The 72,089-nt window shown below is 34.0% G+C and overlaps 1 protein-coding gene across 1 annotated transcript; it reads left to right on the top strand.

Moving 5' to 3' along the window:
• The first annotated feature begins 41,192 nt into the window (after nt 1–41,192).
• Nucleotides 41,193–48,875, top strand: LOC149534179 (subtilisin-like protease SBT5.3). The gene is made up of 11 exons (XM_089804912.1): nt 41,193–41,410; nt 42,074–42,168; nt 42,751–42,848; nt 42,947–43,114; nt 43,211–43,313; nt 45,750–46,299; nt 46,509–46,606; nt 46,789–47,034; nt 47,128–47,242; nt 47,400–47,613; nt 48,105–48,875. Exons 1-11 carry the CDS (start codon nt 41,309–41,311, stop codon nt 48,638–48,640), a joined length of 2,325 nt encoding a protein of 774 aa, XP_089661038.1. The 5' UTR covers nt 41,193–41,308; the 3' UTR covers nt 48,641–48,875.
• Nucleotides 48,876–72,089: the final 23,214 nt, after the last annotated feature.

Genomic DNA, 72,089 nt, shown 5'->3' with positions numbered 1-72,089 from the left:
CTTCCCTAGGAAACCATAAGGGGCATTGCCCCTTGACCCCTAGAGCATGGGGGCACTACCCCCAAACCCTCATAGTAAAATTTGGGGGGGAATAAAGTGGGGAAAAATTAACCTCCGAGTTTGATTATGCTCCACATCACAACAAAAGGCTTAGCATGAGTGTTAATAAGTGATATGTACCATTTAAGATAGAAATTTTATTATCTTTGTGATCAATAAGCTTCTTAATGGCCTCAAGAGTAGAAACACTATTAGGATCTTGTCTCTCTTACACAAGCCGGCTTAGGGTGAGTGCACAAAGATGTGGTACCAAAAATATGCCACTTTCTCTTTTTTCCAATCCAAATCATAGTGCAATCATAGTATCGAGCGATCACATTATGATTTGGATAGTGTGAACCATAGCCTCAAGGAATTTAATAAATAACAATTGTTAGATTGTGGTGACTGATCAGGAAAGTACTGTACATACTTCATAAATAGTGGGGTTCGGGCCATCGGCCCGAATTTTTTTTTTTTGGGAAGTAGCCGACATGGTAGCCGATATATTATGGCCGACATATGGTCGACTTTTTATAACCCTAAAGCGGTTTAATAATTGTATAAAAAGGTCTTAGGGTTGGGTATTTTTCATGTGTGGTGATACAAAATTGGTTCTTGCGGCGGTATTGAGCCGTAAGGGATTACGGATTGTAATCAGGTTGTAATCACTGGATTGTAATAAGATTGGACTTGCTGTTTGGTGGACGTAGCCCAGGGATTGGGTGAACCACGTTAAATCTTGGTGCCTTGTGTTCATTTCTATGTGTTCTATTATTTTCTATTATTGGTTATATTTGCATGTAGTTTTTATTTCTGTCTGTGGTTTATCCTAACAAGTGGTATCAGAGCAAGGTTGTCTTTCAGTTATCCTCTGCAGGAAAGTCTCACGGTTAAGTGGGAGTCTCACAGTTGAGTAGGAGCAATGGCAGATGAGGGTAAGTTGAGGGTTGACAGGTTTAATGGGCAAAACTTCCAGTTATGGAAGATGCAAATGGAAGACTATTTATATCAGAAGGATTTATGGAAGCCGTTGGAAGGAAAAGCCAAGAATCAGGGAACTATGTCAGAGGCTGAATGGGATCTTTTGGATAGAAAGGCACTCAGAAGCATTCGGTTATGCTTGGCACCATCGGTGGCATTTAATATTACAAAAGCAAAGACGATAGAAGATTTGATGAAAACCCTAGCGACACTGTATGAAAAGCCCTTCGCTTCAAATAAGGTATTTCTCATGAAGCGTTTATTTAATATGAAAATGGCAGAAGGTGGATCTGTTGCAGATCATTTAAATGAGTTTAATACTATTACTAGTCAATTATCTTCTGTGGGTATCAATTTTGATGAAGAAATTAGGGCTCTCTTGATTTTGTGTTCTTTGCCTGAAAGCTGGAATGGCTTGGTAATGGCGGTGAGTAATTCCGTTCTTGGATCTAGTACCCTAAAATATGATGATGTGATTGGTGTTATTTTAAGTGAGGAAACTCATAGAAAATCCTCAGGTGGATCTACATCAGGAAGTGCTTTAAATGCACAAAGCAGGGGCAGAACGACTGAAAGAGGAAGTAACTTTGGAAATCGTGGGAAATCAAGAGGAAAGTCAAAGGGGAGGAGGTCTCAATCGAGAGGACCAAATGATTGCTGGTACTGTGGGAAACCAGGGCACAAAAAGAAAGATTGCTGGACTCGAAAGAAAAATGAAGGAGATAAATCAGATGGAGACAAAGAGGCAAATGTGGTAAGTAACAAATCCGAAGAGGATGCTTTGCTTCTGTCTTTAGAGAGTGTTGATGATTCATGGGTTTTAGATTCTGGTGCTTCTTTTCATGCTACACCTCATAGAGGTTATTTCATTGATTATGTCCAAGGGGATTTTGGGCTTGTTTATTTGGGGGATAATGAACCCTGTCAGATTGTTGGAAAGGGAAAAATTAAGATTAAGTTGCAGAATGGGAATCATTGGCTACTACATGAGGTAAGACATGTTCCAAAGCTGAGTAGGAATTTAATTTCAGCAGGGCAACTCGGTGATGAGGGTTGTGTAGTTACTTTTAATGATAAAAATTGGAAGGTTTCAAAAGGTTCCCTTGTAGTAGCAAAAGGTGTGAAAGTAGGCACCTTATATCTTTGTACAGGTCATATTGTTCCTTCTACTTTGATTGTTTCAGAGAAAAATGAATATTCAGGAACAATTACTACAGTTGAGCAGGGAGAACAAATAGCTGCTATAGATTCTGATACAGCGTTGTGGCACAATAGACTTGGGCACATGAGTGAGAAAGGTATGAAAGTACTTCATTCAAGGAAAGTTTTACTAGGTCTAAAATGTGTGAATATGGATTTCTGTGAAAGTTGTGTGTATGGAAAACAAAAGAGAGTGAGTTTTGTAAAGACTGGGAAGGAAAAAAAAAAGAAGAGAAATTAGAGCTTGTGCATACAGATGTATGGGGACCGGTTCAGGTATCTTCCCTTGGTGGCTCTCATTATTATGTTACATTTATTGATGATGCAACTAGAAAAGTATGGGTTTATTTCCTTAGATAGAAATCTGATGTATTTCAAACTTTTAAGAAATGGAAATGCTTGGTTGAAAATGAGACTGGTAAGAAATTAAAATGTCTCAGATCTGATAATGGTGGTGAGTATTGCAGTCATGAATTTGAAGATTATTTCTCCACTAATGGTATTCGTAGACAAAAAACTATTCCAAGGACTCCACAGGAAAATGGAGTGGCTGAACGCATGAACAGGACTATAATGGAGCACACAAGGAGCATGAGGTTGCATGTTGGGTTGCCCTTACACATGTGGGCGGAGGCTATCAATACTGTAGTATATTTGATTAATAGAGGACCATCTACTCCTTTGGGCTATGGTATTCCAGAGGAAGCATGGACTGGTAAGAAGGTGAGTTATTCTTTTCTCAAGACCTTCGGTTGTGAAGCTTTTGCTCATATAGACTCTGAAAATAGAACCAAGCTAGAAGCTAAATCAAAGAAATGTGTCTTTGTTGGATATGGCATTAATGAATTTGGCTATAGGCTTTGAGATTTTGAAAATCATAAAATTATAAGAAGCCGGGATGTCATATTCAATGAAAAAGTGTTGTACAAAGATCTGTTGCAGCAACATGAGAAGAAAGAAGATGATTATGTAGTGCTGGATGATACTCCAAAAGCTGATGTTTCAGCCATTCCTCATGATGTGCAACAACTGCAACAACAAATACCACACACACCAGTGAATGTTAGATGGTCAACAAGGCCAATTAGACCTCCACAAAGGTTTTCTCCCTCTTTGTATTCTATTTTACTTACTGATGCTGGTGAACCTGAAAGTTATGATGAAGCTGTGCAGGTGGATACTAAGATTCAGTGGGAGCCTGCAATGAAAGATGAAATGGACTCTTTGCTGAAAAATAAGACATGGAATTTGTGCAAGTTGCCTGCAGGTAAAAAGGCTTTATAGAATAAACGGGTTTACAGGTTGAAAGAAGAGGAAGGAGGTAAGAAAAGATTTAAGGCTAGGTTAGTTGTAAAAGGATTTGCACAGAAAAAGGGAATTGATTTTGATGAGATATTTTCTCCTGTTGTTAAAATGACTTCTATTCATACTGTTTTAAGTCTTGTGGCTACTGAAGATTTGCATTTAGAGCAGATGGATGTTAAAACAATCTTTCTTCATGGTGATTTGGATGAAGAAATATATATGGCTCAGCCACAGGGTTTTGAGGTCAAAGGTAAGGAGAACTTAGTGTGCAAATTGAAGAAAAGTTTATATGGCTTGAAGCAAGCACCTCGGCAATGGTATCTGAAATTTGACAGTTTTATGCATGAGCATGGATATAATAGGTGTCATTCAGATTACTGTGTTTATTTTAAGAGGTTGGATGATGATAGCTACATTATTTCATGTTTATATGTTGATGATATGCTTATAGCTGGGTCTAACATGGATCATATTAAAGGGCTGAAACGCCAATTAGCACATGCATTTTCTATGAAGGATTTGGGGGCAGCAAAACAAATCCTTGGTATGAAGATTTGCAGAGATAGGAAGAACAGAACATTGACGCTATCTCAAGTTGATTATGTTGAGAAGGTGTTGCAACATTTCTCTATGGAGAATGCTAAAGCTGTCAGCACACCTTTACCTGGTCATTTGAAATTGACTAAGGAGATGTGTCCCAAGACACAGGAAGAGGAGGATAAGATGTCCAAGGTACCCTATGCTTCAGCTGTAGGAAGTTTGATGTATGCTATGGTATGCACTAGGCCAGATATTGCACATGCAGTGGGAGTCGTTAGCAGGTATATGAGTCATCCAGGATTTGAGCATTGGAATGCTGTCAAGTGGATTCTCAGATATTTGAGAGGAACATCCAATAAGTGTTTACACTTTGGGGGCTCTACTACTGATTTACAAGGCTATGTTGACTTAGATTTGGCTGGGGATATTGATACCAGGCGGAGTACTACAGGTTATGTCTTTACTGTTGGTGGGGTAGTCGTGAGCTGGGTTTCTAGGCTACAAAAGATTAATGCTCTCTCCACTACAGAGGCAGAGTATGTTGCTGCTACAGAGGCAGCCAAAGAGATGATATGGCTTCAGTTCTTCTTGGAAGAATTGGGACATCCTCAGAAGGATAATTATTTGTTCATAGATAGTCAGAGTGCCATTCATCTTGCTAAGAATTCAGCTCTGCATTCTAAGACCAAACACATACAGTTGCGGTACCATTTCATTCGGTCAGTTTTGGAGGATGGACAGTTAAAGCTGGAGAAGATATATACCAATGAAAATCCAGTAGATATGTTGACAAAGGTTGTAACAAGGGAGAAGCTGAACTCCTCTTCAGCTTCAGTTGGTCTTTTAGACTAAATGTGAATAAAAGAACAGTAGAGTCCAGGGTGGTCTGATCCAATGGGAGCCCCATGTGGTAGTTGTATTGCTACAGGATCAGTCTCCAAGTGAGAGATTGTTGTTTAGTGTGGAGCCTGATCAGTCCCCAAGTGGGAGATTGTTAGATTGTGGTGACTGATCAGGAAAGTACTGTACATACTTCATAAATAGTGGGGTTCGGGGCATCGGCCCAAATTTTTTTTTTTTTGGGAAGTAGCCGACATGGTAGTCGACATATTATGGCCGACATATGGCCGACTTGTTATAACCCTAAAGTGGTTTAATACTTGTATAAAATGGGCTTAGGGTTGGGTATTTTTCATGTGTGGTGATACGAAATTGGTTCTTGCGGCGGTATTGAGCTGTAAGGGATTACGGATTGTAATCAACTTGTAATCACTGGATTGTAATAAGATGGGACTTGCTGTTTGGTGGACGTAGCCCAGGGATTGGGTGAACCACGTTAAATCTTGGTGCCTTGTGTTCATTTCTGTGTGTTCTATTATTTTTTGTTATTGGTTATATTTGCATGTAGTTTTTATTTCTGTCTGTGGTTTATCCTAACAACAATAGCGTGCTTTGCAAATTTTCAACATAATATATTTTTTTGTGGAAAAAAATAATTCTTGATTTTCAAGAAATGTGTGTTATAAGGGGTCTAAGGACCCCTTAGCACACATATAATGGTTTGAATGGGTCAAAAGGGGTTATAGAGTACCCTATAATCCCTTTGAACCATTTGATCACATCATGTGTGTCTTAAGGGGTCCTCAGACCCCTTAGCATGTATAAAATGGATCCAATGGGTCATAAGGGGCATAGAGTACCTTATAAACCCTTCTAACTAACTTGATAACACAATGTGTGTCTTAAGGGGTCTAAGGATCCCTTTCTACACATGGATAGAAGTTTGGATCATTCATAGGGTATCTCATGAACCCTTTTGACCCATTTTCTCACAAATGTGTGTCAAGGGATTTGAGGACCCCTTAGCACACATAATATGATAAAATAGCTCAAAAGAGGTCATCAGGTACCCTATAACCCCTTTTGACCTATTTTATCACATAATTTATGTCTCAAGGGGTCTGTAGACCCACTAGCACACATATAATAGTTTGAATGAGTTAAAAGGGGTCATAGGGTAACTTGTGACCCCTTTTTAAACATTTGATCACATAATGTATGTCTTAAGAGGTCTTTAGACCCCACACACATATAATAGATTAAATGGTTCAAAGAGGTCATAAGGCACCTTATGACCCCTTTTGACCCACTTTATCTTATAATTTTTTTAAAGGGTTTGAGGATCCCTTAGCACACATATAATGGTTTGATTAGGTCAAAAGGGTTCATACTATGACCCCTTTTTAGATATTTGATCACATAACATATGTCTTAAGGGGTCCTTAGAGCCCTTAAAATGCATATAATAGATCTAATGTGTCAAAGAGGTCATAAAATACCTTATGACCCCTTTTGACCCACTTTATTGTATAATATTTTTTAAGGGGTCTAAGGACCCTTTAGCACACATATAATGGTTTGATTAGGTCAAAAAAGGTCATAGGGTACCATATGATCTATTTTGATATATTTGGTCACATAATATGTGTCATAAGGGGTATGGGGATCCTTAGCACACATATAATGGTTTGAATTGGTCAAAAGGAGTCATAGGACATCCTAGGGCCCCTTTTGACCCATTGGATCACATAATGTATGTCTTGAAGGGTATGAGGACCCCTTAGCACACATAATGTGATTGAATGGGTCAAAAATGTGTCTTACGGTACCCTATCACCTCTTTTGACCCATTTAATTACATAATGTTTGTCTTGAGGGATCCTCAAGACACATTTAACACATATAATGGATTGAATGGGTCAAAATATGTCATAAGGTGCCCTATGACCTCTTTTAACCATCTTGATAGCAAAAAGGGTGTCTTAAAGTGTAAGAATCCATTAGCACACGTATAATGGTTCAAATGGGTCGAAAGGGATCATAGGGTACCCTAGAACCCATTTCAAAGGAAATCTATATCTTAAGGGGTCTAAAAACACCTTAACACATATATAATGATTTGAATGTGTAAAAAGGGTTCATAAGATACCCTATGACCCATTTAGACTTATTGGATCACATAACATGTCTCTTAAATGGTTGGAACACATCTTAGCACATATAATATGATCAAATGGGTCAAAAAGCATCATAGTGTTTCCTATGACCCCTTAGCACACATATAAAGGTTCAAATGGATCAAAGGGTGTCATAGGGTACTCTATGACTCACTTTGAATCATTTGGTTGAATAATGTGTGTTTTAAGGCCCAAGGACCCCTAAGTACAGATATAATGGTTTAAATAGGTCAAAAGGGGTTCTAGGGTATCCTATGTTCCCTTTTGACCCATTTTATTTCATAGTATGTTTCTTAAAAGGTCTAAGGACCCCTTATAACACATATAATGGTTTGAATAGGTCAAAATGGTTTACAGGATGCCTTATGACCTAGGTTGACCAATTCAATTGCATAATGTGTGTCTTAAGGGATCATTAAACCCCTTAATAGTCATATAATATTTTTAATTGGTCAAAAGGCATCATAGAGAACTCTATGACCCCTTTTGATCCATTGTATCATATAATGTGTGTCTAAAATGGTTTAATTGTTAGGAATAAGGTGTCTCAACCTTAGATAATTCCTATTCTTATTATTCGTTTTGTAAAATGTATATGTGTCGGCATCTTGAATTGTGTATAAGGAGATCATCACTAAAACGGTTATGACAGATTCCTATGACACGTAAGAGCTATGTTAGGAAGATTCAATGACAGGTGAAGACATGTGGCAACTGATAAATTTGAGTATTGTACACTCTACCCTAATAGTGGGGTTGGGGGTATTGCCTCGAAATTTTTTTTAGGGTTCCCATTTTCTCAGAGAATGGTAAAACCCTAATACGGTTACCTTTGGGAGTAACCCTAAAGTGAAGCGCATGTTATAAGCATTTTTAGGGTTGCGAAGAGAAGGTATGCAAGAAAGTGTATTGTTGGTACTATGGGTTGCTACTGGAGTCTTATGTTGTCGCTATTGAACTTGCATTGCAAGTGTATTGTAACCTTGTGTTGAAGATAATACATTGTGTAGGTTCTGGAGGGGTGGGTTGTTTTACCGAAAGGTTTTTCCCCACCAGCAAATCTTGTGTTATGTGTTTCTTTCTCTATCTATTTTCTTTATGCTTGGTTTGCTGAAATATTGTTGTTTAAATGATATTGAATCTGTAAGTGTAAAAGATTTTAATAGGATTTGCACCATACTTCTCTTAAGAGATTAGTGTAGGAAGATGTTTCCGCACCTGAGTTTCCTTGCATTAATGACCCATTACCACATATAATATGATCAAATGGGTTAAAATGGATTATGGTTTCTTATGACTCCTTTTGACTTGTTCATCACATAATGTGTATCTTATGGGGTCAAATGACTTAACACACAAAATATGATTGAAAAGGTCAAAAGGATTCATAAGGTACTCTATGATCTTTTCAATCACAAAATGTGTATCTTAAGGGTAGAAGGACCCCCTTAGCACACATATAATGGTTTGGATGAGTCAAAAAGGGTCTTAGGGTACCCTATCACCCCTTCTGACCCATTTGATCATATAATATTTATCTTAAGGGGTCTGAAGACCCCTTAGAATATATATAATAGCTCAAACAAGTCAAAAAAGGTCATAGGATACCCTATGACCCCTTTAAACCCATTTGATTACATAATGTGTGCCCTAATTTATAAACACCTTAGCACACATATAAATGTTAGAATGGGTTGAAAATTGATTCATTCAATCACATAATATGTGTCTTGATGGGTATGAGGACCCCTTAACAAACATATACTAGTTTGAATAGGTCAAAAGTGGTCATAGGGTAACCCATGACCCATTTTGGCCTATTTAATTGAAAAATGTGTGTTTTAAGGGGTCCAAGGACCCCTTAGCACATATATAATGCTCTAATTAGGTCAAAAGGGGTCCTATGGTATCTTATGACACATTTGATCATATAACGTGTGTCTTATGGGGTCTAAGAAAAAGGGGGGGGGGGAGAGAGAGAGAGAGAGAGAGAGAGAGCAAATTGGCATGAGTGTTGTATATTTTATAGAGAGAGAGAGAGAGAGAGAGAGAGAGAGAGAGAGAGAGAGAATTGGCATGAGTGTTGTATATTTTATATTCCATGTATAGTTAAATGTTATATTTTATGTATATGATCCCAATGCTCAAATTGGAATGAGTGTGCCCTATTTTAAAGGCATTTATAGTCTTTATTTATTAATTGAATAGGACGTACACACTATAATGTGTGTGTTATTTAAACTACTATATTTTCACAATGTGCTAGTGCTATTGTATAGGCACTCTTTTTAATGATGCAACAAGCCCAAGGCTTGGATTTTCCTTGGAGATCCAAACCAGAGGCTTGGTGGCCTCAAATAGGCTTGAGAAGTGTTTTATAGCAAGCACATCAAAAAATAGATAGCTTTTCTTGTGTGCTCTCGACCAAGTTTCTTCATGGTTATATATTGATAAAATCATGTTATATGATATTTTAGATCTTTGTGTTAGCTATATAACCATATAATTTATTTTGAATTCATACTATTTAAGGTATTTCAACTATAATTTCTTTTAAATGTATGTCCATTTTTTCTCAAAAACTAACGTGTAGTATTGGGGGGTTAGATTTTGGCACATTTTTCAAATTTTGCAATAAGTTAGTTTTTAAGTAACGAGACTCCATTCTACACATTTAAAAAAAGTTCTTATTTTTAATTAGTTTTTGATGATTTCTAGGGTGTGCACACAAATATTTCATGATTTTGGGATATGTCCACTAACAATATTGATAAAAAAATATTCATTAAAAATTACTTGAAAAATATGGGATAGACTATTAAATAATTGAGAGGGGGGGGGTGTGATCAGTTATAACCATTTATCCTACAAGCCTTAAAACACTTTTCACCAGCTCAAACACTTCAATCATTTGGATCATTAGCTTGGTAACCATATCTAACATCACAATATAAACTAATATAAACTTTGCATCAAACTGTCAACTTAATATTCTGAATATCAGAGTAAACTTTAAGCTTATACCAAGTTGCAACAATTGATAATAAACATGAAATAAACATGCAACACAATAATCATTCACACAATTTTGACACAGGTATTTTTCTTATCAATTAAATCATATTGATTTAATTATTTACTTTTTATCTCTAGTTTACTTAAGCTAAACTTTGGGCATATAATAATTAATTCTTTTATTAATTATTATCATAAAACCTAAGTTAGATTCTTGGTAGGGTTTTGATCTCCTTTATAAGGATAATCTCTCTTTGTAATAATTAATTCACTTTTGACAATAACAAATTCTCTTTTTGTTCATCAAGAATGTCTCATCTATGGATCTGGGAATTCCAACCTCCATAGCTTTTGCTTCTCTCTTTCTGTGATAGATGTTTGCATGCAGATGATTCTTGGGAGCTGTGGGGTTGAGCTTTCATCAACTTCAACATGGTATCAGAGGTCAGGTCATTGATTCAATTCCCTCAAGCCCTTTGATCCTTCATTCATGTAGTCTTCGATTATCAACATGGTATCAGAGCTCTAGATATTCGTGCCCCTATTCTGTTGTGAGAGATTTGACATTGATTTTGAGATCTGTGGCTTTTAGAGGATTTTTTATTGGATCTAGGGAGGACTTATTTTTTGGAGCTCTTTGAGCCCAAAAGGACATCATCATTGAGCTTAGAGGGCTTGAAATCCCCCATTTCCATATAAAATGTGTTCAATTTGGGCGTTGCTGAAATTTGAGGGAAATTTTTTTTGCATCTAGGTGGTTTTAGCCTAGGTGCACAAAGCGAGGTAACAATTTTATTGAGGAAAAAAAATTCATCAAAAAATTATTATCAAAATATCTTTCTAGACCTGCTTGTTTTGCTTTGATTTTTTATTTTTAAAAAAATCAAACAATTTTGGAGAAGTCCATAGATTTTTTGGTGTGTGCATGTTTTTTAGACCCTCTTCTATGTGGTCAACAAGTGTACTACCACCTTGGGATTGGAGTAATTTGGGTCCGGTCCTCTATGTCAAGCTTGTACCTAATACCTGATGACTCTTCTCCTAGCTCCGTATGCTCTTGGGGATCAATGTCTGCCTCCTCGTGTTCCATCTCTAAGGTAAAGATCTGTGACCCACTTAACTCTTTGGTAGTTCTCGACTCTACATGGGTGGTTTTCTTCAAGAAACCTGGTGGTATTGGTCCAATGACACCACACAATATAGTCTTCCCCCACATAACCTATGAGCATGGTGGTTTTGTGTTAATTCATTGGCAGTTTTGTGTTGCATGATGGTCTCTTGGTGATCTAGGCAGACTCACCCATTTGGAGGTGGTTTACATGACAAGTGGATTTATTGCCATGGACAAACATTTTTCTGCCAATAAAGGTGGTCTCTTTTCATAGCATTGTATTTTTTGGTGCTCTCCAATAATGATTTGATGGCTATCAGTGGTATTCTTGCCAGCACATGTGTGGTTTTCAGCTATTGAGTTTGGAATTTTTTATTTGGCTCTTTTATTGCATTTTTTATTTGGAGACAAATGCTCTTTAATTGTGTTTCTCCAAACATGGTTGTACAACCATGATCACGGCCCATTTGGAGGCCCATTTTGTAGCTATTAAGGGTCATGTCGAAGTTGACCATTTGGAGCAATGCTTTTGCATGGTTGGGATTAATTTTTTGTGGGATCAAGTCCTTTTGGGTAGTGAAGATTTTTTTCAAGACCCCATATTTTTATTTCAAGCATGGTGTGATATTTTGGGAGACTAATAGTGGAAGTTTTTTTATTTATTATTATTCTCCCACATTCAATTTTTTCAAACTCATGTGGAATTTGGCCATCGAATTTTTCTAGCACCAGCCCTTTGCCTGACATGTATTTTCAGTGACTGGAATATTATTTGATAAGGGTCAATATTCTAGCATTTTTTCCTCGATAGTTGTTTGACTGTCAAATTTGGGTTTGTCACTTGCTAACATCAACGCCATGTTAGCATTGCATCATCATTCTTGTCACCCTTCAGACTCTATTTGGACCTAACGTCACATTTTTGCTCATATCTCGGGCATAGAAAGTCTTTTTTCCACAAATGAGAAATCACTGAAAAGATGGTTTTGAGCCCGTCACAATGGTATAAGTAATTTTCATTTTTGATTTTTTTTATGGCTTCTTTTGTTGTTAAAGTTAGGAGTTCTATTTTGCACTCTAGGAGACATATCTTGAGCATCTAATCTCTAATTTGGGATTTCTTTATATCACTGGAAAGGCCTTTGAGATCTCTTTCTAGTGATGACAGTTGTTTTTCCAGATTATGTTCCAGGTATATTCAATTCAATTTTTATTTTTTCTACATTCTGGTGGATATCTTGGTTATTTCAAGTCTGAGGACTAATTTTTTTGCTTTAACGTATTTATCATGGGTTGTACTATCTATTGTATTATCCTTATGTCCCTTCTAGTCTATTGAGACATCTTTTGTAGCATTTATGCAAACACACTGAGATAAAGTGCCACTCTATTGCATTTCAAGATCTTGTACATCTTTGTGTTTTGTTGTACTTACACTACATTATAAAGTGCCTTAGGGGGTTTCATGTTGGCCATATTCACCATCTTCCTTTGTCAAGTTAGTGTCCCTTCCACGATATTAGCCTCATGATGTGTTGACTACACGTGCCATCATGGGTGTTTGTATTTCTTTTGCACTCTCAATGTTGTTGGTTATTTCTACAAGAGATATTGCATTCAATTTCAAGGTTCATATCTTGTTAGGATTAAACCACGGACATAAATAATAATTACATGCAAATATAACCAATATTAGAAAATAATAGATCACACAGAAAAGAACACAAGACACCAAGATTTAACGTGGTTCACCTAATCCCTAGGCTATGTCCACCAAATAGCAAGTCCGATATTATTACAATCCAGTAATTACAACCTGATTACAATCTATAATCCCTTAGAGCTCAATATTGATGCAAGAACCAATTTTGCATCATAACTATAAAACAATCCCTAACCCTAAACTCTTTTATACAAGTATTTTTACCACTTTAGGTTTATATTTAATAATTATATATCGGCCCAAAATCTCGATAAAATAGGGCCCAAATTTTTTTTTAGCCCCAAAGGATTTATGAAGTATGTATAGTACTTTCCTGATCGGTCACCACAATTTGGCAATCTCCCACTTGGGGACTGATCAGGCTCCACACTAAACAACAATCTCCCACTTACAAACTGATACTGTAGCTATGCCGCTATTCCATGAGGCTCCCACTAGATCAAACTACCCTAGACTCTGCTATTGTTTTATTCATGTTCAGTCTAGAAGACCAACCAAAGCTGAAGAGGAGTTCAACTTCTCCCTTGTTACTACCTTTGTCAACATATATGTTGGATTGTCATTTGTATGTATCTTTTCCAGCTTTAACTATCCATCCTCCAAAACTAACTGAATGATATGGTACCGCAATTGTATGTGTTTGGTCTTTGAATGCAAAGCTAAATTCTTTACAAGATGAATGGCACTTTGACTATCTGTAAACAAATAATTATCCTTCTGAGGGTGTTCCAATTCTTCCAAGAAGAATTGAAGCCATATCATCTCCTCGGTTGCCTCTGTAATAGCTACATACTCTACCTCTATAGTGGATAAAGCATTAACCTTTTGTAACCTAGAAACCCAACTCACGGCTGCCCCACCAACAGTAAAGACATAACCTGTAGTACTATGCTTGTTATCAATATCCCTTGCCAAATCTGAGTCAACATAGCCTATAAATCAGTAGTAGAGCCCCCAAAGTGTAAACACTCTCATGTTGCTACAATAGATCTTTGTACAACACTGTCTCACTGAATATGACATCCTTGCTTCTTACAATTTTATGATTTTCAAAATCCCAAAGCCTATAACCAAATTCATTAATGCCCTATCCAACAAATACGCATTTCTTTGACTTGGCTTCTAGCTTGGATCTATTTTTAGAATCTATATGAGAAAAAGGTTTACAACCAAAGGTCTTGAGAAAAGAATAACTCACCTTCTTACCAGTCCACGCTTCCTCTGGAATACCACAACCCAAAGGAGTAGAGGGACTTCTATTAATCAAATACATAGTAGCATTGACAGCCTTTGCCCACATGTGTAAGGGCAACCCAACAAGAAATTAAAATATCTCAGCTCTGATACCACTTGTTAGGATTAAACCACAGATAGAAATAACAATTACATGCAAATATAACCAATATCAAAAAATAATAGATCACACAAAAAAGAACACAAGACACCAAGATTTAACGTGGTTCACCCAATCCTTGGGCTACGTCCACTAAACAACAAGTTTGATATTATTATGATCTAGTAATTACAACTTGATTACAATTTGTAATCCCTTATAGCTCAATATCGCTACAAGAACCAATTTTGCATCACAAATATAAAACAATCCCTAACCCTAAGCTCTTTTATACAAGTATTTTTACCACTTTAGGGCTATAATTAATAATTACATGTCGGCCCAAAATCTTGATAAAATAGGGCCCAAATTTTTTTAGCCCCAAAGAATTTATGAAGTATGTACAGTACTTTCCCAATCAATCACCACAATCTAACATATCTTACCTCTTAGCATTATGGGGGGTTATGTTAGTTTTATTGCTTTCTAGGTTCAATGGATTGAGCTATGTATTTAGTATTTGATCCTATGTACTAGGAAATTGTAGTGGCTAGATACTTATGCATTCCAGTGAGATAAATCATTTACCATATAGACATTCTTTCATTCTTATTTTTGGAGGCCATGAAGATACCTTACATCTTTGATTGATCAATTCTTCAAACTTAGTCTTCTCTACCTAGTCATGTTTTATATAGTGGAGGTTCTTCCGATCAACAATTTGGCATTGTTTGTAGCTTCATCCTTCAATGGTTTTCTTCACGATCATCTTTTGTTCCTATCTTCTAGGACATTCCCTAGTTTGGAAGCTTCTTCAATCCTTTACTAGTTCTTTTAGCATTCTTTATATCTCTTTTGGAGTAGTGGTTTTCTCTATTTCTCCTCTTTTTCAGAGATTTGTTTGTGCCTAGGTACCTCATCAGGCCATCTTATCGGGACCCAAATTTCCTTTCAATAGTAGTTTCTAGGTTTTTAGCTACTACCTAAGTTTATCTTAAGGGGGGGTGTCAGAGAAGTAAATTTTTTTCTTATTAATTAAATCATATTGATTTAATTATTAAGTCACTTATTACCTCTAGTTTACTTAAGCTAAACTTTAGGCATATAATAATTAATTCTTTTATTAATTATTATCATGCAACCTAGGTTAGATTCCTATTAGGGTTTTGATCTCCTTTATAAGGATGATCTCTCTTTGTAATAAATAATTCACTTTTGATAATAGCAATCTCTCTTTTTGCTCATCAAAAACGTCAACAAACCAACATTATACTATCAAATTCTAACTCTTTCAAGTTCTCATTGAATACCATGCACTTATCATCACTTTCATCATTATACCTTACTCAAATCCTCTTCATCAATAAAATGATATGACACTCTACTAAATTAGCATAATGTCTCACCAATTAAGGATTGACATAAATGACAACATAACAACTGATATGACTCTTTCACATACATTAGCAATATTATCAGTTGGTACTAGAAATCTCCCCCTTTGGTATTTATGGGAACACATTCTAAACATAAGATAAAACATGACATTATGAAACAAATAAACCATCATCAAATACAAACACATGTTTATCTCTCTAACTTCATTGAGGTTCTCTGCAATCTTCATGATCTCACCATCTAATTCACACTATCAAGTTCTCTTCTTAGTTTGGAACATTAAACTCCCCCTTTAGAATATACTTCTTTGTTCAACAACATCTTCATACATTTGTCTCTCTTCTTTGATCAATTCTCCCCCTTTTGTTGTACTTCACTAGTCTTTCAACAACATCATTTTACATACATTTCTCCCCTTGGTAACATCTCTCCCTTTAGTCATCTAGTCATTCTCTTCCCCTTTGATATTTGTTTCATATATGAATCATTCAATATTAACAATAATAATCTCCCCCTTTGACAATAATGAAAAAGGTAACTATAGGTTCCAATGAGAAAATTATAAAACCTTGTAGTTATACCTTTTACCTTGCATGTGTCAATTTTATTTGCTTCATTACAATCACTCACAACTCCATAAATTATTTCCAAAGTGTGAACTCATGCATCAAATCCACATATATATTCTAATCATCTATGAATTGATGCAACATTCATCCTTGCTTAGTGAATATTTGATAGGGGAAGGACCCCTAACTTACCTCTTAGATACTAAAAGGCATCCTTAGGCAATAACTTAGTGAATATATCTGCATTTTTCTCCTTAGACTTTACATACTTCAATCTTACTTGTTTTTCTTTTACTTTCTCCCTCAAGTAGTGATACTTGATAAACATATGCTTGGTTTTTGCATGCTCCACATGATTCTTTGATATGTAAATAGAACTTGTATTGTTACAATAGATAGTAATAGGTTTGGTGACTTCCTCTTGCATACCTTCCAATATTTGCTTGACTCATACAATATTTGAAAATTTAATAGCAACAACAACATACCCATCTTCGACAGTAGATTGTGAATTACAACTTTATTTCTTGCTCAAGCATGTAATTATCCTTTCTCCTAAAAGGAAATCTCCACCACTAGTACTCTTTTTGTCTTAAACATTTCCATCCTAATCAGAATCAGTATAGACTCTTAGCTCAAAGTCCCCTTCTTTCTTGTGTCATAATCCATAATCTTTAGTTCCTTTTAGATACTTGAATATTCTTTTTTCTGCAGTCATATGTATCTCCTTAGGACTAGATGAAAACCTTGCAACTATTCCAACCCATGTGTAATATCAGGTATGTTGTGTAAAATATATTGCAACTTTCCAATCATTGATCTGTATTGTGTCTCATTCACTTCAGTGGTGTCATCTTCCATAGATAATTTGCAACAGGTGACCATAGGTGTAACAACTGGTTTTGACTCATCCATACCAAATGTCTTCAACATCTCGTTTATGTACATAGAGTGTCATATACATGCCTCCTTTTGTTTGATGAATTTTTAAACCAATGAAAAACTTAATCTCACCAAACATAGACATCTTACATTATTTTCTCATTTAATCTGTAAATGATTTGCACAAGAAATCATTACCACCAAATATTTAAGCAATCAGGACCTTATCTTTATCTTTACTCTTTAAATGCAGATTTTTATGATCATTTATGAATGCAATGTTTCATACCACGCTTTGAGTGCTTGCTATCAAATAATACCATGCTTTTCTTAGTTTACAAACTAGGTACTCCTGATTTGGATCCACAAATCCTTCAGGTTATTAAATGTAGACTTTTTCTTCTAGTATTTCATTTAGAAAAGAAGACTTAGAATCTATTTGATACACTTTGAATCTCTTGTAAGAAACATAATCAAGTAGAGTTCTAAATCCTTCCAATCTAGCAATAGGTGCAAAGTTCTCTCTATAGTCAATTTATTTTTCTTGGGCATAACCTTTACAAATGAGTTTGGCTTTGTTCCTCACAATTTCTCCTTTTTTATTCAATTTTTTCCTAGATATCCACTTGGTTCCCATCACATTCTTGTCTTTAGGTCTTGGTACCAATTTCCATGTATTGTTATTTTCAATATGATCTATCTCCTCATTCATAGCATTGATCTAATCGTCATTCTCAAGCTCATCTCTTATAGTTTGAGGCTAAAATTTAGCTATCAAATATGTATTATACTTAAACTTACTTCTTTTCATGACTCCAACACTCTTATCTCCAATTATCTAATTATATGAATGATATCTTCTCATATACTTTTCTAGCATAGGCTCAGTTTTGTGATCTTGAGCACTATTATCTCTCAGTTGGGGCTCAACATTCTACTTGGGTTTTTCCATCTTTGGCTAAAGTAGTACAAGTTGTTTCTTGGTCCCTTTTTTATATCACTCAGTGTACCATTGTAATGACTTAGTTTGATGTTCATGTACAATGGCATGTGCATCATCATAAACATACAAAAACTTGTTGTAGTCTTTAGTTTATTTCTCACTCCCCTCGTTGTTCTTATGTGCAAACTCATACATCCTCACATTTGTACTTTCAATCATTCTATTAGTCACTTTATTCAAACATTTATAAGCCTTTCTCTTAGTAGCGTAACCTAGGAATATACCTTCATCACCTTTTGAATCAAACTTCCCATTTCCTATATCTTATGAATATAACACCTACTTCCAAAGATTTAGAAATAACTTGCATTCAGTGAATGACCATACCAAAGTTCATAAGGTATATTTTTTGTTCCTTTCTTCAATTGAACTTAGTTGAGAGTGTAAACAACATTTCTTATAGCCTCTCTCTAGAATATTTGTGGAACTCTTTTTTCAATCAATGATAGTCTGGTACACTCAGTAATAGATCTATTTCTTCTCTCTACAATCCCATTATGTTGTGGCATTCTCAATGTAGATAATTATCTTCTAATATTGAAACTTTCTTGCCTTATTTCATTTGAGTGTTGTCTATGTTGATTTCTTTAGTAAGTGTTCCCTCCTTATTCTCTTGAGGATGTCACTAAACTAGAGGGCAAGGGGCAAGGGACATGTTTTCTTTGATTTCTATTTGAGGGTGCACTTTGTGGATCTTAGGTGTCTTGAGAATTTTTCTTTGACCTACTTGATACTTAAGGCCTTCAAAGTTACATCCTTGTCTGTTCATTGTGTTTTCTCCTACAAGACCGTGCTTGTGCCATCTAAAGATTTTGTGTCTTGATGCGAGCATAATCTTGCTATATGGAATCTAATTACACTGTTATCTTGATATTTATATCTTTGATTCATAGGTTGGGTTCCCACACTCCTATCCAATATAAATTATATTCATATGCTCAAAGTTAACACTAGTGATGATTGTATGATCTTCCATTTTTTTTAATAAGGCTTGATAATAAAATCTAGAACCTACTTATATAAGCCTTGGAATTTCACTTCACATACTAGTTGCAGTCTAGGGTTTCATTCTAGCTTAGTTTTGTATTTAAGTGTCAAGAGAGTCTCCTTCATCATTCATGGATGTGTTGATCAACTACATTCATCTTCTTGATTCTTCTCAATCATATCTTCATCTTCTTTGATCTTTTCATATCATCTTTTCTTTTTTCCTATCATCACAAGGAGTTAATCTTATCATGTTATCTAATCTACCCTTTTGATCTCCTTATCGAGAATTTTGACCTTATTTTTTTAACATCTCAAATCTCTACAAAATGTGCACCCTTACCTAATTTTGATGTCCTAGATCAAAATAAAAATAAAAATATGGGTTTATCTTGATGGTTGAATTTGCATTTTAAAATTTTGCCTTCTTCTACGCAATTGACTAACATTTTGAGGCTTAATCTTTCAGTATTTATGAGGAAATCATCATTTCCTCCATTTCTTCATCATTTCTACTCTCTTTATATCTCTTCTCATTCATTTCATTTCATTTCATCTTTCTTCTCTCTTTGACCTAATTCTCATGATTTGTCTTTATGGTCAAATCTAGTCAAACTAGGGTATATTATCAATAATTGTTGGCCAACCTCTGATCTTAATCTCGTATGTGTCATCTTGGATTATATCTTATCTAGATTTGATAAAACCTATCTCATTTTTGCATCTCCTCTACTTCAATTCAGTTTCAATCCTGAGGGGGTAGGACTACTATATCTACAATTTTGCAAACTAATTTTGAACTGCATCTATCTACTTTGGACTTGTTAGTACTCATCTTATCATTATGGGTATTGACTTGAATTGTCTACTTTATCTTGATCTAATTTGATGTATTCATTCTCATCTTATCGTTATGGGTTTTGTTCATCTTGACTTGACTATCTATCTTAGACTTATTAGTGCCCATCTTATTATGGTTTTGATACATCCTATCTTTAGTTGCTATCTTGACATCATCATTGTTTGACCTAATGTGTTCCTATATCGATCACACATTAGTCAAGCATGGGAAAATGTAATCACCCAAAAATGGTCTAGTAATTCAAAATACTTTATATTTAACCACCTTATTCTAAGTTCCTATTTAATTAAAAGAATCAATGTCCCATTGTATTTAAATAAAAATCCCCAAAGTCCCTCTTATCATATGTATGCACATGAAAATTATTATTCCTATTTTGAAAATAAAAAGAAAAAAAAATTTGTCTACATGGAGGGCATACTTTTCTATGTGAGAGGAATCTTTATTTTCAAAATACCTTCAATCCTCCTCCACACATATCTTTCCTCTTAAACACTACCGTTGATTTGCCTCTTGGAGATTCTTGTGCACAAAATCAACATGGGAATCATTCTCCATTGTAGATTTTGCTTCTTAATCTCTATCATCCATTTCTCTTTTAAAAGGAGGCTCTCTCCTCACTCTCTCATACCCTATGCTTGCACTCTATTGTTATGTTATCATTTTTCTTACTCACTCTTGAGCACTTTTTGCTCACTATTTGTTTCACTTACATTTTAGTTTAGATTTCCTTTTAAGCATAGCATAGCTCATATAGTTTAACTAAGGGTTTTTTAACTCTTTGTTAACTTAGAGATTACATCTTATTTAGCTTAGCTTTCATTGCATTGAATACTTGATTATTGGAAATTGGCACTCTTGCCTCTACTCCTTTGAATCTTTCATTTTATGGTGCACCTTGCAAGGGTTGACTAACTAGGTTTATTTAAGAACCAATATAGTATCATTACACTCTTGCACATCATAGATAGGAAGCTATAGGCCTCCTCTTGAGATGCCCTTCCTCATGGGTATTCTTGAGTTCAATGGTCTATAGAAGTCCGAAAGATCAAAATATTAAGCCTCAAAAGGTTAGTCAACTATGCAAAAGAAGGTATAATTTTAAAATAAAAATTTGACAATCAAGATAAGCCCAAATTTTTATTTTGATCCCAAAAATGGATCCAAGACATTGAAATTTTCTAAGGGTGCAACTTTAGTAGAAATCCAAGATGTTGAAAAATTAGGTCCAAATGCTATATAAGGAGTCCAAAAGAGTAGATTAGATAGGATGATAAGGTTAACTCCCTGTGATGACTGGAAAAGAGAAAAGATGATGAGATAAAAACATCAAAGAAGATGAATTTAATTGGTTGACACATCCATGAAAAATGGAGGAGACTTTCTTGACACTCAATTGCAAAACAAAGTTAGAATGAAACCCTATAATGCAAGCTATTATATGAATTTCAATTGAAAGGGTTATATATGTAGGTCTTAGTTTTTATTATTGAGCATTATTAGGGAGATTAGAAATCATACAATAATTACTAATGTTAAATATGAGGATATGAATATGATGTATATTGGATAGGAGCATGGGAACCCAACCTATGCATTAAAGACAAAAGGGTTAAGATGATAGTGCAATTAGATTCCCTAGGTTTAGTATAGAAAAATTATGCTTGCATAGAGACACAAAATTTCAAGATGGTCATAAGCACGATCTTGCACAATGAACAGACAAAGATGTACCTTTGAAAGCCCTAAGTATCAAGAGGTTCAAATAAAAATGCTTAAGACACGTAAGATTTACAAAGTACAACCATTGATAGAAATCAAAGAAAACACACCCCATGCCCCCAATCCTCTGGTTTAGTGACATCCTTGAGAGAAAAATGAGGGAACACTCAATAAAGAAATCAACATAGACAACACACAGAGAAAATAATCCAAGTAAGTCTCAGTCAATTTTTAGTTTTAAGTGTTTGTGTGAAAGTCAAGCTATTGTCTTCCTAAGACTCGTGTTTGCAAGTGAGATATATCGCAACATCCTAGACCGAAGAAAAAGTGTTAAATCAAGGTAAGGCATCTGATAATTGTTGAGAAACACTCGATGTCAAGGGGAAATGTTGAAAAAACCCTATTTAGAGGGTTGCCAAAGAAACACCAATGCAACTAAGAGACCCAATAAGCTATACAGTTTGTGCCCCCTAGACTTAGACAAGGATCAATTCCAAACTAGGAAAGGTAAATGAGGTATGAAATAGATTAATTTAGAGTACAACATGACATGCTGATAGACATAAGGGTCTCAAGTAGCACCTTTTTCTAGGTTTTCACCACTTGGTAGGTGTTTTTTTTGTTTATCATGATTTTTTTATGATTTCTTAGTATTTTTTATATATTTGATTTTTTTGTATTTTTTTTGGATCATAAAGTATGTAAAAAAGGTCTAAGCAACAAGAGCATAAAGCATAGAACTTCTTTGGATGCAATATATTGATAGGCTCAAGGAGTTGTTCCCCCTCATATACAGAAAGCTAATAAGCACTAGATCCAAAAGCAACAATGATAATGTAAGGACCTAGCTTGTTAGGTTCAAATTTTCCTTTATGTTCTCTATTTTCCTAATTCTCTTTAAGGACTAAGTCACCAACTTGGAATTCCCTAGGATGAATCTTCTAGTTATAGCTAGTAGACATCCTCTTCTAATATGCTCTCATGTGTCAAAATCAACCTTGTGACATTCATATAGGGAATATCTTCAATATTGTTATTTAATCTCTAGTAAGAAGTACACTATGTTAACAAGGAGGATGTTGTATAAATCTAGTCTAGGTGTTTACCCAACAGAGGGTAGGGGTTAGTAATCTATAATCTTTTGCAATGCAAACTTGGACCTGTAAACTTTAAGGGAGACCTTAAATGGTACCTAGGTGACTTGATTAACATTTGTACTCTTTGATTTGAAAATCCAATAAAATAACATTAGGTAAATTGAAAGACAATTACGACCTAATAATAAACTCAAATTTCTAACATTACATGATGCATTTGAGTAATATTCTTGTATAACCCTAAAAGGTATTGTCTAACACCTACTCTATCTGTCATTGAGTTGAAATAATAAAATGATCAAGCATACAAGAATTGATGATACTTCTAATCCATGACTACATTTATTAGCATCTATTATATTCCCATATGGCTAATAAGAGAAGGAAATGATAATAGCAAGGAGGAGTTTGTTTGAATCCAAGTGACTGGATCTTTGTCCCAAGATAGGGTAGGGTTCAACAATCTGTAATCCTTTGGGATGCAGGCTTGGACTTGTAAACTTTGAGGGAATCCATTAAAAATTTAGTTTCTGTGCAACTTGGATTACATAAATTCCTTCTACCCTTGTGATGTTGGTACAAGTGTTAAAGATGAAAAACTAGTCCTGTTAGGGAACATTATAATTAAGTCTAAGGAGAGAGTAAAGACTCACATTTTCTTTGAAACTTATATATACATGTATATACCAATGATCATTTGTGGTATCGGGATTTAATCGAATAAGTAAATTTTGTAAATCATCTCTTAACTCTAGTGAATGGTAAATCATTAATCAAGAATGCATTATTTGTCTACATTGTGTCTACTTCATGTTTTCATGCATTCATGTATCTACTTCATGTTTACCTTGTGTTTTCATGTATTTAGATGTATACTCGATAAAAATCTTAGGTCCTATTGCATCTAAATATATGCTTTGTATGATGCATCTATGAGGAAGTTTATCTATGAATGATCTTTTCTTGAGGACAAGAAAATTTGAGACGGGGGGACTGTGATATCCCCAACTTGAGATAGGGTTTAATACTAAATAACTATTAGATATCAAGTTTATAATATTAAAAGGATAAATAATATAATAATATTAAGACAAATATGTAAATTAAAATACATTTTATATATAAGAAATATTATCATGTCATATACATATTGAAATAGTATTACTATTATATATATATATATATATATATATATATATATATATATATATATATATATATAACATTAATATTATTATATTATACAATAATAAATAGTAATCAATATATGAAATAAATAAATATATTAAGCATTATTATTTTCTCTTTAATATATAAACATTTAAGTATATAAGTTGAAGTATAAATATTCAATATTAATAAATATTATATTAAATATGTAAAGACACATCTTTTCTCTTCATATTTAAAAAAAATAAGTATTAACATAGAAAAAGGGATATGAAATGGTTATAAAATTCTAATAAATAAATTTAAGATAAATTGAATAATGTCAAGATAGAGACATTACATTAACTTTTAGGTGCATCGGTCTGCGAGAGAAAATTAATTGTGAGCCCTTTATAAAATCACCAATTTGCTCCATTTTTCATATCTCATAATCAAGTGTTCAAGAATTCATGCACTCAATCTCTCAAGAATTCAAACATTTAATAAATCTCCCCATTGAAGATCAAGGATTCATGCATTCAAGCTATTGAATGAGTTTATGCAAGATCTAGCATTTTGAACATTCATGATCTCCCTCCATACATTCAAGATCCTTTGTTAGATCTTCTATATTCATCTTCTCAAGATCTACAATCATTCCCATGGCATATTTCAAGCATATTCATTCATGAAGGTTTTGATTTCACTTTGATTTCCTTCCTTGGGTTTTTGAATTTGAGTCAAGCCTATTGCATCTACATACTTGATTACATTCCAAATTCAAGGGCATATTCATAGATTTACACTGATTCATGTAATCTCTATTACTAGAAATAAGCATCTACGCCCCCCCCCCCCAAAAAAAAACAAAAAAACAAAAGCCCTTTACTTTGCAGGTTTTAAATTTGGGATTGGCGAGCAAATTGTGGATTTGGATACCCTTTTTGTTATTTGTTGGAATTGTGAAATCAAAATTAGGATCATACATAGTTTAGTAGGGTTGTAGAGCTCACCCTTGCAAAAAAGGGTCGTAGAAGTCACCGTTGTGAGAGAAAACCATCCCTATCAAATCAATGAATGATCTCTAGGTTTTGTAAATCTCACAGTTTTCAGCCAAGAAGATGAATTTTATCCCTTTTAAAGGTCTTTGACAACCCATTTTCATATTTGTATCTTGCAAGGTATATCATTTTCTCTTTTCCATTTCAATACACTTTATCATCTTACTATCTCTTTATATTACAACTTTATATTCCATATCTACTTGCTTAAACCCTCTTCAGGTGGAGGTGAGAAGGAGATAAATCCAAGTTATTCATCCCCTTTGCATTAGGTTATGCATTGAAACTTCCTTTTGTGTCAATAAAATCTATCTTGAGGGGGTGCATCTTAGTTTCCACCCTTTTAAATGTGTTAGGGTGGTTGATTCTATTTTACCCCTGCACATCTTGGGGTTAGATTACTTTTTGGTGTATATAGATCTACTTTGTATGCTATTGTTTACATTAGCGGTATTTAAATATCATTTTAAATTATTTATAGATTTCATTTCATATATTTTCTTTTTGAAATTACAAAAAATTGCATCTAGTTCCTTTCATAGTCATTGCATTTCATTTTCATGGGGTTGTTATCCTTCTTTTTAAGTTTCATTTGTGATATTAAAGATGTTCCATTTCATGCACATTTTGGAGTTAGATTACTTTTTGGTGTATATAGATCTACTTTGTATGCTATTGTTTACATTAGTGATATTTAATTATCATTTTGAATTATTTATATATTTCATTTCATATATTTTCTTTTTGAAATTACAAAAAATTGAATCTAGTTCCTTTCATAGTCATTGCATTTCATTTTCATGGGGTTATTATCCTTCTTTTTAAGTTTCATTCATGATATTAAAGATGTTCCATTTCATGCATATGATAATAATTTGGTATTTCCTTGCATTGATCCTTCTCCCCCTCTAAAGGGTAATCTTTTTAAAATGATGTTGATAAACCTTTAGTGATTCATGATATTCCTAAACTTGATAGTGATACTATTTGGGATGAGCCCTTGGATAGGAATATTGAATACTCTATACCTCATTAAACTTTTTTGAGTAATGGTTTTTCCTCCTTTAATGTGTGCTTTCTTCCTTCTTTGGTTGATATTACTATTTGGGATGAACCCTTAGATAAGGACATGGATCACTCTCTTTTTCATGAGACATTTTTGGATTATAACACTATTATTGCTCCTATTGATCAACCTATTTTAATGCATTTAATTGATATTCCTTCTATAGATGATTCCTTGATGATTTTTTTGTCCTTCTTCTCAGAGTGCCTTAGTCATAGGAGATCACACAGTTGATGCTTCTTCTTGTTTCTTTCAAGACACCTCTTAATTCATGTTATGTCTTATTGAAAAAGGTAATCATTGTGACCATCCTTTCATTAGTTCAATCTTATATCATAATGATCCTACTCATATTGACCATATAAGTGTCTTCATGACACAGGAGATTCCTAGGGTAGTTAGTAACCTTGCATGTTGGAGGGGTTTTGGTTTTTGAGTTGAGGACACAGTTACCAAAGGAGTGGTGCTCGGTCATTATATGATGTAGTGTTGGCTGAGGTGCTCAATTGTTGAAGGAGCTCTTGACATATATTGTTTCTCAAGATGTACTATGTTGCTCGTCAATGCTTATGAGATCTCGGTAGTACTTGGCTGGTGGCTATTGACGCTCGATAGTGCGGCTTGTAAGATAAAGTTCTCATGGATTTTCTTAGCTAACTTGGTGCATTTATTGCATGAGGATTGCGATCATGATGTGGATCAGTTGTGGGAGTTTGTGAGGACCTTCTTGGTTATTTTTTCTAGGTGTATTTAATGAGTGTTGTAAGCCTTCCAAGGCATTTGGTATTTAATATCTATTGTAGGCCAACTTGTGGCTCAACATGTATTTAATGTAAGGTTTTATTTAATTTGTAACTTGCTAGGATGACTTGTGGCTTATTTGGGTATAAGTAAGGGGACTTTTGGAATCTTAAGTCATAATCATCCAGATTGGAGAAGAGGATGTTGAAGATGAGTGAAGTTTGAGAAAAGTTAGTAGTTGTAGCGTAGGAAACAAGGAGATTGCTTGGTGGCTTATAATCACAAGTTTAGATATTGCTTGGAGGTATCTACCAGAGTGTTGTGGTGCTACATATTTGGACTAGCTAGGGTTTGGATTGGATCTTGAAGGATCTTGTAGAACTATTACTTGCTTTCTATTTGGTCATAACCAGGAAGGCCTTACAACTTAATACATTTTATGTAATCAATTATTTTATGAATAAAGAGTTGTGTTTGGTATTAGATCTTATAACTTGTGTTCAGTTTTCGCTATGTGGTTATTATATGGGGGCTTGGACATCTCCTTTGGGGATTCTTCTGCCTTGTACTACATTATATGGTATCAGAGTGAAGGTTTTCCTAAGCATGTAGATAGATCACCAAAGTTGAGGCAGTTTTCACTAGGACCTAGGGTGAAGATTATTAGAGTGAGGATTGGATTTGGTTGATCTTATGGATTTTTTGTAGAGGGTTTATGAAGATCTTGGAAGATGCCTCCAAGAATATTGTATTCGCAGGCAATTGAAGACCTCTATGATGTTGTGGAAGTGAGGATCTCATAGAAGGTTAATATAGATTTTATATCTGAGATGGAGTTGATGAAGAATGAGATCATGAGGGCTATGTTGTTGTACCTAGCTATGGGGGTACTGAAGATGGTTATGAGGAAGTTGTTGAAGATTTCAAGGTTGCTGGATTGAGTGGTGAAGATATAATTGATCGTATGGAGAGACCTATGGGAGATAGGGATGGTCAGTTTGCTAGATTTGGACCTCAGTTGAAGCTAAAGAACAAATTGGATGTTTCTAATTAATCAGGTAATTTAAATCCTCAAGACCTGATTGATTGGATTGACGTTTTGGAAGACTACTTGAGTTAGAGGATTTTCGAGATCCACTTAGAGTGAGGTTGGCACAAACTAAGATGAAGGGACATGCTTCTCTTTGGTGGAAAGAATTTCAAAGAGATGGAAAAGAGGAAGGTGAAATAAAGATCATGTGTTGGAGATTGATGGTGAAAAAATTGAAGGCTAAATTCATTCATATTGGTTATGAACTTGAGTTACTTAAGAGGTTGCATAATCTGAAGCATAAGGATATGTTTGTGAAGGATTGTACCAAGGAGTTTTGCAAGCTAACTATTTGGTCTAAACATAGAAAATTGTCTACGGAGAAGGTAGCTCAGTACATTAATGGTTTGAGATTCAATATTTAGGATGAGGTTGGTATACTGAAGATTTATTTAGTTGAGGATGCTTATCAGTATGCTCTAAAGGAAGAAAATAAGTTGAAGAGAAGAAATCAAGGAAGTTCACGAGGAAAAGAGAAGCAAGATCACCCAGCCAAGGATAAAATGAGTGTAGAAGATGAACCAAAAGCTATTGAGCTGAAGAAGAGGATGGGTAATGTTTCCTTTAAAGGTAATTGTTTTCATTGTGGTGAAGAAGGAAATAGAGCTTATGAGTTTTCATAGAAGGCTAGTGATAGGAGAGTTGTAGTGGTGGATGAAGTTGAAGTCCATGTTAATGAACCTAAGGAAGGAGAGAACTTACTAGCTCGACACGTATTGTTTGGTAAGAAGGCACTAGAACCTTGCCAAAGGGGTAATTTGTTCAAGACTCATTGTAAGTATGATGGTAAAATATGTAATGTGATTGTGGATGGTTGTAGTACAGATAACCTTATTATTGAGGAGATGGTTTAGATTTTTTTTTTAAAGAGAATGAGACATCCTTGTCCTTATAGGATTGGTGGTTGTAAAATGAACATGCTTTGGAAGTGAGGGAGCAATGTCTTGTTGATTTCTAGATTGGGTAGTATAAGGATCAAGTGTTGTTTGTGTAAGAATTTGGCTTAGGCCAGAATTCACCCAAGAACTAAAGAACTCAACACAAGCACACAATAGACCAAAATAGAAAGAGTATGATCAGAATGACGATATTCATTCAATAACTGGTTGAGAGTACACTAAGAGTGCCTAAATAAAAAGGCCTTAGGAGAGCTTCTAGAATGCATAGAAGTCAGCATCATGATATGTCATACAACCAGGCACATGTCCACCAGATATGGGCTATCCTCCATTGAGCATGGGATTAAGTGCGATGATGTGAGGATAAGCCTACAATGGTGTAGCACGCAAATCAGTGGTGTAGACAACATGTGCTAAATGAGGAGTGTGGATAACTGTGTTGTCATCATGCCAACTCAGTGAATGATGCATACTCCTGTGTTGTAGACACCATGTGCATAATTAGAGTTGCATAACTCAATGAGAGTACACAAACTCCTAAGTGTCTCACCTAAAATAATAGTAAAATAATGCAAAATAATTAAATAATGCATTAACCTAAGTAAACTTAAGTAAGTGTAATAAGTAAATACTTATTTACACCAATAGTGTGATATTATAGACATTAGTAGTTGTCACGTATTTCTTGGTAGACCTTGGTAGTATGATTGTAGAGCTATGTATGATTATGTTGATTACTGTTAAAAAAGGTGGCAAGAAGCATTCGCTAATTCCTTTGCACAATGGAGAACTTGGTAGAAGGAACCTAAGAATTGGTAGTTGAGTTGAGTTGAAGGATTCTACAAGGGTTAGAGATCAACTTAGGAAAAAAAACCTGTAGCACACTGAGGATGGATGTGAAGAAACATTGATGGAAAAAGGGAAAGAGTGTACAAGTTGAAGACTTGGAGGATATGTATGTGAAGAACATATTTGGGATTTATGTACTAAATCCAAGAAGATGTTCTTCCAGCTGCTGAGAACATCTTTTCGCACCTGGGGTGTCTGGTGTAGAAGAATCCTAGGGTAGTTAATAACCCTACATGTTGGAGGGATTTTGACTCTTGAGTTGAGGACTTGGTCACCAAAGGAGTGGTTCTCAGTCATTATAGGGTGTAGTGTTGGTCCAGGTGCTCAGTCACTAAAGGAGCTCAGCAAGTACTATTGCTTAGCATATACTGTTTCTCAGCATGTACTATGTTAGCGTCATTTGATTTCCACAATCCATTAGCAATATCAAAGTTATTCTAGAATTTGATTGTGTCTATATTTTTTAGCATCAACATTTCGGATCACACACAGTGATCCATCATCAGTGTAATGTCCCATTTTTATTATTTTTGGGAGGAATTAATTATAAAGTTATCAATTAAAAATATATATATTACAAGGTAACTTTATAAATTAAATAAGAAAAGCTTCTAGAGGTTGCTGGAAGAAGCAGAGAAAAATTAAAAAGGGAGGCCGACCTATCAAGGAAAAAAGAATAAATAGGAATTGAGGGCTCATTGTCTATCATCAAGACTTATTATTGATTTTTTCTTATGTGCACTGTGGAGCCTAGGGTTTCTGCAAATAGTCACAATTGGCCATTGAGAACGAAAACTCTCAATTGGTACACAATTTTGAGGGTGTGAGAGATCACCTGAATTATTGCAGCTGTGGGAAGGATATTTTAGTCCTTTCATTTGTGCTTAATTGTTGATTTGGAGTTTCACTTTCACCATATCATCTTCAACAGTCAGTCTCTAGTATTTGATCAATCCAAGTTCTTCTTTTCAATCTATAGTTGCAACAAGTTCTCAATTGTATATAGCCAGTTAGGGTTTCTCTGTAATGTGCTATGTCATAATGTTTTGGTGCTGAAATTTTCCATATCATTTGTAAAAACGTTTGGTTTTCATTGGATGAATACATTGGCACTATTATTTCCTTATTTCAGCAATATATTTTAGCAGTATATTAAATTTAGGGTTTTTTTTAGTGGCCTATTGGTACGGGTCATTACAATCAGGATCACTTATTTTCTATTTTCTTGCTCTTCATCCTGATGATGGATCACTGTGTGTGATCTGAAATGTTGATGCTAAAAAATATAGACACAATCAAATTCTAGAATAACTCTAATAATGTACTATGTTTCTTGACAATACTTGTGGGAGATCGACAGTGCTTGGCTAGTGGTTGATGACAGTCAATAGTGTGGCTTGCAGGATGGATTTCTCATGGATTTTCTTGGCTAACTTGGTGCATTTATTGCATGAGGATTGAAATTGTGATGTGGATCAGTCGTGGGAGTTTTTATGGACTTGTTTGGGTCTTGGTTATTTGTTCTAGGTGTAAACAATGACTATTGTAAGCCTTCCATGATATTTGGTATTTAATATCTATTGTAGCACAACTTGTGGCTCACCATGTATTTAATGTAAGGTTTTATTTAATTTTTAGCTTGGTACGCTAGCTAGTGGCTTAGATGGGTATAAGTAAGAGTCCTTATGGAATCTTAAGTCATAATCGTCCAAGTTGGAGAAGAGGATGTGGAAGAGAAGAGAAGTTTGAGAAGAGTTAGTAGCTGTGGCTTCAGAAATAAGGAGATTTCTTGGTGGCTAGCGAGCACAAGTTTAGATATTTCTTGGAGGTATCTACCAGAGTGTTGTGGTACTATAGATCTAGACCAACTAGGGTTTGGTTTGGATCTTGAGGGATCTTGCAGAACTATTACTTGCTTTATATTTGGTTGTAACTGAGAAGGCCTTATAGCCTAACACATTGCATGTAACCAAATTTTTTGTGAATAGAGACCTGTGTTTGGTATCAGATCTTATATCTTGTGTTGTGTTTCCACTATGTGGTTATTTGTTGGGGGCTAGGACATCTCCTTTGGGGATTCTCTTGCCTTGTACTGCATCACTTCTCAACCCTTCAATATTTAATAACTTTAGATTTTACACCACCATCATACATTCTTGACTTTGTGCATCAAACACCTTTATTTGATGACTATATGAATATTCATTTCTTATCTTTACATTTTCATCTTATTATGTGTAAGTGATTTTATTTTTGTACGCTTTATCAATTCATTGCTTATGTTATGTTTCATATGAATTGCAATGTTGAATGACATATTTTTCATGATCATTTTACTTAATACATCTACATCCCTATTATGTTTCTCCTAGGATAGTGGCCTTGTTATTCTATCTTTTGGAGGCTCATTGTCCTACTATGCGAGTAACATAATAGTCATTTCGCTTGTCTCCTTTCTTGGGGGGTAAGGGCCCTATTTTCTTGTTCTATATCATAGGATCAATTATCTCCCTTTGATGACTTTTTTCCCTTTTATTGATAGCATTTTTTCTTGCATTCATTTATTGTGATTACTTACGGACTAACATCCCAAGTGTACTCTTATGTTTGCTTGAAGTTGCATGTCTCATATAAATTGAAACCACTTAGGGAGGAATCATGTTTCCTTCTTTCATTCTTCAATGCATCCAATATCCTTGATGAACTTGTATTCTTTTGATGTTACCTCTTTCATGCATTTATTGTGTTACACTTTTCTACTTGTAAGTGCATCTTTATTATAAGGCATCTATCATTTAGGGCATATATTTGATTTTCTTTCTCTCTTCTCTCTAGGACTTGTTATCCCTTTATGGTATAATGTGGTATCATTTCATCTCTCTATCTCATTACTTTATAGATTTGTATTATTTTACAAAATATTCTTATCTATGGGTATATATTACTTTGTTACTTGCATGGCTGTGTTTTTTTGCCTAGTAAATATCTTTTCATGCCTTGGATTTTAATGCTTCTCATTTAATGATCATCTATAGTTTAATTCATATGTGATATATTTCCTTGTTTGGAATTTATTATCCTATAATGTTTCTTTCTTTCATGGTATAAAATTATTCTACTTCTTGTGGATATGGGGTGTTTGTGTTTTGTGCATGGCTATCGGTTTTTGCTTATGACTCATCCTTTTATCTCTCAAGATTTTGCTACATAATCCACCATAGATTTCATTTTCTTGTCTCGTGCTCAGGGGGAAATATTCCTTGTATATTTTATTTTTTATTTTTCTAAGGATCTATTTTCCTTAGGCTTAAGTGGAACTCATTTATTATGTGACATTACTCTTTCTTTATGAAGAATTGTGTCTTGACTATGAATTCTCTTTTTTTCAAGAGGTGTATTTCCTAAGTCATTGCATCTTCTTTATCAACTAAATCTATGTCAACTATATACACCATCCCTTGCTTGGGGATTGTCATTGTTCATCCAAGTATCCTTATTCACCCTATATAGGGGGCTTAATAGGCACATTCTTGTTCTTCTTTCCCTCTTCTTGGAGATATTATCTTGACCAAGCACTCCTCTTAGGAAGATGTCTTGTCATTAAGATTTCTCCCTTTTGAGGATCCTCTTTTCAGCAATATATCCTTTTCACAATTTGATTATGTTCTTAGATTGCAAGGGTTAAGGCCCTTTACTATGAATATAGTCTACATTGTTTCTTTAAGGATACTTCCTTGTTGCATAAAGTAGGTGTCATCTTTTTCTTCCTTCTCATGTCTAGTATATAGACATGATAAGGAGGGGGGCATATATACGCTCTCCTTGTACATAATTTTTCCTCATAATCATGGGGTAGAAAATACAGGTTCTAAGTATGACATATATTACTTTACCCTTGGACACTTGGTATGATTTCTAAGTTATTCTCAAATCTATGCATTGCTACTTCACCTCTCTCTTGCACACATAAGCACATATACTATCATATATGAGTACACAAACAAACTTGCTACATCTCATATGTGGATAACACATAATTACTTGTAAGTCCCATACACGGGTAATGTATTCTAGAAATACATTCTAAATCTTATATATGGGTAATGCATAAGAATTTGCTAAATCTCATATATAGGTAATACATTCAAGCACAACATGCTAAGTCCCATACATGGGTAACACATTTTTATAGGGTCGTGCCATGGTGATACAAATAACATTGATCTATGGATGGAAATTTTTTTGCTTTGACTAGAGGGTTACTGCCCCATTAGACTATTCAACACCATATTTTACAAGAAACTCTTTCGATGATTAATAGTAGGGTGGTAACTCTACTAGGCAAGCTAATCACTTTTCTCCCCCTCGTCTCCCTCTTTTTCTTTCATTCTAGTAGAGATAGATCTTGAAGTTATGTTTTTATCGATGTTTCTCTTGCATTTCTTATGTCATCATTTATGCTTTTGTAATATCTTTCCAATTCAATATTAATGGGTGAGACATTTCTTTAACTAAGGTATCTTTCACTAGTTGATTTGGGTTTGTTTTAGTACTAACCCCTTGTAGTGTCTTTGTCTTTTTGGTTTTTGTTTCTTTTTTCTTTTCTTTTTCATCCTTGTGCATGGATTTGGAGTTATGACCCTTGGTCTTGGGGGCTTATTCCCTTTGACTATGTGATGTTCTATCTCATTGTGATTCATCTCTTTCTTCTCTCTACTTCACTGTGAGTGTGGGTTAAGCTACACTCTCGCTAAAATGGGAGATACATGTATTGTCTTAAATTGAAAGAAACTCAATTTAATGATGATTTAACACCCGTTTAATGTGTTTTAATTATTTATTTGTGTTCCTCCACTTTCTTCTCCTTTCTCCTAGGTGGAATTGGGGTAAGACCCAATAGATCTTTTTTAAAGCTCCTATTTTCCCAGCATAAAATTTGAGGGAGGATCTAACCACCTAGGTCCTTGCTTTCCTTCATCCAATCACTCAGAATTTATTTTCTAGACCAAAATGACTATATCATGAGTTTTTCACATGATTTCTGTGATTTAGAACTTGTTTCGAGATCCCAAGGGAATCCTGAAGGTTTTAGGCCTTGGGTGTGTCCTTGCCCAATCAGGTATGCATTGTGTCCTTTATTGAACAATAAGGGATGTAGTACATCCCTTCTTGGGCCTTATGTCCACTTCTCAGGTCTCATGTCTGGATTTTTCTGGGGTGTTAACTTTTAGGTGGGTGGGTCTACGGAAGAAAGTTAATTTTGAGCCCTTCATAAAACCATCCATTTGCTCGATTTTTCATATCTCATCATCAAGTATTCAAGCATTCATGTGCTTAAGATCTTAAGCATTCAAGTATTATTCAAGAATTCAAGCAATCTCTCCATTGAAGATCAAGGATTCATGCATTCAAGCTATTGAAGGAGTTTATGCAAGATCTAGCATTTTCAACATTCAAGATCTCCCTTCATATATTCAAGATCATTTGTTACATCTTATAAGTTCATCCTCTCAAGATATACATTCATTCCTACAATATATTTCAAGAAAATTCATTCATGAAGGTTTTGGTTTCACTTTGATTTCCTTCCTAGGATTTTTGAAGTTGAGTCAAGGCTATTGCATCTACATACTTGATTAAATTCAAAATTCAAGAGAATACATAGATTTCCATTGCTTCATGTCATGTTAGATCTATCACTACTACTTGATAGCATTATATTTCTATTTCAATTTAAGGTTAATTCCTAAATCGGGGTTTGACTAAGGCAAACCCCACTCCCCAAAACAAAAAACAAAAACCCTTTATTTTGTAGGTTTTGAATATGTGATTGGTAAATAGACTCGGATTTGGATACCCTTTTCATCATTTGTTAGAATTATGAAATCAGAGTCAAGGTGGGACACAATTTAGAAGGGTCACAAAGGTCACCCTTGCAGACTAGGGCCAAAGAGGTCACTGACGGGAGAGGAAGTCACCCGTGCTAGATTGCCGAACAATTTCTAGGTTTTGTAGATCTTGCAATTTTTGCCATACATCTTGGGGATTCAATTGTTTTCAGAGGTCATTTGACAACCTATTTTTAGGTTGTCTTGCAAGGTATATCATTTTCCTCTTTTCCATTTCAATACAATTTAACATCTTACTATCCCTTTATATTTTAGCTTCATATTCCATATCTACTTTCTTAGACCCTCTTTAGTTGGAGGTGAGAGGGATATAAATCTATGTTATTCACCCCTTTTGCATTAGGTTACACATTGAGACTTCATTTTGTGTCAATCAAATCTATCTTAAGGGAGTGGATCTTGATTTTCCCCATTTTAAATGTGTCAAGGTGGTTAATTCCATTTTACTCCTACATAATATTATATAAAAAATAGGTGTACATAGTGTTCACACAATAATTACAAAACCGCTATGAAAAGCTTTGAAATCACGAAAACCTTGCAAAAGCTAATCATCACACATTACTCGATATGTCAGGAAATGAACATGCCTCAAGCAAAGAGAAGGATAACTCTTCAACAAGATGGAATTAAGTTCTGCAAGAATAGGGAAGTGATCCATAATAGGTCCACATCAAGTAACCAACTGCGTAGAAAGAAATGACACAAACAACAAGGGTTGTCCCATGAACAACATACTGGTAAAGGAAAATAATTTATAGTTAATGCAAGATTACCCAAAGTACCCAAGATGCTCCTACATCAACTATCAACTATCTTCTCCATCACAGGGGAGTCTATGAGGTTTTCAGATCTTTCTAAGAAAACCTATAAACTAGCATGAGCTAAAGAGGTGTCCCCAAATTTTGTCAAAGAACACAAAGGCTAGAGCTCTATCCTGAACTTTGACAAATGAGTTTCATGGAAAAAACTTTAAACAAGCATGAAATAAAAGAGCACAACTAGCTAAGAAATACAGGAAATCTAAATAACTTCCCTCTAAAATAAATAAATAGTGACGGTGATAGGAAGTATCAGAACTCACCTGTCATATAATCTAAATTCTTTGCTAATTATGAGGAAGAAAACTCATTACCTCCAACACCCTTTTTCTCACTTGATGATTAATAGATTTTTCATGGAGAAAAAGAACTCATTTGATGTCTCTTAAATGACACAAATCTTAGATACTTGATTTCCATGCTTCAAATGTTAGTTCATTTGTGCCAAATTAATCTTGAAATGACATAATTTGACACTCCCATTATTCATTAATGACTCCTACATGAAACCTTTAACTTATAATGATTACCTTTTCATTAGTGGAAATTTCTAAAATCTAATCTTTTGTGATACCTAGAATATTCCCTTTTCCTCAATTATTTTCATTTATTCATCAATACTCACCTTTATATTCCCATTTATAATGAACCTTTGTACCTTGAACCAAATGAACAGTATGAGGTCTCAGGTTCGATGCTGCCAACCTATTTATCATTCAAAAATTTATATTCAATAGAGATTTAAGACATGAAAGGGAGATGAGATGTACAAGATGAGCCTCTAACTTGGAACTAAGTGAGAGGCACAAAGGTTCAAGTTCATTATTGGCCAATATTTCTTGACATGTCTCAAATTCACCATCAACCAAGACTTGAGAATAGAAAGAGAGATGAGGTATGCAAAATGAACCTTGAACCAATGAACGTTTGAACTTTGGTTGTGAGGCTCAACCGAGAGATTCACAACTATACAACTCGGTATACACAATACTGAGACAAGATTATTCAAATTTATGCTTTAGGAGAGTATGATGTTATTTAAAATGGGAGCACATAGGCTCTATTTTTTTCTTGGTAGGATAAAAATGAATAAATTTTACTAAAGAAAATTTTTGGGATAACACATAGAAATGTTTTTGAAGCATTTAATGAGGAATCTTAAGAAAATATTGAGGAATTTCAAAAGATAAGTGGAGGGAAATGAAAGAGTAGATTTGGGTGTTGTTTTGGGTGTCCTCCTAAGGATTAGAATTTAAACAAGTAGTCATTTCAATGTTGTTAAGGAAACATTATCAATAGCAACAAGGTTGAAGAAAGAACTTGTAGGTTGCTCTAGAGAATTACGTAGGGAACATCTTGTAGGTTGCAGTACAAAATTCCATAGGGAAGAGTGTAGGCAATTAACTTGTCAATCAAAGAAAGATAGAAGAAGAGAAAGAATAATTTGTACTTGTGTTTATGGTGTTCAAGGTAGGCTTGTGAGATGTAGGATGGAGAAAAATGTCAAATGTCAAATGAGGAGTCAAGCCAAGAAGGAATGAAAGAAACTCAAAGGCTTGTAAAACTGAAGTGCTTAGAAACCCTATAGAGTTTATGAATTTTAACTCTTGCTATAATCCTCCACATATGTAAATGATCTTGAAGGATTTAGTAATAAAAATATGTCTGAAATACATTGATGTTTGAGGGATAATATGTCAAGGTTGCAAGATTAGGTAGTTTGATAAGACACACCCCTTGCCACACACACACACACACACACACACACAATTAACTACATCAATATTCAAATGTTCATAATAAAAAGTATCATTTTAACCAATAATGCACCCATACACTAATTTTCATTTTTAAAATCTACTTTAAAAAAAAAAAAAATTTAACCTTTTTTCACACCATACTTTGTTTAATTGCCTAAAAAGTTGTCTTAGGAATTTTGAACCATACACCTTTTACTTTCAAATGAAACATTTGCCAATCAAAAAGTCATTAAACTAGTATTGTTGCAAATTTTCTTTTAAGTTGATTTAGGATTTGTAAACAAATAAATAAATTAAAATTATTTATCTCCATTGATCACAAGATATCACTTTCTTCTGCTATAAGCAAATGTTTGATAATAAGAATCAAGGATGTGTTGTCATCGTCTCCAACAATTATCAATTTTTACCTTTTGATTAATTGCCACTTTAAAACTAACTTTACCTAACACAATGATGAATTTTATCAGGTTTCCACAATCCATTTTTGACATACATGATCTATTTCTGGATTCTATTTTTAACATAAATTCATTGAGACCTTTCATGGGAGGGAGATTTGTTTCAAATATAAACAACTAAAGATGTTAAGAATTAAAGTTATGAAGAAAATTGCAGACCTAGCCTTGATGCTAAAAATTATATACACAATCGAATCAAGAAACATACCACGTATAACACAATGATGATGACACATTTTGTACTTCTATCACAATTTATCAAGTTTCAAGAAAACCACCTCATAATCTATACAAAAATGATTGTGGCAAAACACGCCCCACACCTCCAATAACTTACAACCTTTTCCTATTCATATATGCCTTACAAATAATGTCCTCAACAATGTTTGAATTTTCAAAAAAAAAAAATAGTGGATATAATGAAATACTAGAAACTCAATGTCATTTTAAGCCCTAATGATGTGGAAATAATTAAAGATGCGTCCTCTTTTGAAGTGAAGTACACCACTTCAACCAATAGTTTAAAGTCAAATTTAAAACATTTATACTATATAAATAGTATGCAAGTAATACTCAGATATATCACAACTCTTGAATCCTCCCTCTCAAACACCAAAATTATTTTGCTAAATTATCATGCGTATTCATTCATTGTCATTAGTACAATACAATAACATAGCCTAAGTAACACGAGCTTACTCTTGTTCAAGATTTATAATATTAAAAAAAACCTAGATGGTAAAGTTATCCATACGAAAACATGTCAAATCATTAATGATTGTATGAAAAAGTTAGCACATATAATTCATGTTATAACTATCCTCAATTCATATTAATCAAGAACTTTAGATCATAGCTAAAGAACTGACTACCACTAATATAGTCATTATTGTTGAATATATCAAAAACCAAGAGACTAGAAATGAATGAAACATCCTCATATACATTGCTACTATATACAAGCACACATGATTCATGTTATAACTATCCTCAATTCACATTCATCAAGAACTTTAGAATAGAGCTAAATGACCTACTATCACTACTATATCAATATCAAATATATCAAAAAACCAAATGATTAATAATGAACGAAGCATCCTCATATACATTGCTACCATATACTAAAAGACTCCAAAATAGATTTTAGCAAGTTAAACATGACCTTACAATATAACAAGAAAATATTAAAAGGCTAATATTATAATTTATTTTGGCCAACATCAATTTTTACACATATGAAAATAAGTTCTCAATAACATTAGAAGAAAAGACTTTTTGATAAATCATTTTAATTTGGAACTTTATGGAAGATACTTCATGTATAGTTTTACAAATTGTAAAGAATGTTTGAATGTTGATGAGACCAACCACATCAGCACAATTTTACGGCCACACTATGCCTTATAAAATTTCAATTTTTTTAAATATTTGTTTTTAAGATAAATTTTTATAATTTCAAATTTTTGAAATTAATTTCGAATTGAATTATCATCGGAATCCGAGTCTAAGCTTCACTTGCAGAGAAAATATTTCAGGGTTTATGACTTATTGTGCATACCACTGACAAATTAGGAGGAAAAGAACGAAAACCCAAATCACAGCAGAAAACTCTAGGGCCCCATTTGGTTGGGGAAGATGAATTTTTGACATAACCAGGTTATCTTATAACCAGTTTTTCGAAACTCTGGTTTTGTGGTTTGGAAAGCCAATGGTTCATTTGGTTGACACGGAAGATGAATATACTGTGGACCCCACAATATTATTTAAAAAACTGTCATAAAATTCAAAACCTGATTTTAATTTCGAATTCCACCTTAAATATTGGAAAGAAACTTCTTCCAATTTTTTACCAAAATTGGAAGATGAAATTGAAACCCAGGTTATAATTTTAACCAACCAAACACCAAAATTTTTTGGCAAACCCTGATTTTGCCTTTGATAACCCGGTTTTGGCCCTCATCTTCCAGCAACCAAACAGGGCCTAGAGGAAGAAGTACATTAATGGTGATCCAGCTTGAGGAGCACAGAGTTGATGGCCAAGAGAAGCACGCCTCATCATTTACAACTGGGTCAAAAGAAACTCCGATCGGCATGGAAGAAATTAATATATCCTCGAAAACACGATCTAATTTATGGTTTTGCAAGAATTTGCCAACCGTTTAATTAGCAGATTTTCCAGGTCGTTTTTAAATCCAAGGAACGCCTTTGGCGTACAATATTCAACTAACCCTATGATTTTGAGGTATGTACTACTCACATTAGCATTCATATAAGATGATATCCTACACTTGGGGATTTACATCTCATATATACTTTGAAATCGTGACTGCTTTCATTTCCTAACGGATGAGTTTGAATAGGTCATTTCCTGGTAAATATGTATTAAGCAAACAAACGAAATCGAAGAAATCCTAATAGAACGCATTTCGCCTGGCCTTTGCGAAGTTTAAGCCTAAAATTTTTGTGGAGAGAGATGATGTTAGCCACCGAAAAAGAATTTTCCGATCCACTACTCATCGCTAATTCTATATTTAACATAGTTTGTGATAGCTTAACTGAAAATGAGCAAAAACAGAAGTATTGGCCCAAAAACGAAGGTTTCCAGCAACGCATGAAGTGTAAATGCACTACATTCATATCCATGTGTTCCCAACTAGTCTTTTCGCTATATATAGTGGATGATATAGAATTCCGCATTTGAAAAAAACATAGATGAATTCTGGAAGATTAGAAGTCATGGGGAGGCCACTATTGATCCTGTTTATACTTGTTGCCGTGGTTTTCTCCTTGACAGAAGCCCTAAATAAAACAAAGGCAAGTAGAAACTGTGTACTTTTTCAGTTTATTGAAAACGGTCATTATTGTTTTTAAATCACATGAAATGCATTACACTCTGGAAAAGGGAAAATGAAAAACTGTTTGGAAGAGCATTATCACATTTAGGTTAGGTTTTGTGCTTATTAAAGTTATTACTTCTTATCTATCTAGGCTTCTCTTTAAATTCTGCTTGTACCTATCAGTTGTCTTTTGCTTGTTGCATTATGCATACATTTGGCTCTGAAGTGGATTGGATTAGAAACATGGACTTTTGACTGATATTGAATGTCTGAGTGGTAGTAGAAAAGGGTAGAAACAAAGAACAGGACATATTTTTTCTTTTCCTTTTCCCCCTTTCTTAGCTACCAAACATGTGCAGGGCTAATTTCATTTGTTGCAGCATTTAAAAATAATGTCATATTTTATTGGACCTAAGAAGGATAATGTTGTACTCATTTGGATCTAAGAAGGATATGTATGATATAGATTAATATGCAAATGTTCTATTGTTTGACAACAATGATTATATGAACTTGGGAGGGCCAGAAGTGGACTTGATTTATGTATTGTGGTTAACGCTGATTGATTGTAATTCATTTGAATTGCTATGAAGTTATAAGCAAAGGTGGCAGAGTTTTGATTTTCATTTGGTGGTGGCAGTCTTTTGTGGTTTACTTGGGAGGGCATCATGGAGGACTCCGACCTGATTTGGTTGTAAATTCTCATCATCAACTCCTGTCATCTCTTTTGGGAAGGTAACAGATAAAAACTCTGGTTTAAAATATTTAACATTTTCCTATTAACCATATGTAATTTGTAGAAAGAAAAATGTATCTCTGAACCCTTCATTTTATGAGAGCTCAATACACTCTACATGGTTTAAGGGGAATATTCAGTATATGCAGTTGTGATATTAAAACATTTTCTTTATGTATAGTTTGCAGAAGAGTTAAATCAGTCGGCACTTTAAGACATTATTTGAGTATCTTTACAAATTTTGATTTATTTTTTTGTATATTCACAATCATTTATTAAATGAGGTACTCGTACATTTCTAATTTAAAAAAATAAATATATTGTTTTCTTCACTTTCTATCTCGTTACTAATACTTTTTCTATCCTTTTCCAATAGCCCCTGTGCAAAATGTTAATTTTCTAACTTTTTTCCCCTTGTTCTTTTACCCAACCAACAATGTTTTTGTTTCAACAATTGCCTCGTTGAAATATTTTTAACGTCTCATATGCCAAGCCTTGAATAATTATTATCAACACATATAGCTTCCATTGCCATAGTAATTTCTCTGATATACATTGTTTTTGCCCTTCTTATTTTACAGCAAAGTAGCAGCAAAGGATGCAATCATCTATTCATACACCAAAACCATTAATGGGTTTGCTGCTAGGCTCGACGAAAAACATGCTCATGCTCTTTCAAGTAAAGTTTTGCCACCATGAGAATTTGTCTTTCGTTTGATATTGCAATTAAAAACCATAGCTTTGCATAAGTTCTCTAACATAATGTTGCTGCTTCAGAACATCCTGAAGTAGTATCCGTTTTTCCTAACAGTCGGCGAGAGTTGCAAACAACTCATTCATGGGCTTTTCTGGGCTTAGAAGATGCCAATCGACAAATCCCTCAGGAGTCGCTCTGGAGAAAATCAAATTTTGGAAAAGATGTCATTATTGCCAACTTTGATTCAGGTAGGTGGTCATGAGAAGCCATTTAACTAGACTATGTGCATGGGTTTATTTCACGAATGCATGCAATATATCTGATCTTGTTTGGTTAACTGTTAGGTGTGTGGCCTGAATCTGAAAGCTTCAGCGACAAGGGTTTTGGCCCCATTCCTTCACGGTGGAGGGGAATTTGCGACAATAGCACTGGATTCACTTGCAACAGGTGTTGATCTATACTTATCACAAAATCCAAACTCTTGTCTAAACACATCTTTGAGCAATTCAAATATTTATTTTACATTATTGTCACTATTTAGGATAGAGTATGTTCTGCATCGTAAAATGTTTTGGCCCTTAATTGTTGCTTATAGTTATTCGTAACGTATTGATGCTACATTTAATTTGTTCTTTCCCCAGCAACAAAACCTTTGAGTGTTAAGAGAACCCGTCCATAGAGTGGAAGAGGAACCTCTTTCCCTTATTCATCTATATTTTATTTATTTAATATATTCAACTTTAGTCAAAATGATGCATAACTGTGGTTGACTTCTAATATAGTAATATGTAAGATGCTATACATATTCTGTTGATTGAAACATGCTGTTGTGTTTCAATTGATATATTCGGTCCAATTCATTTTTTCGTGAGATTTCAGTGAGAAAACAAGATGTAATTTTTTTGATATATAATATATTTCATTTAAATTGTTTTTCTTTTAATAAATTGTCAAATTTTATTGTAACAAAAAATAGTTTCAATGGTTATGTAGTCCAGCTCTTAAGATGGTCTTTAGTCTTATTTGAAGAACACATCTTCTAATAAATAAAATAATTATAAAAATCCTCTAAATAATTTAGTAGAGCAACTATAAATCTATTATAACAATTGTCAAAAATTCTCCTAGAACATCTTTGAACTAAAAGACATAACATTTAAACGATGACTCCATCATCATCCCCATTAAAATTGTTTTGAACTTCTTTGCTCAAAAAACTCAAGACTTCGATTGCCATAGTTTGCCCTTACGTGCTTTTTGACAAATTTTTCCCTGTTTCCAGCTACTTGCTGGGCCATAAATCTTCCTCTGCTATTCTCTTTTTTTTATTTTCCTAATTTTTTGTGGGCTTTATACACATCTCTTTGTATCAACTGAAATCATTATTGACTTTGCTCATCTCCTTTCCAATCTTTTGTTTTATCTACACATACAATTAAAAATAGTAGTCAAGAAAATAAAAAGGTCCCATTAACACTTCCTCCTTGTATGCATCTAGCCATTTAGAAATGCTTTTTAATTATTCTTTCATGTCTCTTCCATCTCTTCTTTCCTGTCACAGACTCTAAGAGTCCATTTTCCTCATAATACATTTTCTTTTATCATATCAGCTTTTGGCAGGCTCACAATACAATGTGAATGTCCACATGGAATATCCTTCTTAGTGACTACTACTTCTCCCTTATTAAACATGGGCTTCTAAATTTCTCCATCTTTGTTGTTACTTCACCTCTGATGTGGACTAATTCCATAATTGCAACGTATTGGGCCAATTCTATTGAAAAGTTTCATTCCTTTTCATTGTATAGTTTTCTAAATCTACTCCTCTTAGAATGATCATCAAACTTTCCCCTTATTTATATAGAAACCCAATTTCAACAGACTATTCATCCACTTTACTTCATTTATTTATCTTCCTTCTACCAAATTCTCATGCATAACACATTCAAGATTTTTCTATCCGCTAGTAATTGCGCTAACTTGAAGAATTGAATCTTTCCCTTTTGCTGCATTTTTATCCCTTTGCTAATCCTAAACTCAATGGCTTTCCTATCTGAAAATAACTCTTGCTCACAAAATTGTTCCCATTAATCATTTTCACCTACTCACTTCCCTTCAATACCTTCACTTCAAATTTCTTCTTCTATGCATTGCCCTTATTGCTTGCTTATCACGATTTTCTCCAACCTGAACTCCTTTTTTTTTCAGCTTGCTTGCTTGTTATCTGTTGGCCTTTTCCTCTTCCTTTGTCCCACTTTTTTTGTAACTGGGTTATCCTGTTTTTCACATCATGGAACAATTCCACCTCTGCAGTTATAACCAGATATTGCAACTCGAAATTGCAAGCAGGAAAGAAAAATAAACAGCAGAAGCAAAATTCATAACAATTTAGATATGAACTCTCATTTTAAGAAAAAGAGTTATTCAATAGTTATCCCAGCTTATTCCCTAAAACTTTGCTGAGCCGTCCCACAAATACACCCCACTAATTAATAAAACTGGCATTTTGAAAGGGGAAGCTCCAAAATGACCTACTACAGTAGCTATAGACCCGCTAACAACAGTTACCACAAAATTTTCTAAAATATCCGAGCACAAATAAATTGACACAGCAGGAGACATGGCATTTAAAGTTCAGTTAATCAACTTAAAGAAAGTTTCAAGTGTTAGAAGAACCAGAGATCTCTGTGAGCAAAAGTAAGACTCAGAATTTGAGCCTTCAAAATTATTGTTGGGCCATTGTGCTTGCATATATGTTGGTCTAACTTTGTAGAGTTAAACCTCAGAGAGAGTTTCCAGTCATTGAGGAAGGATATGCTAATTTAACTGGATTTGTCATTTGTAAAATGAAATTTCCAAGTCTTATAATTTTTTCTCCAACAGGAAGCTGATTGGAGCACGATACTTTCACAAGGGATTTGAGGCTGAAAATGGGCCTCTTGATAAGGCAGGGGAACAGCTTTCAGCGAGGGACACGAATGGGCATGGATCTCATACCCTGTCCACAGCAGGTGGGACTTACGTGGAAAAAGCAAATCTTCTTAAATATGGCCATGGAGTTGCAAAGGGTGGGGCTCCTCTTGTCAGAGTTGCAACCTACAAGGCTTGCTGGAGCAATGGTTCGGCAGAGGGCGCATGCTATGATGCAGATATTCTTGCAGCATTTGATCAAGCGATATATGATGGAGTAGACGTGATTTCTATTTCTCTTGGAGGTATCCAGGGTGCACTACTACTACTTTCTGATGCGGTTTCCATTGGATCACTCCATGCTGTTCAAAAAGGAAGGGTGGTGGTTTGTGCTGCAGGTAACAGTGGTCCAAGTCCAGGCAGCGTGTCGAATGTGGCTCCGTGGGTTATAACTGTAGGAGCAAGTAACACAGATAGACAATTCGCCTCGTTTGCTTTCTTAGGAAACAAGATGACTTTTAAGGTGATCTTTCGCTAAGAGACTCTTCTCACAGCCATTCCAGTTTCATGAGTTATTTTATTTTAAAATTCCTTGAAGGAATCATATTTATATACGAGGGTTTTAATGGAAGGGCATGCTGAATTACAAGAATATAGATGATATGTAAAGAGCATAGATGTGTAATTTTGACTCATTGTGTTGAATTTACGAATGTTTATGTCTTTTGCCAGGGACAAAGCATATCTCAGTCCTCCCTGAAAAGTAGACGAATGTATCCTCTGGTATCTTCAATAGATGTTAGAGCTAGAGGCGTAAATGACTCTGCTGGGTATGGTACACAATTATTTATTGCTAATTATTTACCAAAATAGGAGTTGTTTAACCATTGAGTCAATATTTGAATCAATTGAATCTATCAATTGATTCAATATTTGCATCATTTGAATCTATCAAACTTCCAACCTCCTTTGACGATGAGCTAAAATAGTAGTAATGTGAATAATGTTTTAGGGCATTATGCTACCCTGGAGCTCTAGATCCTCGAAAAGTTAAAGGTACGATTGTTGCCTGCGAACTGGGTGAGAATCCCAGAGTGGAGAAAGGTGAAGAAGTTCGCAGGGCAGGAGGCGTTGGCATGATTCTCTACAATGATATTGGAGAAGGTGACAACTTTCTCGCAGATGCTCATGTTCTTCCTGCAACAGAAGTGACAGTAGCGGATGGGATGAAAGTGCTTGATTACATCAATTCTACAAAGTAGGTTTTGAGAATTTTATTTTAGTTTTGCAAAGCTTCATTGGTAGGCTTTTAAGAACTCAAGGTCCTAAGCATTCTTAAATGCTCATGCAGGTCCCCCGTTGCTTATATTTCGACGGCAAGAACCATGTTCAATACAACGCCAGCTCCAGTTGTGTCAAGCTTCTCCTCTTTAGGCCCAACTATTCTTCTACCAGGCATACTCAAGGTCGTAATCCTAACCTGAACTTCAATATTACCCAATTTCAAACATGATTTCTTTTCTAGCAGTATGATTATAGAAACCTTTTGATACTTACTTTGTATTTCCAACATGTTTTATGCAAATGATAATAGAAAGTTGTTGGCTTGTATATTGGATGCAGCCCGATATTGTAGCTCCAGGGTTGAACATACTTGCAGCATGGTCAGGAGCAGCAACCATAACTGGCCTTGATTTTGATCATAGGAAGACTGCTTACAATGTAATATCAGGCACGTCTATGGCATGCCCTCATGTAGCTGGTATTGCAGCATTACTGAAAGCAGCATATCCTCATTGGAGCTCAGCAGCCATAAGTTCGGCCATTATGACTTCAGGTATATACTAAAAGCTCATCCTGCATTGTACTCAAATCTTTTTCTTTGGTGGAGGGTTCAGACCTGTGAGACAGCCCAGCAGATGCACAAAGCCTGTGAGCTACCACTTAGCGAAGGCCACCACAGAAACGTTTTAGCAACTTGATATGGGCGAACTCATGCTTGAAACCTCTTTGGCTAAGAGCCAAGATCTAAGAGGTATCCATTCCACCAAAATTGCCCGGGGCACGGTCCCAGCCTCATTCCTTATGATGATGTCGGAGTCTTGCATTCAGCAAGACCTATACATGGAGGGCTCATTGAATATCATTCAAACTTCACCAGTAGACCCATTGACTTCATTCAATATTTTCAAATTCATATCATTCTAGATTCCATGAATCACTTCATGGAACCTATCGACCAAGGCTTGTCCTGAGGTGAATTAATTTTTTTCTTAAATTTTTTTTCCTTAGATCTTACCATGGGTTGTGTTCGTTTATGAATCACAGCTACCGTGCTGGATGACATCAACGGAGCTCAGAATATATTGTGGAGCCCGGGTCCTTTCGCCTTTGGTGCAGGTCATATTAACCCAAATAGAGCTGGTGATCCTGGCCTAATCTATGATATATCACTGGATGACTACTATACCGTCTTATGCATTTTAGGGTGGACACCAGAGATGATAAAAAGAGCAACTGGTGTAAAATTCTCTTGCCCAGCAGATGCTGCAATATACAACCTCAATTATCCTTCTATTACTGCTGTATCTCTTACTGAAGCTCGAATTGTGAAGAGAACCGTGACTTATGTTTCAGAAGGACCAGAGACTTTTGTAGCCGAGTTGAGATCTCCTCTTGAAGCAGGAGTGACGGTGAATCCCAACATTCTTCACTTCAGTAAGGCTGGGGAGATGAAATCATTTGAGGTGATCATGCAACCCAAGCCAAGTATAAGAACATTTGGTTTTGGAGCTTTGACATGGAAGAGTGCTAACCACTCTGTGAGAAGTCCTATTGTTGTGTGTAGTGGTAATTGTTTTTAGAGACAAAACCCCACCCACTTGGAATTTTGCTTTAGGTTATCTTGGTCCCCTTATTATTGTCTTTTAGCCCTAACCCAGGAATCTGGCCTATTAAATAACCACCATTTTTTAATCCCTGATGTGAGGGATTTGTATTTTTTTAATCCCACAGTAGTATGCCTGTGGGATGTAATATTTTTAAGCTTACCATGGAAATTTGTTTTATTTATTAGTAAAATAACCGTGGTTTTTTCAATTTATCAGTGTTTTTAGCGTGTACTCTAACAATTAAACGTATTGTTTCTCATTTTAAAATAGTTAAATATTTTTTTGGTTGATGATATTATTTTTATATTAAAGATTGTCTTGTGTTCATTGGAGTTTGGAGTTTGGATGGTGATATTATTTTTGTATTAAAGACCTTTCCAAATCTTGCTTTCATTTGAGTAACAACATGAGACTTACGAGCTTATCCGAACTGAACAACAACACTAGAAATAACAATTAGAATACCAAGAGTCACAACTTAGAATTCCACAAAGATGTCCCTTTTGAAAATTATTTGAAAATTAGGATTCAAAATTGAAGAACTTTTTGGAACATAATTGCATAGTATTATTTATTTGTTGATTTCTTATAACTTTTAATACCAAAATATTATTTCATTAGTTTATTATGATTTGTAATTTTATTATAAGGTAAGGTATAGGGGAGTTCTTAAAAGCTTAAAAATAAATTATTTTTTATTTTAAAAATTAATAAATTCTAATAATTAGTCTTTACTACTTATTTATATAGTTTAGATATAATAAATTTATGTAGTTTTATTATTATAATGCTTTCTTCCAAATATTTTTTATTAACTGACATTATGCACTAATTCAAATTTAAATTAAATCATTAATTCGATTTATAAATTAATTGTAAATTTACAAATCAACTATAATGGCACTTCTTATTCCAACCCTTACTTACAATAACAAATATGTTTAGCAATACTTGAAAAGTCGTGCATTAATATTTTCTAAAATCTAGCATTTATATTTGAGTCAAATTTAATAGAAAAGTAAATAAAGTCTTAAGTACAAATAAATTAATAACTATGTACCCTGTAATTCTAAGCTAGGAAACCCAAACTTGATAAGTTGATTCAAGTAATTTAACATAATTAAGTTTTTATTATTAATTATTTGTTTATTGAATAGACATGTCTATTCATTCACCCATGCTCAATATAAATGAGAGGATGTTGCATATGGAAAACATATACCTGATTACAAGGCAATGCCATTACATTTGCAGCAGATCTTGGAAACTTAACAACTTTAACATTAGCCTTACCACTTTCCAAAAACTAGAGTATCCAATCTAACATCTCAATTCAATCCTAGATTCCAATGTAGGGAAGCACAATTCATCTAATTTATAGGCTAGAATAATTGGTTAGCTTCGTGACTATGATAAACATATTAAAAATTAACAGTCAAAAGTTTGATAAAATAGATGAATGTGTGAATCAACACTCAAATATCTAAATAAATGTACATAATTAGGAATAAATGTTGAAAAACATACTTGCATGTTGAGATGGGAAGTGGCATTGACTAAGCATAATAAAAAAGAGTTGCATGCAACAAGAGTCCCACCATTTGCCAAAGGATGCGATTGATGAAGTAGGTGGATGGAGGGATCATTAAAGTCTATTTCTTAAGAAATAACTCTACTAGTCTCACTAGAAATACATTAATACATAGGAGATATTTTGCACAAGTCAAATTGTGATATTGTTGATAATTATAATTTCTAGATTTGATTGTGTGAAGTTTTTTTTTTCATCAACATTTTAGATCATACGACATGATCAATCAGCACGAAGCAAGAGTACAAGAAGAACAAAAACTTCACACAATCAAACCTAGAAATTATAATTCTCATTTACATGGATTTGGAGATTTAATAGATATGTGTGATATTGCTATCAGGATTTGACCGTGTAGTTTTTTATTCAAACTCATTGACCCATATAGAGTAGAGGTTTAACCAACACTTGGTGAAGGTTTTGTGATTGGGGTTGCAATTAGAGTGGGTTTAACTATGGAGGAAACTCTATAGTTAAGCGCGCTCGAGTTGGAGTAGTACCGAGATGGGTGACCTCCCAAGAAGTCACGCTGCTTCACCTCTATGAGCATCACCTAGATCCAACGTCTGTTAAGTGTTTTATTCATTTTCATGAGAGATGGGTTTGTGTAAACCACTACTCATGAAATATGTGTCTATGAGTTTGACTTAGAAACTACACAGTTAAATCTTGATAGCAATATCACAATTTGCCTTGCTGTGGAAAATATCTCCTACTTATCAATTGATGAACTTAAGGGGCTTTTTAATGAATGGATCATAAGGCACAAAACTTGGTGAAGGTTTTGCAAATGGGGTTGCAAGTAGAGTGGGTTTAATCATGGGGGAAACTCCGTAGTTAAGCGCGCTTGAGTTGGAGTGGTGCTAGGATGAGTGACCTCCCGAGAAGTCTTGATGCTTCACCTCTATGAGCATTACCTAGATCCAATGAGTGCTAAGTGTTTTATTCATTGTCATGAGAGATGGATTTGTGTAAGCCACCACTCATGAAATATGGGCCAACGAGTTTCACTAAAAACTACACAATTACATCCTAATAGTAATATCACAAGAAATACATTGGCTTGGGAATTCTATAGAGTTCTACAACATAGATAACTAATTTCTCTACAAACTTCCACATGAAATCTCATGTTGCAAATTATAGACAGTCCTTTGCAAAATTCTATTATCTCAAATACCTATCTTGAAAGATCTTTAGATATTTGCAATCTAGGAGATAAAGCACCTTGTGTTTGAATGTTAGTTATTTTGGCTACAATATTCCACTAGGATGTGCAAGTGAGAATATAGATGTGTGAGAAAAATTAAAAGGAGAATAACAAAAGATGGGAGGAATTCTCAAATAAAGATTTGTAATAAAATCATCACAAGTTTTCAATGAAAAACAATTTTTGAAAGTCTTCTAAGTCTACATTTTTGAGTTTTGATGTAAGTAAACTAAATTAAAATTTAAGATATTTAGTTGTAATGTTTCTAAGTTGAGAAGGCTCAAGAAATAATGTTTTATATTGGCGACCACAAAGTCCACAACCTATTCTTGTATTGTTGAACCTATGAAATGTTAAGATAAACATGTAGCCAAATCCCTAGATATTTGTATACTGAAATCTATTTTAAAACTCAATAAAGGAAAGATGAGCCAATGATATTACTAGAAAGGAAGATCACAAGAGGAGAAGTTAGAAAAAATAAATATAAGATCATCTGCTAGAATACTTCGCTAGTCACCATACATTATAATTCCCTTGCAACTGTTGAGTCATGCCAGGCTCACATTGAATATAGTCAGTACAAGAAACATAACTAAAAAAAGTGATAAATAATTAATGAGATGCATAGGGGAATTCTATTACAACATTGCAAGAAAGGTACAGTACTAAAATCAAAGGGACCTAATCTATTAATATCATCAAAAAATAAGATGATAGAATCATACAACATTATTCTTTTTAAACACAAAAATTATTTGCCAATCTATGCATCATTCTTGCGGCCTTGTCATTTTTAGGGCAGTGATCTAGAGTTTCCCTGCTACTAACCCCTATCACCTCTCCTTATATATGTTGCTACAATAAAAAACATGAGTGCATAGTGTAAGAGAATAGAAATCTAATGACATCAACCTCTCTCCACACGCAATAAATATAATATTTATTGCTAGTTGTCAATGTCACTTGTAACCCCGTGTGTTTATTTCCTTGCAACAAATTGCACAAATGCTAAATCCAAGAAAAAAATGTCTAATACTCCTATTTCACAGCTAACTGTCCTCAACTGTTGCACATTTTCATGTAATGGGAAATGAGAACACTCATATTCTAAAGAAAGTCAATAAATAATTTTTAATAATTAACAGATAAAATTTGATTAGTTCACTACATTAAACATTGGAATATAATTTAGGGAGAAAACACTATTGTTGAATGCTATTGATTGCTAAAAGTTATCTTAGTCACCGTTAATCTAAGATGCGCCCATAAAGATCTAGCAAGAATTAATAAATGATTCCTATACCTTCATATATTGAAGATAATGGTGTAAACTTTAGAGGTTCAAAATTTGTCTCTATGCATATATTTAAATGAGAAAAATAAACAATAATAATGACAAATGAACATTTCAGTCCAAATCTGCCACTGCCTTCCTATGGGAATACAATGATAGGTGTTCACTATTGCTTGGTTCTTTTGCTAAATGAACATACTAGTAATACAACAAAGAACATCTAGTGTAGATAGATTAAACCAAACACATGGAATACGATTAAATTAAACATGTGGGATAGACTAAACTAAACACTAGTAATAGAGAAGCCATTTCACTATTTTACATGTTAGCATTTATTAGTGCCAGATAATAAAGTGGAGATAAAAGAAAAACAACACAAAACAAATAACACAGAAGTGCAAGATGCTAATTTAAAAAAAACAAAAATATAAAGTGTTAAAAGAAGGGGGGGATTCAAAAGTAATAAACTTAGCAACGAAAGCATCATGAGTGTTTGAAGGGAACAATGCATCCCTTCCTTATAATGGAACCATGTACTAATGATCTGATATTCATAAAACACAAAATGTAAAACATAGAAAATTTGCAAGAAAGATGAAAGAGGAAAAATACATAAGAAGGAAATGAGAACTCCTGGCATAGTAAAAAGGGCTCTTGAGGTGGTGAGTTGGTAGAGCCCAAGGCTCCTTACTCTTAGTCACCCTAAGGGCTACACATAAAATACATCATTATGTGAATCAACAAAAGAATATGGTGCACTAGGAGAAGGTATCACTACATCTTCCCCCTTACCTCACAATATTATAGAAATAATGTCTGAGTGTCTATGAAGGGAGCAACAGAAACATGAAAGAAATCTTAGAGTGGGGTTGCCATTGCACTAAAAGACCGATTTGTCAGTGTTGGGTACAACCACTCAACTTATAGTGCATAGGAGGCAATTAAGCCCTTGTCACAAATCTCGAGGGGTGCATTGATCATTTTGCCAAAAATCTCACCCTTAGCATTACTCGAGGGTTTGAGATTTGAACTTGTGACCAAACTTTAGTACGACTTGTTAGAGTGGAGTTTTTGTTGCGCCAAAAGACTGATCTATCAGTGCTTGATATACCATTTAACTTATAGTACACATGAGTTGGTTAAGTGCTTGTCATGAATCCTGAGTGGGATGATGAACATTTTTCCAACTAGAAAATGTAAGGGAAAATGACAATTATATTCTCAACCTAAGGGGCTATAGTAGCCTCACTACTGATAGACACACATTCAGAAAGAACAAAAATAAACTAGATTGGGTTTTTACAAATTTGATTTATGAACTAAACTAGGACCCAACAATATAGAATTCTAACAACCCTAATGTACCTTCTCATAAATAGAAATTTCTATGCATAATCCATTATGTCTAGAAACAAGGCATCTAGCTGTGATTTTTCCTTCGATCCGTAGTCTAGATCTCTAAATGTGGGATAAATTTTTGCACCAAATAGTTGCTTTCCATGATGAGAAATATGCTCAATAATATGGATTCTCTATCCAAATATGGATTATCTTGATGGGAAGTTAAATGGACAAATCAATATTGCAAACTTGTATGCAAAATGTTAAAATATAAATTAGGCACATATGCTATTTTAAGATTGCCACCCAATGATGGAAGCATATGCTAGCCATAGAACTGCTTTAAAAATGCCACGTGTCCATGCTCAAAACATCAATATACATTTTTGGTTCAAGTTTTCAAAAAATAGAAAAGACCACCCAAAAAACCCCCAATAGAAAAATAAAAACAAAAATTTAAAATTTTAATTTAATAAAAAAAATTGTTCAGACCATAGTATATAAATATAGGATGTGTGATTCTTGTGAAACAAATTAATTCAATTTGATGCAATGAAAACATTAGTCTCTACCTATGAAAGGCGAGACTAATAAATTTGATATAAACATGTTACATATTTACTTTAAAAAATTCTACAAACATGAAAAATGTCACAAGAACAAACTAGACAACTAGTTAACATAGATCAAATCTCCATCCTTAGTGCTATACTAATGTTTCTTTATCCCTCGACCTTCAACCCTGCTTTGTCCCCTCCTCTCCAAATGACATTCTTCCTCCCTTGGGATAAATCATGAATATATCCAAAAGAATTGAGAAACACATTAGTCCAAGATGATATACATACAAATCCATTCAATGGATCATATTTACATATTTAAGTATCAATATCAAACATCCAAATGTAGCTTACAATTATAAAATAGTCATAAACATTATATAATTTCTACAAATAAAAATTATGACTAAAATAATAATAGTATTAATCATGTCTAAAAATTACTTTATATGGTAATGAATAAGATCTTGAGATCTTGCTAACTATGCTAGAAAATTTGATATTACTATAAACCAAATTAATAAAAAGTTACTACATGTTACAACCCCTTATGGTGTAGTTTCTTCTTTTATGACAATGTCTTTATCTCTTGCCAATTATCTTAGACATACCTGACCCTTTATATTAGGATCCTTATACCATTAATATCACACTTCTACATTGGTTATACAATTGAAATCATTTATTCAAGTTGAGAAGAAAGTTAATACTACACTTGTTAGAAAAAATGCTTCAATACTTAGTTCATTTAATTCACTTCCTACATAACCCATGAGAAAAAAATATATAAACAAGTTTACATGATTATTATTATGCAAAGACCTAATCGAAAAGCTACAAGATAACACATAACATAACCTAGAAAACCATGAACAAAGAATAAGTCACTTCCAAAAGCATACATACTCCATCAATTAGTTGAACAAATAAATAATACATGCACCTACCAAGCTACAATGAATACTTCTGAAACATCGAGCCTCTCTAATGCATCCTCCACGTGTCCAAGCATAAATCCACACATACCATATCATGCTTCTCATGCATACTTCTAAAAATGACTCAACACTAAATATGTGATAGGTCATATAGGCATAAGATCACAAAAATATACGCAAGTGGCAAGATTGTGCGAAATCCAAGGTTTTTCATATGTAAACTACTACACAATGAATTATCTTAAGAAATATTAAGTAAAGTGTGATTACTGATGATTTAAATACACCAACAGCTCCCCTCAAGCTCAATTAAATGCACTCAAATTCGCAATGTAAGATGAGACTCGACTACTAGGCCATGTTAGGTACCCATGTGTAATGCAAATGTGATGCAATAAATTGTCATAAATTAGAGAAAGTGAGAAAAACTCATTGGAAAAACTCCCCTCCAAATAGAAAGATGAAAACTCACAAGATGCATGGATGGAGGACTTAAGACGCCCAAAGAACTATATACATCATGTATATAAAAAAATTATCCATTCATAGGGAGGAAATAAGGAGATTCATGCCCCCCTCCCCCCATAATGAATAATGTCCAATAAAAATTATGAGTTCTTGACGACAAAACATAGTCCAATGCATACAAACAATATATCTACCCTTGGGAAGAAAATTTACAAAATACAAATGCATGGATGCTTCTCATTTTGGATACAAAAAAATGTAGTATGATGATATTGTCTCAAAAATATACTCATATTCCATCATGTCCTTGGATGATAGAGATGCCACAAACCAATCAAGAACATGCCTAATCCTAATAGAAGGTGACAAAAAAGGAACCAACAAAAACTAATTGTACTCCAAAAAAAAAGAAAAGATGAAGTGACAACATTATTTCCATAATTATCATCAAGTATGAATGATGTCTTTAAAAATTGAACTTGGGAGTCTCCAAGGTTGAAGAATCTATCACATAGCCATGATTAACCCAAGCCAAGCAATGTGGTATATCAAGTGAAGGAAGTGTCATGAATATCAATCTCCAAAGAAGGTGAATGGTTATCTCTAATTGTGATGAAGTTGTATCATCTTAAAATGTAAGGATCCATCTTTTAAGACCTTTTAGCTCCCACACTTTAGTGACCTTATGGACCATGGATGGATTCATGCTTAGTCTCTTTCTCCTATTCTGTCTGCTTCTTGCACTTTCATTTGCACAATTTTTAAGACCTCAGGGTTAGTTCCTTGTAGGCCAATCCTGGAATGGGTCAACCTATTCCTTGCAAACTTTGGGTCCTAGGGTTAGTTTAGTCTTGGGATTGCAAATTCATAAATTGGGTGACCTAGTCATCTTTCTTTATTTTCGTGCCCAAAAACTAGTATAAAAGGAAGCCTAGGCAACTCATTTTCACATCCAATAGAAATAAAAAAAATCATTATAGAAATCACACATGCAAGTAAAATAAGTCAAACACTCAATAAAGTAGATTTTTATCAAGCAACCAAACACTCAAGAAAGTAGAATTTTGTCAAGCATTTGAGGCATTTAAGATTCATATCTACATTGAGGCATTCATCATCTTTTTCATTGATGCACATTTACATCCATGGCACCATGATGTGCTTTTGCTAGAACCATTGCATTTGTGGAGATTTCCTACATCCTCCATTGTAGATCCAACATTGACATCAAACAAGCATTACACAATCTTTATTAACAAGGTTTTCTTCAAGAAAGGTGAGTATTTACATTTGTCTTTCTTCTTGTCATGTTTTATATTTCAATTTCAAATTTTATTCTCCAATCTAAGGCTTGATCAAGGAAAACCCTCATCAAATCAAAAAAAATCAAGTTTTATTGTGTGTAGGAGAAAAATATCGAAATTATAGTTGCAAATCCAAAAACTACTCATCGAGTGTTAGAATTAGCGAGACAGAAATAAAAATTACATGCAAATCTAAACAATATCAAAAAATATTAAGCACATAGAAGAAAACACAAGATACAAATATTTAACGTTGTTCGTGGAACCCAATACCTAGGCTACATCCACTAAACAATGAATCCAGTATTCTTATTATCCAATGATTACAACTTGATTACAATTTGTAATACTTTATAACTTAATACCATTGCAAGAAGCTACTATCTCACCATCCATCATGAAATCCTTAACCCTATGCAATTTTATACAAGCTTTTTTCCAATTACAAAATTAGGGTTAGAATAATTACATCTCAAGTCCTAGAAAAAGATGGAAAAATAGCCCACGTTACTTTCTTGATCAATCACCACAAGCTAACAATCTCCCACTTGATGATTGATCCTACTCTACACTAAACAACAACCTCTCACTTCAACATTGATCATGTAGCAATACTGCTACCTCGCGAGGCTCCCAATGGAATGGACCACCCTGGACTCAATTGTTCAATTATTCTATTTAGTCTAGAAGACCAACCAAAGATGAAGAGGAATTCAAATTCTTCTTTGTCACTACCTTTGTAAACATATATGTTGGATTATCATTTGTATGTATCTCATCCATCTTTAACTATCCATCATCCAAAACTGACCAAATAAAATGGTACCACAACTTTATGTGTTTTATATTTAAATGTAGAGAAGAATTCTTAGCAAAATGAATGGCACTTTGGCTATTTGTTTATAGATAATTATCCTGTTATGGGTGTCATAATTATTCCATTAAGAATTGAAGCCATATCATCTTCTTGGCTACCTCTATAGTAGCAACATACTCTACCTCTGTAGTGGACAAAATGTTCACCTTCTGTAACTAAGAAAACCAACTCACCATTGTCCCACCAATAGTAAATACATATCCTATAGTACTCTACATGGTATCCAGATCCCCTACCAAATCTACGTCAACATAGCCTTGTAAATCAGTACTAGAGCCCCCATAATATAAACATTTACACGATTTCCCTCTCAAATATCCAAGAATCCATTTGATTGCATTCCAATGCTCAATTACAAGATGACTCAAATACCTGCTAACAATCCCCACTGTATGTGCAATATCTGACCTAGTATATACCATAGCATACATTAAGCTTCCTATATTTGAAGCATAAGGTACCTAGGACATTTTAACCTCCTCTTCCTATGTCTTTGGACACATCTCCTTAGTCAATTTCAAATGAACACGAAAAGGTGTGCTGACAGCTTTGACATTCTCCATACATAAATGTTGCAACACCTTCCCAATATAATTAGCCTAAGATAGAGTCAGTTTCCTGTGTTTCCTATCTCTACAAATTTTCATACCAAGGATTTTTTTTCTACCCCCAAATCCTTCATAGAAAATGAATGTGCAACTATTGTTTCAATATCGTAATGTGATCAAAGTTAGACCCATCTATAATCATATCATCAACATATAACATAAAATAATGTAGTTGTCATTATCTAAACTCTTTAAAAAAAACACAATGGTCTAAATGACACCTAGTATATCCATGCTCATTCATAAAACTGTCAAAATTAAGATATCATTGTTGAGGTGCTAGCTTCAAGCTATATAAACTTTTCTTCAATCTACACATTAGATTCTCCTTACCTTTGACCTCAAATCCCTATGGCTATGTCATATATATTTCTTCATCCAAATAATCATGAATGAAATTTATTCTAACATTAAGCTACTCCAAATGCAAATATTCAACAACCACAATACTTAAAATAGTACAAACAGAAGTTATTTTAACAACTAAAGAAAATATCTCATTAACATCAATGCCCTTTTTCTATGCAAATTATTTTACAACAGAACCTTACTTTAAATCTTTTCTTACCTCCATCCTCTTCTTTGAGCCTATAAACCCATTTATTCTATAAATCCCTTTTACCTACAGGTAACTTACACAAATCCCAAGTTTGATTTTTTTATCAAGGAGTTTATTTCTTTTGTCATTGCAGTCTCCCACTAAAGATTTGTATCCACATTCACAACTTCATCATAACATTTAGGTTCACCAACATCTGTTAATAAAATAGAGTACAAAGAGGGAGAAAATATTTTTGGAGGTCTACTTAGCCTTGTTTACTATCTAACATTTTTTGGGGTTTGTGGTATTTTTTTTGCTAATGTTGCAGAGCATGAGAGAATGCTAGAACACTATTCTTTTGAGTATTATCCAACACTACATAATCATTTTCTTTCTTCTCATGTCGCTACAACAAATCTTTGTACAACACTTTCTCATTAAATATGAAATTCCTACTTCTTACAATTTTATGATTTTCAAATTCCCAAAGTCTATAACCAAATTCATCAATTCCATATCTAAAAAATACACATTTCTTTGACTTAGCTTCCAGCTTGGTTCTATTTTCAGAATCTATATGTGCAAAAGCTTCACAACTGAAGGTTCTGTGAAAAGAATAACTCACCTTCTTACCACTCTTTGCTTCATCTAGAATACCACAACCCAAAGGAGTAGAGGGACCTCTATTGATAAAATATACAATAGCATTGACTGTCCACATGTTTGAGGGTAGCCCAACATGTAATCTAATGCTTCTTGTGCACTCGATTATTGTCATGTTCATGCGTTCAACCACTCCAGGTCCTTGTGGAGTCCTTAGAACAATTTTCTACCTATAAATATAATTAGAGGAACAATATTCTTCAAACTTATTTCACCAATACTCACCACCATTATCATACCTAAGAAAATTTAATCTTTTACCAATCTCATTCTCAACCAAGCTTTTTCATTTCTTTAAAATTAAAAATACATCAGAATTTTACCTAAAGAAATAAACCATACTTTCCTAGTTGCATCATCAATGAATGTAACATAATAGTGAGAGCCACCAAGGGAAGATACCTGATCTAGTCCCCATATATCTATATGAACAAGCTCTAGTTTCTGATTTTTCTTTTCCTTCCCACTCTTCACAAAACTAATCTCTTTTGTTTTCTATACATACAAATTTCACAAAAATCCATATTGACATATTTTAGACTAGGTAAATTGGTTTTTTAATGAAGTAATTTCATACCTTTTCAACTCATGTACCCAAGTCTATTGTGTCATACTACTATTTCAGAATCTCTAGCATCTATTTGATGTTCTTCATGCTCAACACCAACAACTATTTTTGAACACTAATTTTTCTTTGAAATAATTAAAGTAGAAGAAACAATATGACTTGTACAAAGATATAAGGTTCCTACTTTCACACCTTTTTCTTCTATAATAGAACCTTTTGAAACCTTCCAATTTTATCATTAAAAGTAACTGTGCAACCCTCATCACCCAATTGCCCTATTGAAATTAAATTCCTACTTAGTGTTGGAACATGTCTTACTTCTTGTAGTAGCCAATGATTGCCACTCTACAACTTAATCTTAATTTTCCCCTTTCCAAAAATCTAATAGGGTTCATTATCTCCCAAATAAACTAGCACAAAATCCCCTTGGACACAATCAAGAAAAATAACCTCTATGGGGAGTAGCATGAAATGAAGCCCTTGAATCTAAAACCTATGAATCATCAACATTTTTCTAAAGAAAGAAACAAAGCATCCTCTTTGGATTTATTACTTACCACAATTACCTCCTCATTTCCTTCATATTTGTCTCCTTCATTATTCTTTAGAGTCCAACAATATTTCTTTTTGTGCCTTGATTTCCCACAATACTTGCAATCTCTTGGTCCTCTAGATTGAGACCTATTTCCCTCAGATTTCATCTTGATTTCCCATTATTTAGAAAATTATTTTCTCTCATTCTGCCTCTACTTTGTGTGTACAAGACACTTCTTGATGTAGATGCACCTGAGATTTTCTTAAGAATTTCCTCGCTCAGAATGATACCAACCACATCATCAAAATTTAGGGTATTAGAACCAAAGACATAATTACTTACAACCATTACCAAGTCATTCCAACTTTCAAAAAAATAACACAAAATCAAGAGACCCCTAATTTATTCATCAAAATTGACATTTATAGAGGATAATTGATTGGTAACCATATTAAACTCATTTAAATAATCAACAAGAGACCCACCTTATACCACCTTCATATTAAATAAGTGCTTCATGAGAAATACCTTGTTTGAAGTGAAAGGCTTTTTGTACAGCTTTTCTAGGGTTTGCATCAAACCTTATGTTGTCTTCACTTGCATAATATTAAATGTCACTAATTATGTCGTCTTGTGTTAAAATTTTGTTAATGCTTATTGTGTTGCATGTTTATTTTATGTGTATTATTAACCACTATAACTCAATATAAGTTGAGATTTTACTCTAATATTTAGTATATTAAGTTGACAATTTGATGCTAAGTCTATATTAGTTTATATTATGATGTTAGATCCGGTTACCAAGACAATGACCTGAATGATTGAGTTTTTGAGTTGGTAAAAAGTGTTTAAAGGCCTGTAGGGTAACTAGTTATAACTGATTCAAACCCCAACCCACCCCCCCTTCCCTAGTTATCTAACAATTGGTATCAGAGCATAGTGCTTGAAAGAAAAGTTTAAAGGGACTTGAGCAAAAGATCTAAAGATGTATAAGAGAGAGGTACCAAAGTTGAACATGGAGAATTTCATAGTATGGAAATATAGAATGAGATTGTATCTTTCATGAATTGGAGACAATGCATTGCACTATCTAGACATCTAGTACACACCTCCCCACCAACCTATAATAGTTGATGAGATGAACTAGAAGAAAGAACACAATAGTCTAATGATTGAAATTGCCTCTACACTCACTGATGTTGATTTTGATGATATCAAAGATTTTTCCATTGCAAAATAAATATGGGATACACTTGCACTTGTGTATGGTGGATATCTAAATGTATTTAAAACTATATGTAAGAGTCTAAGAGGAAAGTATGATGAGATGAGGATGAAAGAAGGAGAGAACATTGCTTAATAGTAACCAAATCAAAGAAGTTGTTAGTGCTATAAAAGATGCTAGAGGAGTCATTAGTGATGAAGAAGTTCTAATTAAAGTACTAAGAACCTTATTTCCTATCCATGCTATTAGAGTATTTTGTATTCAAGAATTTAGAGCTATGCTTGGTAATGCTCTTACACTTGGTGGATTGGTCAATAGATTAATTGCATTTGAATTGAGTAACTTTGATAATAGTATGCCTACAATTGAGAATGATTTCAATTCATCACTAATCATTGGAAGTTCAAGAAAAGAGAAGAATAGAAAAGATGACAGTGATTCTGATTCAGAAGAAAAAGATGATGAAGGGCTTGATGTATTGCTGGCTAGAAGGCTATCAAGAGGTAAAGGAAAATTCAAAGACAAATTGTCCCTGATATATTTTAAATTCAACAAAGTTGGTCATTTTTTTGCTAGGTGTCGTAACAAGAATAGGAATGGCAAGGATGACAAAAAGGAGAACAAATATTGAAGAAACAAAAACTACAAGGACTATAAGGACAAATAGAAGAATCCATGTTACATTGTTGAGGAGGAGCAAATCAAGTTAGAATATGATGATGAGAACCTAGGCGAGGAAGTCATAAATGTTACTATTAAAGAAGACTGTGTTGTGATGTAGAGCCTAATCAAACTCAAAAGTTTATCGAACGCAGTTTCCCCCAAGATTATTTCTACGAGGGTTTGGGTGTAGTGCCCCTGGTACACTCCCTATCATAGTACATGGTGGGGTTAAGGGGTAACACCCCCATAGGAGCTTTCAGAAGCAACACCCCCAAAGCCAAAAATAACCCTACTATTGTAAAGGGCTTTGATTGATATTTTTCTATTGGATGACTTATTCTAGCCCTAATTTTATAAGCAGAAGAATCTTGTATAAAATGGCTTAGGGTTAGGGATTTCATAACGTATGGTGATATTGTAGCTTCTTGCAATGATATTGAGCTATAAGGGATTGCAGATTGTAATCACTGGATAATAATAATTTTGGACTTTCTATTGGTGGATGTAGCCCAAGGATTAGGTGAACCAAGTTAAATCTTTGTGTTATGAAAAATGAAAATAGAGGACTATCTTTATTAGGACTTATGGAAGCCATTGGAAGGAAAAACTAAGAAACAAGGAACTATGACAGATGAGGATTGGTATATTTTGGATAGAAAGGCACTTGGAAGCATTCAATTATGCCTGGAACCATCAGTAACATTTGACATTACAAAAGAAAAAATGGTGGAAGAGTTTATGCAAACCCTAACAAAGTTGTATGAAAAGCCCTCTACTTCAAATAAGGTATTTCTCATGAAGCATTTATGTAATATGAAGATGGAAGAAGGTGGATCTATTGCAGATCATTTAAATGAATTTAATACTACTACTAGTCAGTTATCTTTTGTGAATGTCAATTTTGATGAAGAAATTAGGGCTCTCTTGATTTTGTGTACTTTGTCAGAAAGCCAAAATGGCTTGGTAATGGTTGTAAGTAATTTTGTTTTTGGATCTAATACCCTAAAATTTGATGATATGATTGGTGTTATTCTAAGTGAGGAAACTCGTAGGAAAACCTTAGGTGGATCTACATCAAGAAGTTCTTTGAATGCACAAAGAAGAGGCAAAACAACTGAGAGAGGAAACAATTCTAGAAATCATGGAAAATCAAGAGGAAAATCAAAGGGGAAGAGATCTCCATCCAAAGGACCCAGAGATTGTTGGTACTATGGGAAGCTAGGGCATAAGAAAAAAGATTTTTGGACTCAAAAGAACAATGAAGGAGATAAACCAAATGGAAACAAGGAGGCAAATGTGGTAAGTAACAAATTGAAAGAGGATGTTTTGCTTCTTTATTTAAAAAGTGTTGATGATTCTTGGGTTTTACATTCAGGGGCTTCATTTCATGCTACACCCCATAGAGGTTATTTTATTGATTATGTCCAAGGGGATTTTGGGCTTGTTTATTTGGGGATAATGAACCCTGTTAGATTGTTGGAAAGAGAAAAGTTAAGATTAAGTTGCATAATAGGAATCATTGGCTACTACATGAGGTAAGACATGGTCCAAGGATGAGTAGGAATTTAATTTCAGAAAAGCAACTCAGTTATGAGGGTTGTGTAGTTACTTTTAATGATAAAAACTGGAAGGTTTCAAAATGTTCCCTTGTAGTAGCAAAAGGTGTGCAAATAGGCACCCTCTATCTTTGTATAGGTCATATTGTTCCTTCTGCTTTGATTGTATCAGAGAAAAATGAATGTTCAGGAACAATTGTTGTAGTTGGGCAAGGAGAACAAACAGTTGATGTAGATTATAATGCAATACTATGGCACCATAGACTTGGGCACATGAGTGAGAAAGACATGAAATTACTTCATTCAAAGAAAGTTTTACTAGATCTGAAACATGTCAATATGGATTTTTGTGAAAGTTGTGTGTATGGAAAACAAGAGAGAGTGAGCTTTGTGAAGAGTGGGAAGGAAAAGAAAAATGAGAAATTAGAGCTTGTGCATATTGATGTATGAGGACCAGATTAGGTATCTTCCCTTGGTGGCTCTCATTATTATGTTACATTTATTGATGATGTAACTAGAAAAGTATGGGTTTATTTGCTTGGACAAAAATATGATGTGTTACAAACTTTCAAGAAATTGAAATGCTTAATTGAAAATGAGGCTGGTAAAAGATTAAAATGTCTTAGATATGATAATGGTGGTGAGTATTGCATCAAATAATTTGAAGATTATTTCTCCACTAATGGTATTCACATACAAAAAATTGTTTCGAGGACTCCATAGAAAAATGGAGTGGTTGAACACATGAACAAGACCATAATGGAGTGTGTAAGGAGAATGATGTTGCATTTTGGGCTGCCCTTAAACATGTTGTTAGAGGCTGTCAATACTATTTTATATTGTATTAATAGAGGTCCCTCCACTCCTTTGGGTTGTGGTATTCCATAGGAAGCATGAACTGGTAGGTAAGAAGGTGAGTTATTCTTCTCTCAAAACATTTGGTTGTGAAACATTTACACATATAGATTTTGAAAATAGAACCAAGCTGGAAGCTAAGTCAAAGAAATATGTATTTGTTGGATATGACATTGATGAATTTGGTTATAGGCTTTGAGATTTTTAAAATTGTAAAATTGTAAGAAGCATGGATGTCATAGTCAATGAGAAAGTCACATACAAAGATTTGTTGCAGCAACATGAGAAAAAAAAAAAGATTATGTAGTGTTGGATGATACTCAAAATGAAAAAATTCCAATAGTCCCTCATGCTATGTAACAACCGCAACAACAAATAACATGCAACCCAGTGAATGTTAGATGGTCAACAAGACTATGAACCTGAATGTTATGATGATGTTGTGCAGGTGGATATAAAGATTCAGTGGGAGTCTACAATGAAAGAATAAATGGACTCTTTACTAAAAAATTAGACATGGGATTTATGTAAGTTGCCTGCAGGTAAAAGGGCTTTACAAAATAAATGGGTTTATAGGTTGAAAGAAGAGGATAGAGGTAAGAAAATATTTAAAGCCAAGTTAGTTGTAAAAGGATTTGTATAGAAAAAGGGCATTGATTTTGATTAAATATTCTCTCCTAATGTTAAAATGACTTCTATTCACATTGTTTTAAGTATTGTGGCTACTGAATATTAGCATTTAGAGCAACTTGATGTTAAAACAACCTTTCTTCATGGTAATTTGGATGAAGATATGTATGGTACAACCATAGGGATTTGAGGTCAAAGGTAAGGAGAACTTAGTGTGCAAATTGCAGAAAATTTTATATGGTTTGAAGTAAGCACCTCGGCAATGGTATCCAAAATTTGATAGTTTTATGCATGAGCATCGATGTAGGTGTCATTCATATCATTGTGTATGTTTTAAGAGGTTAGATGATGACATCTACATTATTTTATGTTTATACGTTGATGATATTCTTGTAGTTGGGTCTAACATGGATCACATTAAGGGGTTAAAACAATAGTTAGCACATTTATTTGTTATGAAGGATTAGGGTTGAAAAGATAGGAAGAACATAAAATTGACATTATCTTAGGCTGATTATATTGAGAAGGTGTTGCAACATTTCTTTATGGAGAATGTTAAAGCTATCAGCACACCTTTACCTGGTCATTTGAAATTGACTAAGGAAATGTGTCCAAAGACACAAGAGGAGGATACGATTTCCAAGGTACCTTATGCTTCAGCTATAGGAAGCTTAATGTATGCTATGGTATGTATTAGGCCAGATATTGTACATGTAGTGGGAGTTGTTAGCAGGTATATGAGTCATCTAGGGCTTGAGCATTAGAATGTAGTTAAATGGATTCTTAGATATTTGAGAGGAACATCTAGTAAGTGTTTATATTTTGGGGGCTCTACTACTAATTTATAGGGCTATGTTGATTCAGATTTGTCAAGGGATATTGATACTAGGTGGAGTACTACAAGTTATGTATTTATTGTTGGTGGGGCAACAGTAAGTTGGATTTCTCTTTTACAGAAGGTGAATGCTTTATCCACTACAAAGGTAGAGTATGTTGTTGCTATAGAGGCAACCAAGGAGATGATATGGATTTAGTTCTTCATAGAAGAATTGGAACACCCACAAAGGGATAATTATTTGTTTACAGATAGCCAAAGTGCCATTCATCTTGCTAATAATTCTACTCTACATTTAAAGACAAAGCACATATGATTGTGGTACCACTCCATTCAATCAGTTTTGGATGATGGACAGTTAAAGTTGGAGAAGATACATATAGATGATAATCCAATGGAAAATTTTACCAAGGCAATAACACAGATGAAATTAAACTACTCTTCCTCTTTGGTTGGTCTTCTAGATTGAAGAGAATGAAAGAACAACAAAGTCTAGTGTGGTTTGATATTCCAATAGAAGCTATAGGTTTAGCGGTGCTCTGATCAGTCTCCAAGTGGGAGGTTATTATTATAGAGTCTAATCAATCTCCAAGTGGAGATTATTGTGATGTGGATCCTAATCAAACTCAGAGGTTTATTCGATGTAGTTTTCCCTAGATTATTTTTATGGGGGTTTGGGGACAGTGCCCCTTGTAGGGTCCTAGGGCAACACCCCAAGTGCGCTCCCTATCAAAATATAGAGTGGGGTCAAGGGGCAATGCTCCTGCAGGGGTTTTCAGGGGCAACGCCCTCAAAGCCAAAAATGACACTACTATTGTAAAGGGTGTCAATTGCTATTTTTATATTGGACAACTTATTCTAACCTTAAATTTATAAGTGGAAAAAGATTGTATAAAATGGCTTAGGGTTAGTGATTTGATAATGTATGGTGATATTGTAGCTTCTTGCGGGGGTATTGAGTTGTAAGGGATTGTAGAATGCAATCATTGGATAATGATAATATTGGACTTTTTGTTGGTAGACATAGCCCAGGGATTGGGTGAACCATGTTAAATCTTTGTGTCTTGTGTTCTCTTTTGTATGATCTATTATTTTCTAATATTGGTTATATTTCCATGTAACTATTATTTCTATCTATGGTTAATCCTAACAGACTCAAATGAAGAAATGCATGAAGAAGATAAAGCCCTTATTTATCATGTTAGTAAGAATGATACATGGATTATTGATAGTGGATGTTCACATCACATGACTGGTGATATAGATAAGTTTGATAAGTTTGAAGAATATGTTGGTGGAACTTTTAAACTTGGAAATGATGTTCTATGTCCAGTAAAAGGTAGAGGATCATTGATATTGAATGATAAGATTAGATGTGATGATTCTTATTGGGTTTAAGGACTAAAGGATGATTTGTTCAGTGTTGCACAACTAAACAATAGAAGTCACATATTGGAATTTTAGAATGGAAAGGTAAAGATCTATGATGGTGATGGATACTTGATTAGAATTGGAAAGAAAACAAGAGATAACCTATTTTAGCTAGATCCTACAATGAGTAAATTCATATTTGCTAAAGTTGAAGATGCATGGTTATGGCATAAGAGACTTTGTCAAGTAAACTTTGATAATATTGTTAAAGTAATTAGAAGGAAGAAAGTGATAGGTTTACCAAAGTTGCATAAACATGATAATGTTATGTGCAAACAATGTCAACTTGGTAAGATGACCAAGTCTTGTTTCTCTAGTAAGTCACACTCATCTAATGATATTCTAGTGTTAGTTGATACAGATTTGTGCAGTCCAATGAAAGTTGAGAGCTACTATGGAGATATATATTGCATTCTATTTGTTGATGACTATTATAGAATGATAAAAATTATGTTTCTAAAGTTTAAATATGATGCATTTCAAATGTTCAAGTGGTATAAGGATAGAATTGAAAGGAAAATGACAAATAATTGAAATGTTTGAGATCTGATAGAGGTGGTGAGTTTATGTCTAATGAATTTACTAACTATTGTATTGAGCATGGAATTAGAAGACAATTATATGCATCGAGAACATCACAACATAATGGGATTTTGGAGAGAAGAAAAAGATCCATTGTTGATTATGCTAGACCACTATTGATTGAAAAAATAGTTGCACAAATATTCTAGAGAGAGGCTGTAAGAAATATTGTTTACACTCTTAACCAAGTTTAATTGGAGAAAGGAACAAAAAAGACACCTTATGAACTCTGGTATGGTTATACCCTAATTTTAAGTTATTTTAAAATAATTGGAAGTAGGTTTTATATTCATAAATATACATGAAATGGAAAGTTTGATTCAAAAGGTGATGAAGGTATATTCCTAGGTTACTCTACTAGGAGAAAGGCTTATAAATAATTGAACAAAGTGTTTAACACAATGATTGAAAGTGCAAATGTGAGAATGTATGAGTTTGTAGATAAGAATGATGAGGGGGCAAGAAAGAATCAAAAGATTACAATAATTTTGTGTACTTTATGATGATGCACATTCCATTTTACTTGAAAATCAAATAGAATCATTACAATGGTACAATGAGCAATAGCCTACACTACCCGAGCCATAAACATAATAACCTGAGTAGAATGTTGAGCCCCAATCAAGAGATGATAATGCGCAACATCATAGAATTGAGCATATGTTAGCAAAGTATGTGAGAAGACATAATTCAAAGAATCATATAATTGGAGATAAGAGTGTTGGAGTCATGACAAGAAGTAAGTTGAAGAAGAATACATATTTGATAGCTAAATTTGGGCCTCGAATTGTAAGACATACACTTGAGAATGATGATTAGATCAATGCTATGAATGAGGAAATATATCACATTGAAAAGAATAATACATGGACACTAGTACAGACACCCAAAGACAAGAATGTTATTGGAACCAAGTGAATATTCAAGAACAAATTGAATGAGAAAGGAGAATTCATGAGGAACAAAGCCAAACTCATTTGTAAACTTTATTCCCAAGAAGAAGGAATTGACTATGGAGAGACCTTTGAACCTATTACTAGATTGGAAGGAGTTAAAAATCTACTTTCTTATGTTGCATACAAGAGATTCAAATTCTATCAAATAGATACCAAGTCTTCTTTTCAAAATGAAATTCTAGAAGAAAAAGTCTACATAGAACAAAATAAAGGATTTGTGGAGGTAAATAATAAGTACTTGGTTTGTTAACTAAGAAAAATAGTGTATGGTTTTATAGCGAGCACCAAGAGCATGGTATGATACATTGCATTCATATTTGATCAGAATTGGATTTGTTAGAGCATGTGATAATAGTGATCTATATTTATAGACTAATGATAAAGATAAGGTACCTATTGCTGAAATATTTGTTGATGATATTGTAACACCAGGGAACCCAAAAGAAAATAATCTAAATTTTCACTAAGTTTGTCAAACATCTTTTGTTTAAAGATAATAACAACAAGAGATAAAATAATAATGGAAGCATTAACTCACATACATAACAACCATCATAAATAGATTGCATCTCTTAGGGTTTCGTGAAGTTGAATCACATTTAAGTTTAATTAATACTAAATCTAACACATAACAATTCCACATCATGGAATAACTACAAGTATGAATCCATTTAAATAATATATAATTATAGGATGCCACTTGGTAATTAACAAAATGCACAATTATCCACTATACAAGTCACAGGGCATGAGAGGCTAAAATAATATACATCATGAAATAGATTACATCATCTTGTAAGATCTATGAAATTAAATACAATACAATAGAGTATAACCATCCATCATAGTACATAAGAACAGAATGAAAGACAAAATAGAATAGGGAACTCTAGCAATGACATCAAATTGTCAGATCTCAATGGTATAAGAAAAAGCACTACTACCCAACCTCGTGGAACCCAAAAAGGTCCACTCCCACTACGTTGAGGATATAGTCTCAAGCCCCAAACAAGATAACAAACTCACAAGTCAAAAATGACATCGAGGTCAAGGAAACACCTGAAAGAAAACTATCTCAAAGGGTACCAAGACACAAGTAACAACTAATCCCAGAGGCAACACAAACACATAGGGAATCTACTATGTAAGTGGGCAAGTGTCATTGCATGAGCCAACTCTAAGTTTACCCAGTCTAGTCTTTTAATACTCCGTAAAATCCCTAGTGACTCTATGTGGCATCAGTATCCTTTTGTACAGACAAGGAATACTAGCAAGTCAGCTCTAAGGTTACCACAGTAGTCTTATAATACTCCGGCCCCCTAGTGACTTTTTGTGGCACCAATATCTTATTAATTCATTTTAAACCTATTTAATGAAATGTTTTCACTTATTAAAATAACCTGCAATGGGTTACCCGTTAGCCTCTTTAGGGCCTCAGCCTCCATTGCAAGCCACTTCCCAACATGAAATATAAAAAACCTACCCTAAACTCAACAAAAGATAAAGATCTCAAATGACTATAAACCACACATCAATTCTTAAACAAGCAACTGGAAAGTACTGAAATATTATTGATCATAATCACATATTCCACCAATACAATCATCTTAATAGGACTGATCCCAAAATCAAGTAAACAGAAACCAAATCCATGTTACAACATGACATCACCAAAAAAATCATTTAATCACCTTAGTCCTATTAAAGAATTTGGGGAGCAATCATAGATAGCTGATCGAAGACTCAAAAGGTTATACTAGAACAGTCACACCATTCACTTCAGTTCTACACAAGAGATATTGGAAAGCGATAACAACCATCTAAACAAGTTCCTCATAGAATACACATGACACATCACCATGGTTGGGTATAAAAGATCGTAACCAAAGCATCATCATGACATCACAGGAAAACCCCCAAGCATCTAGTAAACATCCTAACTGGTCAAAGCTAAGTCAACCCCAAAACCCATAACAGTAAATCACATGTCGCATACAGTACATACAATGTAACTTTCTCAATACATAAGGTTTTGAAAACACATAGTTTGAGTTAATAGTAAGGTTCAAGTTTTTGTTTCGATGTAAGTTTTCGATTCAATAAATTTTATAAAATCCCCCTTACAACTTAACCCATATTCACTTTTAAATTTGATCACCCAATTACCATTAACTCACAAAATTAT

Source organism: Cupressus sempervirens, chromosome 10 (assembly GCF_028749045.1).
Source record: "Cupressus sempervirens isolate cs-2001-9-10 chromosome 10, ASM2874904v1, whole genome shotgun sequence".
NCBI classification, from domain to species: Eukaryota; Viridiplantae; Streptophyta; class Pinopsida; order Cupressales; family Cupressaceae; genus Cupressus; species Cupressus sempervirens.
This window is presented reverse-complemented; position numbering and strand designations above follow the sequence as displayed.

Excerpts from the sequence above, each read along its gene's own strand:
- LOC149534179 (XM_089804912.1), top strand. The coding sequence starts at position 41,309 with ATGAATTCTGGAAGATTAGAAGTCATGGGGAGGCCACTATTGATCCTG. Across the intron at positions 46,300-46,508 it reads GAAACAAGATGACTTTTAAG|GGACAAAGCATATCTCAGTC; the intron begins GTGATCTTTCGC and ends GTCTTTTGCCAG. Across the intron at positions 47,035-47,127 it reads GATTACATCAATTCTACAAA|GTCCCCCGTTGCTTATATTT; the intron begins GTAGGTTTTGAG and ends ATGCTCATGCAG.